This window comes from Pinus tabuliformis, chromosome 4_1, assembly GCF_031772625.1.
Source record: "Pinus tabuliformis cultivar Carrire ecotype Pingquan chromosome 4_1, CPIR1, whole genome shotgun sequence".
NCBI lineage: Eukaryota > Viridiplantae > Streptophyta > Pinopsida > Pinales > Pinaceae > Pinus > Pinus tabuliformis.
This window is the reverse complement of record NC_142303.1, coordinates 401,006,860-401,078,948: the sequence shown is the minus strand read 5'-3', so window position 1 is coordinate 401,078,948 and position 72,089 is coordinate 401,006,860. Positions and strand designations below refer to the sequence as shown.

At 41.3% G+C, this 72,089-nt stretch overlaps 2 protein-coding genes across 2 annotated transcripts; one reads left to right on the top strand and one right to left on the bottom strand.

Annotated features, from left to right (window-relative positions):
• Positions 1-50,527: 50,527 nt before the first annotated feature.
• LOC149176001 (uncharacterized) lies at positions 50,528-51,334 on the bottom strand. Its single transcript, XM_089421318.1, has one exon. It carries the CDS (start codon positions 51,332-51,334, stop codon positions 50,528-50,530), a length of 807 nt encoding a protein of 268 aa, XP_089277444.1.
• Positions 51,335-51,493: 159 nt separating this feature from the next.
• LOC149176000 (uncharacterized) lies at positions 51,494-52,834 on the top strand. Its single transcript, XM_089421316.1, has one exon. The coding sequence runs from the start codon at positions 51,494-51,496 to the stop codon at positions 52,832-52,834; it is 1,341 nt and encodes a 446-aa protein (XP_089277442.1).
• Positions 52,835-72,089: the final 19,255 nt, after the last annotated feature.

Here is a 72,089-nt window from a genome sequence, read left to right as displayed (position 1 = left end):
GGATCCCTCCGATCAAATCGCTCCATCAATCTCCTGGTAAACTCAGCATATGTCGTCACTATAGAGTGCCCAAGTGTAACCATCCCATGAAACCACCAATCCTGGGCCTCACCATCCAAATGCAATGTTGCCACCTTGATGGCCTCTGTCTCCGACATTTGGTTAAGCTGGAACTAAATGTCCAGCTTCTCCATCTAAGACTTCGCCGAACTGTTCGATGAACCATCAAACGTAGGCAAGTGGAATCTACTCGCTGCACCGGGGGTATCACCATCATGATAATGCCGGTACCCTCTGTGATGGTCGCGGGGTCTACTATCCCGCTGGAGCTGAACAAAATCTCTGAATGAGAGGGCTTCCCTGAACTCCTGCCCATAGGCCTGGTACTCTGCAAAATAATCACCCATATGTCCAGGCTCTACCTCCTGTTGGGCTGCGGCCCCCGTGTTTGCTCCTAAGAAAGTGGGCATGGTAGAGCGTGTAGGGGCATGTGAGGCCACCTGCTGCGTAGTATCACGCTGCTCTGGCAAATGGTGGGATGCACCTGATCCCTCACCAACCTGGAAAACCCGTGGGCTCTCACGCTGTCTGGCCTCTACTGCCGTGAATCTCTGCCCCATCACCTCAATCTGCCTCGACAGATCCTGCACCGATTTGAGGAGCATATCCGCAAATCTCTTCCCGTCATCATCTGCCATTGGAGCCTCCTGCTCTGCGTCCACCACAGGCTCCTCCTATTCTGCGTCCACCACTAGAACACAGTCTCCCTCTCCGTAGGTATTCTCCAACCTATGCCCAGTGTCTCTGTATCTCCGACCTCTGTAACAGATATAGGGTTTTTCCCCCGGTGTCATAGATTGCTAGCTCCACAGGCTGAGCCAGATCTATGCTCTGATACCACTGTAATATCCCTTATCAGGAATATACCTCAAACACAAGCAAACTCCAACCAGAGATGGACTGGGAGGGCATTTACCAGATATGTCGCCTCTAAAAAGAGGACGAGATCCGGAGGCTACCTGGCCCTTTCCAGACTCTGTCTAAGAGTATAATAGAAACACACAAGTGGTATAATAGCCGAGAATGCTCAAAGAGATACAAATAACAATGATACGATATATATCAAATAAACCATAAGCAGATACACAAGAAATGCAGAGAGAATGCTAAGCCATTTTATTATACTGAGTAATAAAATGAGTACAGGAGGTGATCAGGAAGATGGCACCTCTACTTGCACTAGGCAAGTGAAGAAATACACTCAGAATAGCGAAGGAATGGCCCTCTTTGATCTGCGTCCAAGCTGCTGGGAAACTGCTATGCTGCTGCTACTAGAAATCAAATGAGGATTTGGGGCTACTCCCCTCCTCAGAAAAGGTTGAAACTCTAGAATCAGACTCTACTCAAGAAACCTAGAAAAACCCAGAAAGCTCTCCTGGAATGGCCGACCCTCGAAAATCACCCCCTTGGGGTTCTGCGCAGTCTCTCAGTGCTCTGCACTGCCACTGAATGCAACCCTCTAGAAATATGCCTGAAACCCCTGCCAAAAACTCTCCAGATGCAAGGGCTGATCCCCTGCTCTACCTCCCAGCACCAAACCAGAACTGTGTCCCTCTCTTAGTGCTACGCAGTGCTCCAGAACTGCGTCCCTCTCTCAGTGCTGCGCAGTCCTCCAAAATGCTGATAAATTTCTGCTGAAATGCTGAAGTATCTATTGTTGAAATACCAATGGAAAATTGGAAATACCTTGCCCGAGCAGGCACTCGAAGTCCCCCAGGGCTAAGGGTGAGATCTCCGAACGGAGACACTCAATGCACTAAACAGTGTTGCAGACTAGCTAAACAGCCAGCATGCTCTAAGTCGAAATGACTATCACAAATGCTCATAACTGAATGATCAAAATGAGGGGGCTCCTCTCTCATTTATAGCCTTTGCCTCTCTCAATCCCAAGGCTCACCTCCTCCTGCGTGATTCCCCTCTTGCCACGTGTGTCTTCCCTCCTGCGCAGTCCCTCCATGTGTCTGCATGGGCTCCATTTCTGCGTCCCCCTTTGCCCCCCTTGGCTCCCCTTTAAGTCACAACGTTGTGCTACTAGGAAGTGACTTTTTATTCTAAAAGTGAGTTATGTCCCCCTTCCTCACTTTTTTTATTTACAAATAACTATAGAAGGAAAAATCTGGACAAAATCGAATATTCCAATTAGCCATGGCTAATTAGGAATATTACACACAGTCAAGCAAGTTCAATCTCCTCAAGGTAGAAGTTGGAAAAAGGGCGAAAAAAAAGAAGAAGAGCAAGATCGAAGTTTTGGGCCTCTCTCTCTCTCTCTTGTGTTAGGGTTTCTACAATTTTTGGGCAAGTCGAAGTGCTGCTTGGCAAGTCGAAGTACTGCTGGGCAAGTCAAAGTGTTGGGAAGAAACTATTGGGCTGAAGTTCCAAAAGAAACAGCTGGGTCAAAGTTGCAGAAGAATTCGCTGGGAGGTCGAAGTTGCAGATGAATTTGTTGGGGATCGAAATTGCAGAAGTTACTGGAAGGAACACTCATCAAAGAAAGGTTTGACTTTGTCTTTGAGGGGTCTTGGTCCAGGGTCATAGGTCTTGGAATTCACCAATTGAAGGTCTATAAGAAGAGAAGAATCCTTGTGGGTTTTCCTCTCAGTTGAAGAGGTTTTGGCTCTGGCTAATTGCTTATATCTTGTGTCCTCTTGTCTTACTGTGCTTTATGGTTTGGTAGCTATTTGATGAAAATAACATTAAATATAATTAAGAAAAGAAAGAATTTAATCAAGTTAAGTAAAAATACATCACAAGCAGTTATCAAAGTAAGAGAAATTACCTAATGTTCTTGCCCATAGATTTCTCAACACATGTTACTGTACAAAATATGGATCTTATACCAAGGAGACCTATACTATCTCCACAGGTCAGCGAATGATTGCGACTGATATTAGATGAATACACTTTTTCTGAAGGCCTGGATTCCCTTTTCATATCCTTTTGACTTTCAAATTCCTAGGACTGATGAAGAAGCTTGTAGCCAATTCTACAAGATGTCTCGGCTCCTTGTCTCAAGAGTAACTATAACTTTTTAGATTAGATCTACTTTGAGACTATACCAATTGTGAAATTCCACAACCGGAATTCCTACTTCAACAAACTGATGTTACTTCTCCTACTTGTTAATCCATACAAGTTATTTATTGTGTGCTACGACAAATATCGAAGTAAATACTATTGCAACCTTCACTTAATTTAAAGTATATGCGTAAACAAGAGACTAAGCAAGAAAGAAAATACAACACAATGGACACTGTTATTTTTGGACAAATGTCCCCGGAAAAACCCAATGCGGGAAAACCAGTGTAGTAGTTCTGAGGGTTTATTATTATTAAGTAGTAGCAAAGTCTGAATACATTTTTGAATACCTCTCGGGTTATTCAGTTACAGAGAGAGATACTGGCAGAAATATTTGTGAGATTACCTCACACTATCACTGGAAATCCTGGTTGATCCAACCCCAAAATGATTGCCCCCGGCTTTTCTGGTTGCCTCTGCGCAATATCTGCATCAGCCCAATGTCAAGCTCTCTGGGGACAACGTCAATCCTCTAGCTGGTCGATTTGCTGCCTAGGAGATTCGATTTCTGCCTCCCGGTCTCACACCTCGGCTCCTGGCTTCTGAAACTCGAATTCCCTCTGCAAATTTCAGACTCCCTCTTGGCTTCTGCGTTGCCTCTGCGTGGCTCTGCGTTAGCCCTTCTGGCTCAGCGCTGTTACTATTGGATTACTCTATGCCTCTCTCTGCTGATGATTCTCTGGCTGAGAAAATCACTCTCTCTTCAGATGTTATCCTTGCCCCTCAACTGCAAGAAATCTCCTCAATCGAATTTCCTCCTAAGAACTTCTCACTTTAGAAATTCGATCTGTTGATCTCTCTCGGTGTATTTTCCAATGACCCTCAAGCCCCTTCTTATATCTTTATGTTGGACAACCAACGACCTAGATTAATTCCTAATCGAAGGCTCAGATTGTTTTGGCTTGATCTCTGTCTTCTTCTAGAAGTTACACCCACAATTAGATTAATACCCATTAATATTTTAATTTTTCTAAGTTTAGACTAAGGAACTCCATTAAAAATATTAATTATTTTAATAAAATTGTCTCTCGGTGGAATTTCCCAAAACGCTTTCTGTGTTCTTTGGAATACATGTGCCTAAGCCTCCATCCAAAATTTGAGGCATAGAGCACATCCGACGCTACCCAAAATCAACACTCTTCTTAGCGAGGAATGTGCTCTAGCAATATACTGACGCTGCATACTGCTCTGACTCTAAAGCATCATTCTCGCTGCTGATGTCTGACATGCTGTCCACCAACTACTGTGCTGCTGCTATATCTATACTGCTGCCTATGACACTGCTACTGCCAATGCTACATCTGTACTACAACTCCCTCTCAAATGTTGCATCTGCTATGCTGCAAGCAATGCATCCATACTGCAACTCAGTTGCTGAGAGAAACAATTGAAAAACATCTAAAATTACTGAACTAATTGTGTTCAGTATGATACCACATGAATGCTGGAATTGACTGCTGCTAGTCTCTGCTCTGTGCCATCTGCACTACTGCCAACTCTGCTCTACATTGCTAAGATTTTGGCGCTCCTAGCCACTGCAACTGTCTCCCCGACGCTCCTCGACACCATCGACAATAGTCCATCCTACTACTGCAAAATTGGGCTCCCGTAGCAAGGTATTGATCCAAGAGGTGGACTCCTCAACGTTCCTGCCCATCTATAGCTCTTTCGAACTACAACTCCAAATGAGCCCACCTCCCTCTTGGAGGTATCTCGGTTGTCATGGCGAACTCCTCTTCGATCTTCATGGGCGCAACCTTTGGATCGTGTTTCTCATCCTTGTCCTTCTTCCTGAGAGGACACTGTGTAGCATAGTGACCCATCTCACCACACCTGAAACACTTGATCTTCGAGACGTCCTTCTTACGTCTCCACTGCTCCTGCTATCCCTTCGATGCAAGGGCTGCATTATCCTCCTCCTCCTTGGGCTTCGACCCATTGCTGCTGCTGCTTCCGTCAAGTTTGACCTTGACTAAGTCTCTCCTCAGCTCCTCTTGTTTTAGAGCTGCCCACATCTCATCCCAATTCGGCAATGTTGCTCTGCCCAGGATACTCTGGACAAAGACTTGCCACTCATTTGAGACAAAATTGGGGGCCATTCTAACCAACTCTGAATCTCGAGGTGTATGCCCCGCAGTAGACAACTCATCTCCGGGTTTCCTTCAGCTTCGTCAGGAATGGATCCACGTGCTCTCCCTTCTGCATCTAAGCAGATCTCAGCTTTTGCTCCAAGTACATCTTCCACTGCTCAGAAGATCCCTGATATAACGTGGCCAAGGCATCCCACATATCCTTAGCAGTCCCTCTAGTAACGTGACACACCACATGATCCTTGATTCCATCTAGGATCATCCTCTTGGCCTTCACCATCTCAGCTCTGTACTTCTTCAACAGATCTGCATTTGTAGGTTCAACCACCATGCTGTCGACGTACGTCTTGAGGGCATGCTCATCTAGAAGGAAAGACATTCTAGCCTTCCAGATGACGTAGTTGGATGCTCTGTCCAATCTGTTCTCGTCCCTCAAGCCACTGGTTGCCATATCTCCCAAAAATGTCGAAAATCCACTCTCTGCTTCTCACTGTTGTTGCTCAGCCAATGAGAAAATAGACTTCTTGGCGGGAAGTATGCTGAGGAAAAGTTCCCTCAAGGTGCTTCTCTTCTCTCTTCTAACGTTTTTTAGCCTAGCAATCTGCCTGCTGAAAAATCTGTGTCTTGCTAGCTCTCTCACGCCGAGGCTTCAGCGCTGCTCTCTCTATCCCGGCAAAAAATTTGCACTGGAAGTCCTCTCCGTTGACTGACTTGGAGAGAGACTGTCTCAAAAATTTGCCCTCCCAGCTTGGAACTGTGTCAACCCTCTAGGGGTTTCGCACTGCTGCATCCTGCAGCTTTTTCGAACTCTCTGCTCTTCTTTCTTCACCTGCAACTTTGAGACCATGTGAAAATTCCACAACCGGAATTCCTACTGTAGTAAACTGATGTTACTTCTCCTACTTGTTAATCTATACAAGTTATTTACTGTGTGCTATGACAAATATCAAAGTAAATACTACTGCAACCTTCACTTAATTTAAATTATATGCGTAAACAAGAGACTGAGCAAGAAAGAAAATACAACACAATGGACACCGTTATTTTTGGACAAATGTCCCCGGAAAAACCCAATGTGGGAAAAACGGTGCAGCAGTTCTGAGGGTTTATTATTATTAAGCAGTAGAAAATTCTGAATACATCTCTAAATACCTCTCAGGTTATTCAGTTACAAAGAGAGAAATACTGGTAGAAAGATTTGTGATATTACCTCACATAATCACCAGAAATCCTGGCTGATCCAGCGCCAGAATGATTGCCAACGACTTTTCTCGCTGCCTCTGTGCAGTATCTGCGTCAGCCTAGCTGATGAGCCTCATCATTGGGTAACTATATGGACCTTAATACACCTGCAAGCTTATTAAAATCAACTCTTCTCATAATTCCTTACATATTTTAATCATATTTTGCTTAATGAGATGAGTAAAAGTAAGATGTTATGTCTAGTGGTCTAATGTGCATTGATTGCAGGTTTTTGAGAACAAATCATGGCAATTTTGGCTAATTAAGGGCAGAAACTTGAATGAGACAAGGAGGAGAGATTGTAGGAGATAGATCCTCCTCATTTAATCCTCACTCATTCGAATATTCCTCCATCAAATCACACTAGCTCGGAGTTGCAAGCAGCCGAGTCATGAATATCAAAAGGCAATCGAGCCAATGACAGTTAAGAGCCAGTTCATATTGAGTTTGGGAGCCAAGCCTCCCTAGATTTAAGAAAGTCGTTGGAGACTTTAGTTTTATAAATAAGGAGGCCTAGAGCCTCATTAGGATTCAGATTTTTTATGTAAGAGCACTAAGCATTTTCGAGTTCAAGACTTGTGGAAGACATTTCCTTGATCCAGCACTGAGTTGACTCAGAGGGCTGAAGCTCTTGGGTTAGGGCCCAACCCTAGCAGCAAAGGCTCCTCTTCTTGTACTTGTATGCTTAGTTGATTTCATAGATTAATGGTTGAATTGGTTTTAGCATTATTTCATTGCAAGTAGTTGTGAATTTAATTAGTTTGCTTCCATTTGTGCATTGCTTTAGTAGTAGCATAGAAAGATAAAGGAATACCAAAAAGCTGATAGTAGGTAGGTTTGGCCTCACTCCTCCCTTCAGGGACCATGGTTTGAGGAAAGAACTCCTATGCAGCCCCAAAAAGATAGAATTCAGATTTCTTATGGAATTTCGGGTTTTCTGCTACTTAGGCCAGCATCTTGTCAGTTTCAAGAATAGGATTCAATTGTCATTTCTGATATCTTCAGCCTTGTATTAGATCTCATAGTGTTTCACATTACTTTGCAAGTATTTCCATGCATGAACTAGGCAACTAGATAATGAAATTTTGTTTTCTTAAGTTGATTGAAAATCTTTCTTATTTGACATGATTCATGGATAAATGCCAGTGATTGATGCAGTGCAGGAGTTTCAATAGTGCAGGGAGATCTCATGACCAGCAACCCTAGCCTAACCTCATCCATTCACGAACACCAAAAGCCACTAAGTTCCTCAACCAATTCATCATTCCATAAGAACAACTTTCTAGGGTTGTTGAGCAAATCCATCCATCTTACAAACCCTGTTTTGAAGCTTTGAAGAAGTCCTAGCCACTCCATTGCCTTACTTCTCTCACCATTCACCTTCCTTAAACCCTACACCACCTTCCAAATCACTCCTCTTGCTCTCAGCCGGATCCTGTAGGAATACAGGGGATCTCATAGGAAGCATTAGGAAGATAGGAGAAGACCCCTACTTGCCTCCCAAGCCATCTGACCTTTCACCACCATCTCTAACCCACCTGCCACATCACCAAGAGGATTTAGCATTCATATTTTTCACACAAAAAAGGACAAAAAGGAAAAAAGAGTTATTGTGTTCATTTACATGCACAACAATAGAGTGTTTGGTTATTTCAAATTGCATGCCTAGGACAGTAGGATTACACACATGTTAACTTAGCATTCTTTTGAAGCAAAGCCTCTTAGCAATTAGTTAGATGAGTGGTGTGTTTAAGAATTTGATTTCAGTCTTTCCTTACTACAGTAGACAAGATTTCAGTTAGTGCAAATTTCCCCTTTCCTCATTGGTAATCAAGCTTCTTCTGAATCAATAGAAGGCTGGTTTGAGAAACCATAGTGGTCTATCGCCAGCTTAGCAGTGACAAAGAGTGGACCCATTGCATCTGCTTGTGTATACAACACTGTCACCTCCAAGTTTGTACGAACCTAGGTTGATAAAGTAAAGTTGGTAGCCCTAGGAGTTGCAGCATTCTTGCTGCAATACTGGTGCTCATCATCAGCGCCAAGCTCTCTAGGGACAACGTCAATCCTTTGGCTAGTCAATTTGATGCCCAGGAGATTCGATTTTTGCCTCCTAGTGTCACACCCCGACTCCTGGCTTCTGAGACTCGAATTCCTCTACAAATTACGGACGCCCTCTTGGCTTCTGTTCTGCCTTTGCTCAGACTTGCTCGCATGCCTCAAAGAAGAAGCCTCCAACATGATGAGGCTGATTTGTAACTTGGAGGGAAAACACAAATTTTAATTTGCTTTAAATATATTTAACAAATGTCATGTTGTTGCTTGCCCAAATAAATTTTTTCCGCATTAAATAATAGAGATGAGTGCTAAATAATAATTTTCTTTTATCCAACTTAAATTCTCTTTCGGGACAAGATGGATTTCTTTTGAGGTAGATGGGTTTTTCATGGGGAAATTCGCCCTGAATTTGAACATAACTTGTTTCAACAACTCCAATTTGGAGTATTCTCAATATATTTCTTGGGATTGGTGGTGGTTGGTGATGATTTTTATAATCTCCCTAGGCTGCCCTGTGACCTCTTTAATCCATTCTATTTTTGTATCAATCTCTTCTAAAATCAGATTCAAATTATGGACAATGTAAGGAGTCAAAAATATATGATTGTATTGAGTCTCAACAATTAAGCCTGCAACTTTCCTAACAGGTCCAGTATCTGTGATAACTTGCAACACATTTTTTGGCCCTACTTGTTCAATAGCGGCAATTAAAATTTTAGCAATGAACTTACTATCCTTTACCTCACCCGAACAATCTTCTGTTTTGATTAACATGGCTTCTTTTGGTGATGATGCAATGACATTAATCAAAGGCCTACGTCTTGTATTAGTCCAACCATCCGAGATAAATTATAATGGAAAGCCATATACTACCCCATGAATTACGAATTGGTTTCAGAATATCATCAAGAAATCGCCTCTCTTTCTTCAACAAAATTGTTCTGGCTTTTTCATTAGCCCCTTGTAACCTTGAGGGGATTTGTTAATCGCTCTCACCAAATCCTGCCAATATGGAGATTGGACCACATTAAAATGGATGCCACAAGGAAAGATGGCCCTTGCCACTCTTGAGTCAGCTTCCTCTGTCCCTTTAACTAGATTTGATGGTTTGGATAAGTCTTCTTCTACTGCTAGTTCCCTCCTCTTTCTTGCTTCATGAACAATCCTTGGCTCAATGCTATCACTCATGTGAGGATTGGTAGTGCCCATGCTGATTTTGCTTCTTTGATCCTTCAACCTTTGAGCATCATCACTCTATCTCTTGAATTTAGCCCTCACCTTTGGATTTCTGGCATGTGCACACACATATCAATACCCTTTATCTCATCATGCAAAATGTGAGCCTTCAATCTTGTGTGAAAGCCCTTGAAGATCTTATCACTTTTGCATAAATTGCACTTCCATTCCCACGTAGCATCGGAATCCATTTGCTTCACTTTGGTAACATACTTCCATAGAGGATAATATTCTTGCTACCTGGTTGATTGAGTAGATTTAGGGGTACTAGAAACATAACTTTGAGAAGCCATGAATGTTGTAATATTAGAAAATGAAACACTCACCCAAACAATTGCTACTCATGTCCTTCCTCTTGCTTCCCATGCCTTTCCTCTTGTTGCCCACACCCTTCTTCTTGCTGCCCATGCTCCAAAACACAAATACAATTTTTCGTTGTTGCTATAGGAAGCTCCTCTTACAGAAGAATGTGTGAGAAATGAGTGAATGAAGTGCGTTGTAACTTGTTACCATTGAATCTAGCAGGCCTCGAAGAGGGAAACCCTACAAGACAAAGCTAAACAAAGTGCTAAATAGTGGTGTAGAAGCCCAATGTCACCTTTGCCAAAACCCCCATGCTCTTTACGGACTTTCACAAATGGAGGGAGTCCTGGTAGGAGGGAGATCACTTAAAATAGATATGCTAGGTATAAGGCACAAAGTGATCAAGCTAAAGCTCATCTGAGAGAGAAGCTCAATAATGGTACAAGGCTTCAAAGAAGCAAAACACTCTCAAAGAAAAGCTCAAGAAAAGAAGGCTCATGACCTAGGGTTACATGATTTTTCTATGGTGATAGGTATTCACAAGGTCAAGGCCCAAGAGAAAAGGCTTCCTGAGATATACTTCAACAAGTACTAAGCTCATACAACCTTCAAGAAAGTCCTCAAGATGTGGGCAAAAGAAACTAGGGTTTCCCTCTTAGAGCAACACCTAGGGCAAGAGATTTTATGGATGAAATTTGAGTGGATGCCCACGAATTTGATAGATTAGGTAGCCTAGACCTATCTCTTGATGTTTAGGCTGTCATATCATGAAAAAGCCGCCTCCCTAAAATTTCACCGTAATCCCTAGATTTTTGCCTTGGCCTTAGAAGGACCAAATTTGAGAGGAGAAAACTATGGATAAAGTTTTGGGATGATCACCAAATTCTTGAACTAGTGCCCTTTCGTTTAGGCATATGGAGTCGAGGATGTGATAGATGAGTCAACTTTGTTGCTAAGGAGGCCGAAATTTGATGTCCTAGGTATCAAGATTCCAACATTTACCCACTCAATGATAAATGGAGTTTGACGGAGAGTTATAAAAATTCCTCCACTAGGAACATTTGTTACATGTTATACAATGAGTAGCATATGCAATTCTCAACTAGATAGCCTTGAAATTTATTTTCAACAAATTAGGGCACAATCAAGCATAATCTAGAAGCAACAATTCCATACATTAGACAAATTCAAAATGATAATCTTCAACAATAGGCACTTACAAGATAACATGTAGTATATCCATCCATTCCCCAAATAAATAACTCCAAAGACAATCCAAAATAACTTCCAAATATCAAAATTCATTATAAGAATCTCCAATAGCCAAGAAGGAACAGGCGCGAGTTTCTCCCAAGAGGTCGAATTATCCAAATGATGATGATTAGAGGATCAAATGATCACTCTCTTATTTATACATGTCTAATGAGTTCTAATTTAGCCTAAAAGCTCCTCTTAGTTGTAAAATGATGGGAAAAACTAATTGTGGTTACAAGCCAACCACATAGCCAATTTAAAATCATAAGAAACCACCCACAAGAGGGCCAAAATGCTGATGTCATGCATGCATGGGCCACTTTGAGGCATGTGTTGAGCTCCTCTAATTCCAAGTTGAGTCAAGAGGGCTTCAAAAATCATCCTCTAGGGGTTGGCCCCTAGATCCCCATGCAAATCATCGTGTGGACCATTGTTTTGTGTTTGGGCACAAAATGGGTCTCATGGGTATTTTGGCGACAAAATAAGTTGGTTCTGCTCCAATGTTGAGGGCTCAGGGGATGCTGCTAGCCCTCCCATGTCTCAAGGGGTGAGACAAACCTCATCTGGTCCTTGGATCAACTACCAACCATGTGTACACTGCTAAGCCGACCGGGGGCATATTGGTCCAAGTGCATCATCTCATATATAATGTGGGGCAAAGCGTACTCTGCTGGGGTGTTGTAGGTGCCCATGGTATGGAGTGATGCTTTGCGAGTGATAGGAGTTCCATGGCTCTCAACGTTTCACCTGTAGGGTGTCATATACTCCTCTAGTGGACTTGGGCCCCAATTAAGTTGCCCAAACCATGATGAAAACCACTTGCCAATTGCACATGTTGTCCAGCGCTGCATATTCACCATTAGGTACAATTAATCATTAGTACATTTAGGTGAACCACATGGGGTTTCTCTTCCAAATTTGGGGCTTTGATCATGTTATACTTTTACCTCCCTTGGAAGGAGTGGCTAATAGACGACCCTATTAGGTGTTCCCAATCCCTAAGTGAAAATACATGTCTTTGGTACATCCTTCAATCAATAGGTGGCATGTGAATAATGATGAGACATAATGGGGATAAAGGGATCCCAGGGCATGCCATGGGTACAAGGATAACAATGGTGAGGAAGTCCACGTATTAGGTTTACGGATGTGAGGAGGGAGTAATCGTGGATGCATAAGTTACCCCAATCTTTGATTTTACACTGCTCTTTGTTTTTTTTTGTTTTTTCTTAATTTTTCTTTGTATTACTACTCGAAGCTCTAGGAAATGAGAGCATGTTGTGAATGATGTATAGCAGTTATTACCCCCTTAAAGGTGGGTTAGTTTATCACCCACTAGGGGTTGAGACGTGCATGGGTTCCTTTTATGATGTGATGGGGAAATCGATGGCCCTAGGAACTAGGGTGATGGCCATAATGATAAGGGGTAGAGATCATGTTGGCTTTTGCACACGTGCTATTATTAATGTCCCTACCATCTTTTGCATTTCATGATTCCTTTTCTTTTTTTTCTTGCTTGTGGCTATGATATGGTTTTAACTTTCTTTTAGGTGTATCAACCTCTGGGGAAACATTTCCAAGCCTAACCCAAATATGTGGACAAGGGGAGGGGGTGTGCCAACACCTGTGGACCCAGAGCAGGAAAATAGTGAATAGGGCTCGTGATTTGTGGAGGGAAGTGAAAAATATGGAATGGGAAAACGAGACCACACTACCAAAATTGGGGTTTCCCAAGTAGTGCCCTTCCTAAATCCATAGGCCAATAGGGGAGATCCAACATGACTAGGATTGAAGATTAACTCCCCATTTAAGGTGAAGGAACAAAACCATGGTCAAAACCCTTCCTTTTTCCAAGACACTAAATGATCCATGCCCAAAGTGCCCAAATGAAAAACAAGCATAAGCACTTGATCGCACAATGAAAAACATACCTTTTGGGTCAGATTGCCCACCTTCTAACATATGTTCTTAACAAATGGGCGAGGAAACATACGACTGATGCAGGTGGCGGAGATAAAGTGGCACATCATATCGACTACGAGGTGGCTGTCAAGGGCTGATGGCTACCGGCTGGAAGAAGATGAGAAGGAAAAAAGCGCCCCTAAGGGTACCCACTTTTGGTGGGTAACATGCCTTCTTATAGAAAAGAAAACGCTGATAGGGTTTTTAGACAATTCTAATTTTTTAATTTTATAGAGAAGTCTATTTCTAATTTCTTTATTAAATTTTGTTAACTACAACATAAAAAAGTGTTAGCTTAGTGTGTTTGGGTGATCGATGGGGCCCACGCCCTTCTTGGCCCTTTGAGGCGCGTAGAAAACAAAAAAAGGTTGTTTTTCCACTCGAAACAACCCTGAAGCGATGTCGGCTATCTCGAATAACTTTTCAAAATCGTAAAATGTTGTCTAGGATGACCGACAATGTTTTGGGGCCGTTTCATAGCCGCTTTAGCGTTTTGGCCCGTTTTTGGTACTGGGACAACCCCTCCCATGGCATTTCCCGCAACATAGACTAGAACATTTATATACTTTTGGAGTTTTGATGTCAGGTACTAAGTTTATTTAAAAAAGTCACCTCTTGTCATTCGATTCCTGTATTAGATAATCTCTTTTCCATTTTCTCTTAGGCTTTATGAGCATATGTTTCCCAAAGTCTTAAATTTTAGGTTGCTTTAGCCATTCTATTTTCCCTTTGCCCTTGGGCCTCCCAAGCATATGATTCTTTTAGTATTCAATGAGTTACTGTGCTTCTTTTTTTAAGGAAGATACCTTCTAAGACCAATCACTTACAAGTGAGAATGTCTTTTCATCCCTTTGTTGTTTGTCCTCCTAAGCAAATGTTTCCCAAGGTCATAAAATTTAGGCAAATTTAGTTTTTTGAAATTGAACCACATCAAATACTTGAACAGTTACATGCTTTTGGCTTTATGATGTCAAGTACTAAGGGAGTTCCCCAAAGCTATTACGTCTTACAAACACATTTTTCTAGAGTTGTGACTTTTAGGCTCTTTAATGCTAATTTTTTAACCCTAGCAATCTCACAATTTATTGCCTAGCAGATTTCCTTGCAGTAAAATAATTATTACGCGGATCTATTGAATAAAAGAACAACTAGGATTTTAACAATTATAATAGCCAAAGCAAAAAATTAAACACCAATATCACAATCACACGCACACAAGATTTCTTCCCTTCAAATCAATCCTTCATTCAAATAATTGTAGAACTTACAAGGGTTCCCTTCCTGGGATAACGGCCCGCTGAGGAAAATACAGACAAAAACTTGGAACTGATCTAGTTGCCCAAACCCTTGATCTGTTCTTTGATCTTGCTTGGTTGATTAGAATCTCCCTTGTTTCCCCTTGCACTATTGATTTTACAAGAGTCTTCTCTACTGATAATTACTTTTGATGTTTTAGACCTTTTCACATTCTTATTTATTCCATCATTCAATAAATATTTAGAAGACATCAGCCATATAGAAAATAAGACACTAGGATCTGTTGACGTTGTTGGACCTGCCAACATTAAGGGGATCTCCCCGATATGAAGTCCCAACTAGACCTCACACCGTTTGGAGTAGGAGTCCCAGTAGTGGGTGGTAATGTATGCCTTGACTGCGAAAACGCGTAGAGTGGAGTATTGTAACTTTGGGTGAGAGCAAGTGTGTGACCTTGCGGAAAGTCAAGTGCGATGCATGTAGGTTCCAACACACGAAGGGAAAAGGAAGTACGCCCCTTGGAAGCCTGTAATAATATGCAGCTTGAAAGGAATACAAGAGTGTAATAACATCACACGCTAAGATGCGAAATATTCCACAAGTTAAATTGATGAATTAATACAACTATAAACATTCAACAGGATTCATACAAATGCAAGCGAAATAGTTCATAAGCATAAGCGTAAGTTAAATAATATACATTGCAAATACAACAAGAATAGTCCTACTATATTCACAACATATGCATGAAAGTGTACTAACTCTGATTTTATTATAAGTGAAAGTTCCATTCATACATACACCATTGACAGACCACTAGCCCCAATAGTGGAACATTAAAGTCAAGAACACCTGCTCCTCCAAAGAAGTATACTTGCTCTACGCTACGGAGAAGCCAAGGCTCTTCACAATACTCCCAAGCTCCTTCTAAGCCTAAGCCTAGCCAAAAGCTTGGCTCCCAAAAGTCTGTTGCATGAGTTATGAGGTTTTATTTATAACAAGAGGGGGTGACTCTTCAACTCCCCTTTGTGACCTTTGGACTACCCTCATGACTCTTCAACTTCTTTACAAAATGACTCATTACATTACATCATGACTCTTCATATTCCAATATTGACACTTGGAATTTCACTTACAATATAATTACAAATAATATTACATTTTACATTTGTATCCATATAAGACAAAATAGGGTAGAGACAACTTGACAGCCTAACAAGACACAACACTATGATGCTTGAGTTTAGGAGAACTCTAGCTTAGCAACCTCCACTTGCTGCTTCTTGGTCACATATTGGTGCCAAGCTCGGTACTGTGTGATGATGTCCCAAACTGTGTGATGGTGTGTGGCTGGAAGCAGACTCTAGCCTCCATGGCATCCGGGTACAATGTCTTGGAACCAGTTTCAAGTTCATTTTGAAGCATGAGCAACATTGTTCTGATTTGGATAGGACCACCGATGTAGTTCTTCATGTTTTGTCTGTTCAACTCCAAATCTTCCTTGGTGGCAATTTGTCTCAGCTGCTCCAAGTACTCTTCGATCTCTTGTCGGACTTGGTTCCTGGGTTTGGCTTTGGTGAGTGAACCGACAGATGGGATCTTGTGTTTTTTCACCAAGACATCCAAACTACTGAACAACCATACATATGAGGCTTGAATGCTACCAATAAATGAGGTGAGTTGCTTGTTGTTCTGAATCAACATCTGAACTCTCTCTTTCTCCAGCTTTGCCCGTGGCTTCATTTTCTTCACTAAGTCAAGCGGTGCCCCTTTGTATCACATTGTCCACTCTTGCACATAAGTAATGGCGCTTGTATGTTCTTGAGAGTTTTAACAAACTCTTTGCTCTGCTTTTGTAGACCATGCAAACGAGAAACTGCTTTATGTACGGTCACAAACCCCTCATAGAGCTTCCACATGGTTTCTCCTAGTGTTGATACTTCAGCAAGTATCGCTGCTCTCATCTCCTCTAAGTAAACATGTGTGGAAACTGCACTCTGTGCTGTTGCGCGGAGTTGTTCTGCCTTTCGCCTGGCAGCTTGTAAGTTCTGTGCCAATTGCTCATTCTCGATCGTCAAATACTAAATGTTTGATCTTGTTGCTCCTGCAAAGGCTAAGTTGGCTTCGGCAATGGCATTTGGATGCTTCCTGGTGTCCGCCACTATCACCCTTTCTCTAATGAATGCAGGTGATGCGTGATCATTTGGAAAATGCTTTCTCTGTGCTTGTACAATCCTCTTTTGGAACTCATCAAATGACAGATTGTACACATCCATTATCGGATCATCATCAAGGGGAACAACATCCCTTTCCTCGCTCGAGACTGGCTCTGCTGCTGGAGGTGGTGGAGACCGAGTGGTGACCTGTGGTGTGCTTGGCATCAGATCAATATCTTCATTTCGCGGCTCGTGTTCCATCTCCATGTTTGTTACTTCAATCAAGTGCTCAACTTGCTGTGCAAGGTCCCGATGCTGCATCTGTTCACCTTCCTCCTTAGTTGCTTGTTGGCTCTGTTCCTGCTCTTCAACATGTATCAGCGTTGTTTCTTTTGTTATTGCGCCTTTCCTTTCTTCTTCCTCCTGCTTCCACTTCTCTTCTTGTTCCCTCCTCCTCAACTCCTGTTCTTCCTTCAGTTTCTGCTTTGCCTCCTACAACTTCAGTTCTGCTTCCTGCAACCTTTGCTTTTATCTCTTCCTCTGCTTTTCTCTCAGTATGTTTTGCTTCCTCTTTACTTCTATTGCTAAACTTGCTTTCATGATAATAGGATCTGCTTTCATGATAATAGGATCTTCTTTCATCTTGCTGTGCATAACTATTCCAAGTTTCTTTTGGATTGCAGTCATCAAGGGGTGATGGAACAACTAATTGACCACTTCATCATCCAGGTTTACAAGCTTATCTTTGAAGAAGATCCACCTTGCATGTCACGAGGAGCAATGTAGGCGATAAAAGACATCGCGGATTGGTATGCCTCACTAGATGCCACCTTCCTTGGAGTGTTCGGCAGAGAGAAGCCTCCACATGTTTTACTGAGGTATGCCACAAACAAGCTTGTCATGCAAGAAGTATCATATCATCTCGCCACAAGGTTGTCAGCAGATTTGCACAGGAAGAAGAAAGCACCATGGCCACTCTTCCTTTGCAAATTGGATTATACGAGATAAAGAACTTGAAGGTCATGGATACCGAGGGAAGGAGATAGTCAAGTTTGCATTCGGTACTCAGGACTTTAATCCGTATGATCCCCGTAAAATTTGCAAATACCACTGTGCGAGAATTTACTTTCAGCAGCTCAACGGGACATTTCATTGGGTGGAAGAGGATCCATGGAGGAATTGCTACAATGCCTCCAAAATCCGTGAGCCAGTCAGTTTAGCATGGACTTCACAGGCTGCTCCACAGACGATAGCAATTCCGAAAGAAATAGCAGCAAAAGGTAGCAATCCTATGCAGGACAAGGGAAAGAGGAAGATTGCTGACATTCCAGAGGGAGAAAAAAGATGCAAGATGAAAGCAGATCCTATTATCATGAAAGAAACTTTAGCAGCAGAAGCAAAGAGGAAGCAGAGGATACAGAGAGCAGAGTAGAGGAAGAGAGAAAAGTAGAGGTTGCAGGAAGAAAAACTGAAGCTGCAGGAGGCAGAGCAAAAACTGAAGGAAGAACAGGAGTTGAGGAGGAGGGAACAAGAAGAGAAGCGGAAGCAGGAGGAAGAAGAAAGGCAAGGCACAATGACAGAAGAAACAACGCCGATACAGGTTGAAGAGCAGGAACAAAACCAACCAACAACTGAGGAGGAAGGTGAACAAATGCAGGATCAAGAGCTTGCTCAGCAGATTGAGCACTTGATTGAAGTAACAAACATGGAGATGGAACAGGAGTCATGGAATGAATATGTTGATCTGATGCCAAGCGCACCACAGGTCTCCACAACCTCCACCAATAAAGCCAGCGCTGAGCGAGGAAGGGGATGTTGTTCCCCTTGATGATGATCTGGTAATGGATGTGTACAATCTGTCATTTGATGAGTTCCAAAAGAGGATTGTACAAGCACGGAGAAAGCATTTTCCGAATGATCACACATCACCTGCATTTGTTAGAGAAAGGGTGATAGTGGTAGACACTAGGAAGCATCCAAATGCCATTGCCGAAGCCAACTTGGCCTTTGCAGGAGCAACAAGATCAAACATTCAGTATTTGATGACTGAGAATGAGCAATTGGCACAGAACTTGCAGGCTGCCAGGCAAGAGGCAGAACAACTCCGCGTAGTAGCATAGAGTGCAGTTTCTGCATAGGTTTACTTAGAGGAGATGAGAGTAGCGATACTTGCTGAAGTATCAACACTTGGAGAAACCATGCGGAAGCTCTATGAGGGGTTTGTGACCGTACATAAAGCAGTTGTTCGTTTGCATGGTCTACAACAGCAGAGCAAAGAGTTTGTTAAAACTCTCAAGAACATACAAGTTGCCATTACTTATGTGCAAGAGTGGACAATGTGATACAAAGGGGCACCACTTGACTTAGTGAAGAAAATGAAGCCACAGGCAGAGCTGGAGAAAGTGAGAGTTCGGATGTTGATTCAGAACAACAAGCAACTCGCCTCATTTATTGGTAGCATTCAGGCCTCATATGTACGGTTGTTCAGTAGTTTGGATGTCTTGGTGAAAACACACAAGATCCCATCAGTCAGTTCACTCACCAAAGCCAAACCCAGGAACCAAGTCTGGCAGGAGATCGAAGAGTACTTGGAGCAATTGAGACAGATTTCCACCAAGGAAGATTTGGAGTTGAACAGACAAAACATGTAGAATTACATCGGTGGTCTTGTCCAAATCAGAACAATGTTGCTCATGCTTCAGAATGAACTTGAAACTGGTTCCAAGACATTGTACCCAGATGCCATGGAGGCTAGAGTTCGCTTCTAGCCAGACACCATCACGCAGTTTGGGGACATCATCACACAATACCGATATTGGCACCAATATTTGACCGAGAAGCAACAAGTGGAGGTTGTTGAACTAGAGTTCTCCCAAACTCAAGCATCATAGTGTTGTGTCTTGTTAGGATGTCAAGTTGTCTCTACCCTATTTTGTCTTATATGGGTACAAGCGTTAAATGTAATGTTATTTTTAATTATGTTGTAAGTGAAATTCCAAGTGTCAATATTGGAATATGAAGAGTCATGATGTAATGTAATGAATCATTTTGTAATAAAGTTGAAGAGTCATGAGGGTAGTCCAAAGGTCACAAAGGGGGAGTTGAAGAGTCGCCCCCTCTTGTTATAAATAAAACCTCTTAGCTCATGCAACAAACTTTTTGGGGCCAAGCTTTTGGCTAGTATTAGGCTTGGAATGAGCTTGGGAGTATTGTGAAGAGCCTTGGTTTCTCTGTAGTGTAGAGAAAGTATACTTCTTTGGAGGAGTAGGTGTTCTTCACTTTAATGTTCCACTATTGGGGTTAGTGGTCTGTCAATGGTGTATGTATGAATGGAAATTTCACTTATAATAAAATCAGAGTCGACACACTTTCATGCGTATGTTGTGAATATAGTAGGATTATTCTTGTTGTATTTGCAATGTATGTTATTTAACTTACACTTATGCTTATGAACTATTTCGTTTGCATTTGTATGAATCTTGTTGAATGCGCGTTGTTGTATTAATTCATCACTTTAACTTGTGGACTATTCCGCATATTAGCTTGTGATGTCATTACATTCGTGTGTTCCTTTCAAGTTGCGTACTATTACAGGCTTCCAAGGGGCACACTTCCTTTTCCCTTCGTGTGTTGGAACCTTCATGCATCGCACTTGACTTTCCGCAGGGTCACACACTTGCTCTCACCCAAAGTTACCGTACTTCACTCTGCGCGTTTTTGCAATCAAGGCATAACATTACCACCCACTGCTGGGACTCCTACTCCAAACGGTGTGAGGTCTAGTTGGGACTTCATATTGGGGAGATCCCCTGAATGTTGGCGGGTCCAACATCGTCAACATTTCTGGCGCTAGAAGGAGGGTTAGATGACAAGTTGAGCCCTTGAAGTCTGTTTTGAATTTCTGCACTCATTTAATGACTTCTCCCCAAATCATAACCCCGACATGTTTTTCTAGACACACAAATATGAAAGTGTCGACGAGAATTATTGATGACTTGTCCAATTTAAAATTCAATGGCGAGGGTGAAATATTCTTATTTGATCACACCACACATTTTCTTGATTTATGCACAAAGCAAAACATCCACTATGAGGATGTTGGTTGTAGGTTGTTCATTCTCACATTCGAAGGGCGCGTACGAGAATGGTGTAACACATTGCCTAGTGACTCCATTCACTCTTTTGAACAACTTTTTATAGAGTTGTGTTGTGCTTTTGATTTCTATGGTCGTAAAACTCTATGCAAGAAAATTTTAAATTTGTCAAAAGCACCTGATGAATCTGTTCAGGATTTTCATGATCGTTTTATTCATTTTTGCTTTGAATTTCCAGAAGATGATGTTGATTGGTCTTTCTTGGTAGACAAATTTCTATATGTTGTTCACATATCAGAAAATTGCATGAGCTCAAATCTTTCAAACGTCTTCCAACATACCTCGGTATTAGAGCTTCTAAATTTGCGACGGATGAGGTCGTTGTTCCAAGTGACTCTCCGTCCCCTTCTCATCAAACATCTCTAGTTTCGTAGTTTGAGGTGGGAGAAGTTGAGAATTCATTCGTCGATTTGCCACCATCTTTTCCCACCTCACATACTCAGAATTTTAGCACAGGTTTGGACTGTGAGTCTGATGGTTGTGATGAAGTGTTATCTCCTCGTCCTCCATCCTTTGGTCCCTCTGATCCTATGGATTGTGATGTGTTGTGTTCACATGTTTCGAATCTCTCTTTTAATGTTCATGAGGATCAAGTTTTGGATGGAGTTGGTGTTGAACATCCAACCTACGATATAATTTTTGATGGGTATGTTTGGGACTTCAAATCTGAACAAGAATTTGCGATGGAGGATGATCTCCTTCCTTCTGCACCTCTTCCGCATTATCCTGACATTTTCCACGATTCTGTCATTCCTGTTGAATCTTGTGAAAATTCAGTTTTTGTTGATGTTACTACTTTCAATCATTCTCAGAACACGTGGAATGTCAGTTTCTCATCTGAATGCGAAGAGGACAAATATTTTCTGCCTGATCCTCCCAATCTCTCATCTTATCTTTCTAGAAATATAGAGGGTGAAATTTCTCATTCTCCATCATCCCCTCTTTATGATTCATCAAATCATGAGGATGCCTCTGTTTGTAATCTTGAACTTTCTGATCGTGGTTGTCGTGATATTTTCATTGATTCATTTGATCACGATTCTAATTTTTCCACTGTCGATCTTTCTAAGCCACCAATCTTTGATGATCCATCTTTTGGTGAATTGGAACTTCCCCAAGCTATCGAGGCACTTCAGTTGATGGTTATGTCAGGTTCTCGTAGTATTGAGGTCAGTTCCACTTCTGATTAGAAATGTGTTGAATCTTTCCAGGCTCCTCATCGCTCTGCTGTGCACACTAAAAATCAATCTGTTTTACAATTTTCGCTTCCTCCACCCGTATCACACAATCCTATCACTTAGGCATTGGAGGATTCACACGTGGCGAGCACGGTTGCAAAGCGAAAATTTTCTTCTTTCTTTTTGTTTGACCTTTTTCGCAGTTCAAAACTTTGTGCTTGCATGTCCTCAGGTCGCAGTGTGTCTGCACGCCATCATGCACCCGTAGAATGTTTCCCATGCACGTTGCTTTCTTTCTTTTCTACGCGTTCTTTCAAACTTTGAACGTTTTGGTTTGCACTGTCTTACCTTTTTTGTTTGTTATTATGTTTGTACATGTTCTTGACATGTATTCCCTTGTGTATGTAGGCCAACCAATGCGTTGGTGGATACATTGGAAGTATCATTTCATGTGAGTCTTGCCTATTCACTGTTAAGTTAGGAGTAGGAGTAGTTGTTTACTTTTCTTGTTTGTTTCTTTGAATTTCTTTTTTTCACTTTCTGCTCCGCTTCCTTCCTTTTGTTTGTTTTCTTTTCAGTCATATGATAGTTTCCGCATGAGACTATGTTTGGCTTCTCAGACAAGCAAGGTGAAGGCAAGAGGAAGTGGTACTACTATTAACTCTTGGTTATTTGTTTAATCCCTCTCTTTATGTGAATCTTGCATTTTTTTAAGTTGATGATACTCTGATGGAAAATACATTCCTTTTGGAGAAAGTCACAAGTGAAATCACGATGCTTGCACTTTTAACTAGTACTGCCTACTCTAATCGGTTTTTTATTTCAGTTAATCCTTGTCAACTAAGTCGAGTAGAGAAAGGAGGGGAGGAAAACCTTAATAAGTATGTCAAAGGTGTATATAAATATCCTTCTCTGAAGGGAAAACCTCTTCTGCTCTCAATAAGTCGGGATCCCTCTTCTGCCCCCATGAAATAAATAAGTTCCTATGCACAGTTCTTTGAACAAATAAAAATGAAAAAAATGAAAAATGAAATAAAGGGCGAAAGAAGAGAAAGTCTTCCTGCACAGAGAGGTGAAGCAAGCAACTTCGCCAGGGTACTATCTAGGCTCACTAGCAGCGGAGCAATGTTTGTGTTCCGAAGTGACTCCGCTCAGGTACTGTCCAGGCCTGCTGGCAGCGGAGCAACACCAGAGATGAAAGGTAAGACTCTGAAATTTTCTTTTACTTGTGCACTTATCATCCCAAATCGAAACAAGTCAGTCCGAATTTGCTTGGTATGTGTGCTACCGATGAAGAGAATGGTAGGGACTATATCTTTAACTCAAGCTAAGTGAAGAAGCTGTGATAATCAATGAACTAAACAATACTTCCGGAAGAGTTAGACCTGTTTTTCATGAGACAAGATCCATACAGAGTGTTGGAGTTCTACTAGTGTGTCGCCAGTTTTGTAGCATCTAAAACAAGATCATAAAGAGACAACCACACAAGGAGCACTAAGTTTTACCCTGGGAAAACCCACATTGGGAAAAACCTAGCCAACCTTTTCCTCAGAGAATTAATGCAACAAGATATACAACAAATTCAACTAACCAACAAGATGACCAACCACTAAGGACCAAGTCAACCCTCCACAACTCTATCCACAAGGATCTTTGCAACAAGGTCTTCAAACGTCCAACAACTCTACCTCAGAATTCGCACTATGCCATAGAGATATATATGGCGTAGACATGTACTGAACCATAGAAGATATGTGCCTCAGATCCGCACTGCACCATAGAAGATATGTGCCTTAGATTCACACTAAACCACAAAGGATATATGCCTCAGCTTCGTGTTGAACGACATAACATATATGCCTCAGATCGGCATGGTTCCACAGAGATATAATGCCTCAGACTTCAGACTTTTTCCTATGTCAGAGTGTGAGTTCTCTTCCTCAGAAGAGCGAGCTTCCATGCCTCATATCAATGAGTTATTTGTCTCCTTCTTGCCTTAGATCAACAAGCCGTCTTGCCTCAAATAGGAGATCTGAATTGTTTCTTTGGAGCAGAGCGAATAGGGTTTATTTATAGTGATTCGTCCATGCAAAAGGGATGTGTTTCTTGGGCAGGCCGACTTGGTCTCTCATGTCAATTTCAAAAATTCAAAATTTCATTTTTCCCACTCTTGATGAATTGGATATGGATGATCCATCTATCTTTATAGATATCAAGTTGAGAACGTATATTATAGTAGCTCGTAGGGTAAGGATCGCTATACTGGAAACTCCGGGCTGAGCTGATACGAAGCGGATGGAGACAAGTTATGAGAGAATTTGCTGAAATATGTTCGTATTCGCTTTCCCATTGATTTCCCCCATCATGAAATAGTGAAAACACCAAAAAAAGTGAACCCGCCCTCTCCCTCTCCCTTATGGTCGAGCACCTAAAGGTCCTCTCCTTAACAGTCGAGCCTGCTTACGCATCCTTATGGTCGAGCGATAAATCCCTGCTGATTCAACTTGCTGCTTGACGAAGGTAGGTCTCTTGTTTTCTCGATCTTTACATCCCTGCAGATGAAGAGGAACTTGACACGGGTTTGCTTGCTTTGCCTTTACCTCTTATGCTTTACCTGCTGCTTTTATTCCTGTTACCTTTCCCGTTGCTCCTGCCCTTGTCTCTGTCTATGTTTTTGCTCCTGTAGTCTCTGCCTCTCCTGATGGTGATCATCGAACTAAAGGATCTTATGCTGTGTAAACAAGGTAAACTCCTGCTTCTGGGTCATCAAATGAATCAATGGATCATGGGTCATCAACTGAATCTCGAATAGGAAGGGGTGCCGGGCGAAGTGATCAGATCTAGTATTGTATCGATGGAAGGCTTTACTTACTAGTATTGATACATGCAAGCATATTATTGAATCCCACTAGTGCAAAGAATGCGATGGTAGGAAGCATTGGTGCAAAGGATGAGCTTTCAAGTATTCTCAAATAATGATCGAAAGGCCGATTCTGTCTTGTGCCTTGTCTCTTGAACCTCAATTGCCGGTTGGCTCACCGCCCGAGTCCCGAGTATTTACTATTGAATAACACATGCATCAGACTAATTGCTATGACTTGCATCCGACTAATCACTATGACTAATTGCATAGAGCAAGTTCCTATCCCCCGGAATAGATCTCCCTATCCATTACATGTGGATCTGGTTATACATAAGGATATATATATATATAGATATCTATATATAGATATCCGTGTATAGGTAGATAGATGCCCATCTCCATATCTAACTAAGTATATGGCATGATATGGTATGATCGATATCCTAGCCGTAGCCGCTAGCCTCAATATGAGTTGCGTTGAATCAAATTTTTGGCGCCAACGCGCATAGCGAGAAAGACTATCAGCCTTCATCCGCTTCGCGAAAGCCGCACAGCACATAGCCGGAAGTCAGAGGGCCCGTACTACCTACCTGCCTAACCCTTTCCGACCGTACGAACGGAAAGCGCCTTCTGAACAATAGGGGAAGGGGCCTATGTATTTGCATTACCTTTGCATGCAGATTTTGACCTACACCACCCAGCCAATCTCCTAGCGGATGTTCCTGCTGTACCCCATGCTGCTATTGGGCCTGGAACTGCTACTACTCGTTAAAGATCCAACACCAGCAGCCAGAACCCCTAGTGAGTATTTTGACCCAACCAACCACCTTCACCTTTTTTCGCTCCTTTAAGTAAGGAACCCGCTACTCCACAAATATGATGAGAGGAAAGGCTGCCACCTGCTACACCACCACTGAGGCTGGCTGATTCTACTGATAGGAATTTGAGCAGGCTGACAACTAGAGCTGATCCCGGCTTCTCTAGGGGCATGATAGAGAACTTCCTGCTTGCCCAAGCAAGGGAAGTAAGTCCCTTGCTTTATTGTTTTCGTTATAGATTTTCTTCAGAGGTCAATTACAAATAAATCTTTTCAATCACAAATAGCCCATTTAGTCAGAAGAGTGGTGAACCCCAGTACGTCAGGAACGCTCATTCATTTCATATGGTTGTACCGATTTATGTTTTATTTATCAATTCTTACTTTTTTATGCCATCATGACATATGCCCATACAACTAAGTCTGCTAAACCGTAATGACATATATAATAGATATCATTCATGACTGGAAGAAATCCATTTTTTTATGAAAGAATCTGGCCATTTTCAGAATAAGAAAGAGGGCTCTTTGAGGGGAAGAAATATAGTAAGATCCCAGTGATTCAAAATTGGGGCAACTACGATCTATAGTGCTCAATTCTGGAAGCACTTTCCCGGCCTGGAAATCGGGAAAGAGAAGCATTAGAGAGGCCCCTCTGGCATAAGCTAAGCATTCTCCTCTATTTGCTAAGGTAAAGGTTGCTTGGTTGAATCGCGGTCCCACCACTGCCTAGGTCGGATGCGTGCTCTCGCTACCAAGTGGTGTGATTTATTCAAGCTGATGCGGCTGCTTCAGTGGGGCGGGTGACAAAGACCATAATCTAATCTCAAATACCATCCATTCAGTTGGGGTGGAGCTGAGACAAGCTGCTCGTGACGGTATGTAGCGGGTGCCGGATCGAATGATGTATCACTTTTCTCTCAATTCATCTATTCTGTTTATTACCCTCGTTCTCAGTGTCCTCGTTCCCACTGATCCTACTATTGGTATCAATTCTTCGCTACTGAGCCACATCTATTTTCCTACCAGAACCTTCTAGTATTGTATCGGTGGAACCTTCCCACCCGCTAGGAATAGACCTAGAGCCCTAGACCATGTCACTTAAGAAGGAAGGCTATGAACCTACCTTAGAATAAGACCAGATTGGACTGACTGGATGGGATCGCTTCGTTTAGCCCTTAGGAATAGACCCAACACCTTGAATCAAGACCATATGCCTTCGATTAGAATCCTTACACCTTCTCCCCCATACTTATCAGTGTTCACTATACCCTTCAGAGCTAGCACCTTTAGAACTTTAGCCATGAAGCAGAGGGAGACAAACCTTTCCTTGGATGCTGCTGGTACCCACGAAAGACTTCAGTCCCAATCAGCCAGAATCACTACCTACCTCCTAGTCTTGCTTTCACCTTCCCACCTGCTAGAACTAGACCGATTAGCTCTGGACTTGATGGAAGAGCTTCATACATGGGCACAGCTAGGAACAACCCTTATCGGATCAGCAGAACCGGATCACTTCGTACCTCACCTCGATCTCCCTTACTTTAGTGTTTATTGACTTATTACCTATCCTTCTTTAGAGCTAGACATGTTAGCCCTATCGAGTCGAGCTTGATGAATGAAGACCTTAGGAGGTATCACTATCAGCACTTAGAAGCAGAACAGGATCTGACTTACCTATGACTTACCTTCTCTTACCCACACGAACATCCTCTATTCACAACAATCCCTCTTAGCATCCTCTATTAGCTCCTACAGGATCGTTATTAGCTATACGTTCTTCTCTATTAGCTTCATTTACTTAGTTTACTTACAGCCCGGGCTAGCGCCCGGATCAGTACGGTTCAAGTGAACCTACACCGGGATGGGAGGGACATCTTACCTTTATGAATTACCCATCTTGCCCTCAGAAGCGCAAGCCCTCCGGACCTTGACTGGCCCCACCAGACCTTGAAAAACCTCCCTTTCACTCCACAATTTACCATCCCGCATACGCCACCTTGAATTAGTTATTGAATTTCCCCAATTTGAGAAGCGTGTTGAACTCAAAGAATTACCATCTTTCTTCCTCTACCTCCCCCCTAAGTATGGTATACTACATGATTGGTAAATGCTATTGAAATTGGCTCAGATGCTTGCTTTGATGCTTTCTTCGCTGCTAGTGAGACCCGATCAACATAATCTACTGTGGGGTAAACCGCTCCTTCCTCTGTGAGAGGGGGTTCGGGGGGAATATCAGCTAGCCGAGCTGAAGCTCAGATATGAATTGGTGAAGTTCGCCACGAAGAAGAGCCATCTTTGCTTTCTAACAAAACTCTAAAAGTAGCGAAATGGAGGATCGAAGACCTCAACTGAGAAAGAGCATTCGGCTAATGATGTGACAAAAGGGGTCGGGCTTTCAAGCAACCAACTGGCTTTAACGAAGAAAGACACAACCATTATTACTTACGATAGAGTGCCCCAGAGATTCATTAGAAGAGGAGGTGTGACTGAGATTCAATAGAATCAGAGGTTGTGCTAATGAGATGGGACGAGAGTGGCAATGCGTCGCGTGATGCTTCGGCTATAAGCCTTGTCGGAGCCCTAAGATAAGAGTGGAAATTCTGGCTTTATTGTTGTACGATGATCTCAAAATCATCCCTTGAAAGCCGTAATAGGGGGGCTTGCCCCTTCTATAATCTTTTCCTGGATAGCTGGATAGAGAGTACGTCTGCGACTCTGCGTGTCTATTGGTCTTGCTAGATGAGGCATACTTGGCCCCTCAACCATTGCCACTTTCTTTATTTGTTGTGTTGTGGAATGGACGTATTCAAAGAAAGATCCTGCAGATATCTTGCAGGAATGCTTAACTCTTACCCTTCTCCTTTGACAGCAGAAGGAGGATCGCCACCAACATCGTCGTTCGTGCCTGTTGGCTTCGTGATCACAGAGTCGAATTTTGATGTCGGAATCTTTGGCTAGCTATCATATCCCGGGCTGAATCTGTCTATAGGCCAAAGGAGAATAAAGTCAGAACATGAACGCCGCTAAACAACTAAGTTTAGAAGGCTGGGCTGATTCAAAGGAGCTCATTGGCCCAATAATCACACAGAAAAGTGTGATCCGAAGATGGATTTGACCTAAAGTTTCGCATCGACATACCGTTTTCACTCATTTTCATGGGTTTGCTGTTCGAGTCGGGTATAGCCGATGCGTCCAGGTGATTGTTACAGTCTGGGCCTTCGGGGAGACCTTGTCTGATTACAGACAAGCGATTGACATACCTTGCCCTTCACCGGGTTCAACCTACCTGCATGTTTGCTGATCGTCCCATTCACTGATCAAGCTAGTTGTTGTTTACCCAGACCCAGTCGCATAAGCAAAGACAGTAGCATAAGCAGCACCAGCATCAGAGTAAGATCCATACCCAGCAGTAGCACCAGAAGCAGGAGAACAAAGGTAGAAGGAGCAGAGGCAGCAACACCTATTTCTCTATATAAAGATCGGGACGCCAGCAACAAAGGAAGCATCATAGATAGAGACAAAGGCAGCTTTCCTCTTCCTTCTCAGCAACTACCTTTGGCTTTACCCGTGCCTCTACTGGATCATTGACTGGAACTGGTTAAACCACCAAGAGCTTTTCAACTGGGTGAAACTGATGCCTCCACGGGCCTTGGAAGAGATCTGAAGGTCTACAAAGAAAATGAATCTTTATATAGAACAGATTCTGGGATGGATCCATCTTATTATGGCTATGGATTTGGATCTGCTGGGACAAAAACTACTACGGGGTCTGCTAACCTATGGCTATGCCCGTCGAGCAACTAAAGTTTCAATTTACTTATTGGGTGGGGGGGCTTAAGGTCGAGCCTCGTTGCCGGTCCTCTCCTCTCGATGGCGGCGATGGCGGCCCTTATGGTCGAGCACCTAAAGGTTCAATTTACTTATTGGGTGGGGGGGCGTTGGTTGAGCGTGCTCTGCATCCTCTCCTTAACAGTCGAGCCTGCTTACGCATCCTTATGGTCGAGCGATAAATCCCTCCTGGGCATTACATGAACTGGTCTATAATTCTGTTGGTTGATAATAGACTCTGATCAATAATACATGTGACATTCTTAATCAAATTATAAATATCCTGATCCTTATTTATGATCCATCCGGAAAAAAGGTATGGTCTCGACCCATCAATCCTCTCTGATCGAATCCAAACTGAATCTGAAGAATTGGTAGAAATTCTTTAATCGGTCAGAATGTTCGTCCATAGTTCCTTCGGACAGACAAGTTAAACTTTGAATTGTTTTAATTCTCGAATCTTCGATCACCGATATTGTTAAACGTCCCGGAGCAATATAATCATAATTTCATTCATGACGGTCAAAGAAGAAGGTTTGTGGAAAGGATGCGACCGATTAAGTTAGATTTGGATTGTGGAAGTGTGGCGAGACTTTATAGGCTTGGCTCAAATAATATCCGGCCGGTAGGTAACTTGAAGTGAAAGAAAGCGTTGAAATGACTTGTTGCTACCCCAAGGATGGGTAGGATCTTAGCTTGCTGGATGAAATAAGGGTTTCCCTTCTGTTCGATGACCCGACCGTAGTTATGGGCATGTGTGTAAATGTTTGAGTAGCTGGGCCCACGTTTATCCCATTGAATATGGATGTAATTCAGTATCTATTGACCAACATCCGCCACCTTTCAGTGTTGCATTTACCACTTGGACAAGCGTTTGAACTATCATAATGACCATCTTCATACACAACCTTCCTTCCCACTGTCACGATTACCAGTTCAAGGTTATCCCAGCACTGTCCTAAGCTTCTGTCCTAATATATCTTGCCGCTTACCCCCAATGCCAGGACTAACTGATTCATTATCCCAATAGCCAATGTACAGTTTGCCAGGCTTGATTACCACTCTGATCGGAATACCAACAACCTTGATTGCTACACCTAATACTGCTACCAATATCTAGGTTGTTCTCATCTTACTTGATCGATTCCAAAATCCTGGGCCTGGGGATACACTTTTTGACTTTCCTTATTCGCCGAGGTTTTCAACCCGATAAGTTCATTTTATAAAGAGCATAAGAATTTTTGCCTTTCACTCTAATGAGCTGAGCTTCGGCGATGAGGCAAATGCTGCCTGAAAGCAAGAGAGATAAAGACGCATGCTGTGCTGCCCGATTCTAAACAAGCAATCTAGCGCAGGAATGCTGCAGCAGCGAGGGAATTTCAATTTACTTATTGGGTGGGGGGGCTTATGGTCGAGCCTGCTTACGCATCCTCTTGCTCCCAATCCCATGTTCGGAAAAAGAAACCACTACTGCTCCCTCCTCTCCCAAAGGCCTGCCTGGTTGAAACCGGAACCCCATGCCCAAAATGAATGCGGATGGAATTAACGTAAGTAAGTAAATAATGGATGGGTGATAGTGAATTCCAGAGCTTACTGTCTTCTAGTTGCTTCTCCCTTTCATAAAGTAGTCTTCCTGGCTTTAATGAGCTGGAAGTGTGAATGACACGATCTGGCTTTCAATACGTTACGCCTAGCCTGCTAATACGTTAGTTATGCCTAGCTTTCAATATGCTATGCCTTAAGGTTATCCCGCTTGCTTTAGGGAAAGGAATAACCAGGGAATTTGTTACGGCAACTACGTACGATCTATAGTGCCTACCTACATTATGAAACAAACTAATACAACTAATGGTGCATTAGAACGTCTATAATAAGAAATGACAAAAATGAATGAATGAATGAGCTAACGGGATTCTATAAAGACGATGCTTCCTCAGCTACTGGTGCTCCGGGTGGACCTAGCCAATTGAATCATCGAGCTTAGCTACTAGTTATTGAACTGAGCAGAGGTAAGCTGGTACTAGCTAAGATGCTGCGGGTAAACCAGATCAAAAAGAACTGGGGTGGTCAGCGACTGCTAGCTCTACAACTCAGTTTTTGATTTATACACTTAGCCTTTTTATGCCCTTTCACCCAATGCCACGCTCCTATTCACCCATTGAACAAAAAGCCTATATAGCTGCTTCTTACTTTACTAATGGATCATACATTTTACCCCACCCCATCCAAGTGGGCAAATATTTTCCTTTTCTTGCAATCATGAAGAACATGCCTCAATTTTTTTTTTCTTTTACAAATATAATTCAAGTACAAATGATAATATTATGAAGACCGACCATACCTACGAAAATTCAATGCTCTGTCTTAGCTAGGGAGGTATTCATAATTCCTATCTAAATTTTTTCTGTATACATGATCTCTCTAAGGAAAGGTTCGACTCATCGATAACATCATCATCTAGGTCAACACCCTTGACCTATATCAGTATCATGAATAGGTACCATGACCCTGGTTAGCTCAGCTAACTAATGGTACTTACTGAACTAGTCACCATGACCCGGTGGGCGCCTCACCTCATGGTACTTCGACTAGTTCGGGTTTGCCATAACTCATGGTCAAACCCTAGGGAAACCCATGTCCCAAATCCAAAGCCTCATCTTAGGCCATGACGTTGAAGGGTCACCCACTCCATTGAGTGTCTGGGCCTCAGGGACCATTCTATCTAGAATGTTCGTCCCTTGTGCTATCTTACCAACAACGTGGGCCATGCTCCTGTCGTCACTAACAGTTCAAACCATGCCCATGTTATCGTCACATCAATGCTCTCTCTTACTCATAGAGTGGTTCTCCATATCACCATCAACTTTCCATCAACATCATCATGATTAGCATCATCATCTACCATCAACATCCGGTAGTGGCCATATCCGGGGTGGTATCTAATCCATGGCTTATCATCAGCACATCAGGACTCACTCTTCTAGAGTGATCAGTCCTCAAATCTAGTGTTCACTCTTCCAAACGGTCCTTAAATCCCAAGGCCTCTCTCTAGGCGAAAATGTTGAAATACACAACTAGCAAGCACTCACTCACCCTTCCTGGTGAGCACTCTAGACCAAGACCTCTTTCAACCCTTCTTGGTTGGTGATCGAGTCTAGATGTTGAAGGACCTCACTACACCCTTCCCTATTTTGTGATCGGGTCGAGATGTTGAAGGACGACACTACACCCTTCCCCAGTGTGTGATCGGGTCGAGATGCTGACAAACCTCACTGCACCCTTCTGGGTGTGTGATTGGGTATAGACCTTACTCAACCATTCATGGTGAGTAATCGGGTCTTCTTACTGAGAGGCACTGTTAATTTTTGATAACAATGGTATGTTCTATGCTTAAGCACAATTTACTTCAATGTTTCTTTAGTGGCCTAATGACAATTTCCAATTATATCCAGTAGCAATCACATTAACTTATAAACATTGACAGTAAATGCAAATAGAACATAAAATCATATGCAAAAAACAAGCCAAGATAAGAGGACACACGATGTGGCAGATGCCAGGGACGAACCCCAATGTGGGGAAACCATTTGATCAAATCTTTTTATTATTCTTCAATAGTTTAGCAGAGAGAGAGAGAGAGAGTACAAATATCATAAATGCAAGCCCAAAATAGATTTGCCAAATCAACAGTCAAACTAGCAGTCAATGCAATCCTAACCAAAAATTCAACGATGGTCAAAGTTGCCCCAAGAATTCCTCCAAGTAGCTCGGTCAACAACAATCCAATTCGGCCTTCCAGGAGAGTCAAAGTCAGCCCAAAACAATTCGGTCAAACCCTGTCAAAGGAGAGAGAAACACTACTGTAATTTTTTGCAATCAAATCTGAAGTCAACGTTGGTCAAACTATCCCAAACTCCTCGATTTCTGTGCCAATAAATGCGACCTAGAAAAATCATAATTATGGCTCAAAAACCGAGGTCAATGCTAAACAAATGCCCCTTGGTCAACATCGGTCAACACTTTGAAACTTTGGCCTATTTTGACTCAGAAAAACTCGGCCTCCTGCCACACGTGCAAAGAAGAGAAGCTGCCTCCAAGAAGTACGAACCAAATAAGAGAAGAGAGAGATGATGTGATGTGTGATGAGTGAATGTCCAAATGAGAGAAGGGTCACTCCTATTTATACAAGACGTTGAGGGTGAGGAGACCCATCCATTGGGCTTCATGAGCCTACATTTGACTGAGGCCGACCTTGACAAGTTTTCCATAAGAAGATTAAATTCATAATTCCATTTCTATTTGTCAGAATGAGATGATCTTTATATCAAAATTGTACCTCTCCGAAAGAGGAATCCAATGCAGTAATCATCTCCATTATATGAGATGTTCAAAGGTGGAAGTTGGCCCTAGTTTCCAATTTTAACACTCCCTCTCAACTAGGGAGAATTCCACCTGCCAACCTATCATCATGCCAACCTGTCATCCTGAACCATCCCGACCATCACTTCCCTGCTTTGCTCTGTTGAACCATGAAGTAATAATGAAGAACAAGTGATCGACAATGTATCATACCACTCTCCACTGACTAAAGTTAGTCCTTGATCCCAAATCAAGTTGTTGAACACCATGCATCTTAGTCATAGGGAGTACGACAGTACATGATGTGTCCATCGGTAGTGCTATGGTCCCTAACCAACTTTTCCCAACTCATTGGCCAGATGAGAGGTACTTCCCATGAGTCCTGAACACTATGGGTAGGATGTGTGTCGGGGCATCAATAGGAGAAGGTGAACCACTCATCCTGCTCATATGCCATAGGAGAAGGTGAACTACTCATCCTATGCATATGTCAATCATGGGGAAGGTAGACCACTCACCCTACATACATGTGTCCAGGTAGGGCAAGGTGAACCACTCAGCCTATACACATGTCAACCATAATGGGGTACCATAGGGGAAGGTGAACCACTCACCCTGTATCCAATGTGCCACTAGGGGATGGTGAACCACTCACCCTCTGGTCACTTATAGTTAGCTCCAAGAAGTACTCCATGCCGCCAAGAGCTCCCAGAGCTCTGTGTCCAACTCATACGGGACTCACATAAGAGGGTCGTTCCGCGACTCCAAGTCTCTCTTGGAAGGTTAATAATTTGACCTTCCCGAGAGGCTTCGTGAGAATGTAAGCAATCTGCTCATCTGTCTTGATGTGTTGGAGCTTAACTGCTCCCTGTTGTACCATATCCCGGATAAAGTGGTACCTGATATCAATGTGCTTGGAGCAGTCGTGGAACATGAGATTCTCTGATAGATGAATCCCACTTTGTTTGTCGTAGAAGATCACGGTGGTATCTAGCAAGTGCTCAAATAGCTCACTAAAGAGCTTTCTCAACCAAATTGCTTCACAACAAGCAATACTCGCAACAATGTATTCGGACTCAGCGGTGCTTAGTGCAACTGAATTTTGTTTCCTGCTCATCCAAGATATAGAAGTAGACCCAAAAGAGAAGCAACACCCAGATGTGCTCTTACGATCCACCACACTGTCAGCCCAATCAGTGTCTGTATATCCATGTAGTCTCAAATCCCCGACAATGTATCTCAGTCCATAGTGGATTGTGCCCTTGAGATATCTCAAGGGATTCTTGGCAGCAACCTAATGAATGTGATGAGGCTCAACCATATATTGACTCAACGTGTTCACAACGAAGCATATATCAGGATGAGATTGACCAAGAACCTCAGTGCCCACACACAAATTGATGAGACTCGGAAGGGTTTACCAATCCAGGCTCAACAACACTTCCGCATAGCTTCTTGAAGTTGAGTTCCATCGGAGTAGTCACAGACTTGTAGTCCACAATCCCACATCTCTCAAGTAGCTTCACAATATATTTTCCTTGAGAAAGGAAAATCTCACCTAGCTTTTGCCAGACCTCCAGGCGTAAGTAGTGCATTAGTCCTAGGTCCTTCATCTCAAACTAGGAAGCCAACTCCCTCTTGCATTGATGAATGAGAGGGTCATCACCTGTCAGAAAGAGATCATCCACATAAAGGACTAGAATGAGAGGTTTGTCATTTTCAACCTTGAAGTATAGGTTAAGGGCAGCATTGATTCTTGTAAATCCTAGCTTCATAATATAGCTATCGATCCTCTCATACCAAGCCCTAGGGGCTTTATTCAACCCATATAGGGATTTCTTCAACCTTTATACATGTTTCTCCCGATATTGAACCTCGAACCCATTGGGTTGGTCTACATATACTTCCTCCTTAAGAGAACCATGCAAGAAGGCAGTTTTGACATACATTTGATGAAGGTTCCATCCTTGCGAGGCAACAAGGGCTATGATCGAACATATGGTGGTATATTGGGCAACTGGTGCAAATATCTCATCGTAGTCTACTCCTTCCTTTTGAGAGAAGCCTCGAGCTACAAATCTGGCCTTGAATTTCTCAGCACTCCCATCAGCTCCATGTTTGATCTTGTAGAGCCATTTTGAAGTGACCACAGACTTATCCTTGGGTCTAGGAACCACATCCCATACATCATTCTTCATGATCGACTCATACTCTTCGTTCATTGCATCCTTCCAAACCTGTTGCTTCATGGCTTCTTCGAATGTACAAGGCTCAGATTGTATAATGGTACTCATGGAAACTAAGTACCGTTGGTACCTATTCGGCTTCTTGCTTTCACAAAATGTCCCCCTTGGTGCAATGTGTTTCTCGACATCTTCAAGAATATATTTGAGCCACAAAGGCCTCTTCCTTGTAGTAGAGGGCTCACTAGGAGGTGGATCAATGGGATCCATCGAACCTTTAACAGGGGGCATTGGTTCATCGGACGGAGGTTCATCCCGCTTTTCTACATCAACATCATCATTGCCCTTCCTTGGAATAGGAAGATCTCGAATCCTTCTAAGAGCAGAATCTTCATCGAAAGTGACATCATGACTTAATTCCACTTCCCTTTGACCAGGCACATATATTCTATATGCCTTCGAAGTTTCATTGTAGCCCACAAATGTTCCTTTCTTCCCAGATGCATCTAATTTGTTTCTTTTCTCTTTCGGTACATGAAAGTATACAGGACAACCAAAAATTCTAAAATGAGAAACATCGGGTTTCTTACCAGTAAATACTTATTTGGGTGTCTTGAAGTCCAAAGCTTGATGTGGGCATTGATTTTGGACATAAACAACGATGTTGGCAGCTTCTCCCCATAAGAACTTTGGAAGACCTTGATCATGAAGCATAGCTCGGGTGGCTTCAATGATAGTATGATTCTTCCTTTCGGCAACACCATTTTGTTCAAGAGTATATGCAGTGGTAGTCTCTCTCTTAATGCCAATTTCTCTACGATAGTCTTTGAATTCGTTAGATTCATATTCAGTCCCATTATCGGTCCTCAGAATTTTGATCTTCTTCCTTGTTTGATTCTCGACCAAGGATTTGAAGGAGAGGAACCATTTGAATACTTCATTCTTCTTCTTTAAGAAATAGATCCATGTCTTGTGAGAGAAGTCATCCACAAAAATAGCATAATACAAAAATCCACCCAAAGATGTCACGGGCAACATACCTGATAGATTAGAATGGATCAATTGAAGAATATCAGATGTTTGAGTATAACTTGAGGGGAATGGTCCCCTTGTATGTTTTCCAGCTTCACATCCCTGACAAACATCTTCATGATTTAAGTTGAATTCTGGCATCCCTGTGACCATCTTCCTCACATCAGGTAAGGTTTTAAAATGAAGGTGAGAAAATCTCCGGTGCCATAATTCGTATTGAAGAGAAGTATCACAAGTCATTGCTTCGAATGGACTTCCTCCAACCTGATAAAGACCTTGTTAATTTATGGTATGTTCTATGCTTAGAGCAGTTTACTTATCTTTCTTATTATTATCCACAAATTAGCAATCACATGTACATAAAGTAAAGTGCAGATAGAATATTAAACGATCGATGGAAAACACGCCAAGACAAGAGACACAAGATGTGGCGGCTAGCCAGGGACAAACCCCAATGTGGGGAAACCCTTTGATTAAATATTCCTTTATCTTCAATAATTCAACAGAGAGAAATAGTACATAAATTTGATTTACATCAGTAGCAGCAAACCCTAGATCAGCCAAACTAGGGCAAACAATATCTTGCAAACTGACCGTCAGATCGACTTGATTCCTTCACCAAAAAATGCGGCCTTCAGAGGAGATCCAGATTCACCTATAGCGCAGTTCTGAGAGGCAGACTGATGGTCAATGCTGGTCAAACTTTGGTTCTACAGTTGCAGCCCTAAATCTGCGTCCTTCCTTCCACATGTGTGAGAGAAGAGTCTCTTTCTGTGCAGTAGGAGAAGAGCCTCTTTTCTGCGCAGGAGAGAGAGAGATGTGATGAGATGAGTGAGTACAAATGAGGAAAAGACCTCCTGTATTTATACACAACTGTTGATGATTGAATAGATGCGACTATTGGGCTTCTGAGCCTACATGAGTTGTTGGTCGGTTTGATAATTATTACATAATCAAAATAAATTCATATCTCCATAAATACTTATCGGAATCGGATGATCTTTAGATCAATCCTACACCTCTCGACGAGAGGAATCTAATAAAAATATTATGAGCGATGAATAAGATGACCCACATGGAGTTTGGCCCTAGTTGCCAATTTTAACACTCCCTCTCAACTAGGAAGAACTCCATCTGCAATTAGTCTGTCGGTCGCTACTATTCATCCATCAAATGCACTGCCTTGTACAGCTTCACCTCTGCTCTGCTCTGCTCTATTCTGCCTGCTCTGCTCTATTCTGGTCTGCCCTGTTCTGATCTGCTCTGCTCTGCTTTGTCCGAATTATGAAGAGGAAGAAATGATCAAGGATGTATCATACCATCATCCACTGACTCAAAGTCAGTCTCAGAGTGTGTACCACTGGTCCCAGGCCAGTCCTCAATTGACCCGAAGTCAGTGTCATAGTGGGTACAACTCTTACCACTGGTCCCGTACCAGTATCATCTTTCACTGACTCAAAGTCAGTGTCAGAGTGTGTACCACTGGTCCCAGACCAGTCCTCAACCGACCCGAAGTCAGTGTCATAGTGGGTACAACTCCTACCACTGGTCCCAGACCAGTATCATCTTTCACTGACTCAAAGTTAGTCTCAGAGTGTGTACCACTGGTCCCAGACCAGTGCTCAACCGACCTGAAGTCAGTGTCATAGTGGGTACAACTCCTACAATTGGTCCTAGACCAATATCATTGATCCCAGATCAATGAAGGTCATCCTAGCATAGGGAGTACGGTAGATACAGTGATGCGTCCATCGGTACTACTATGGTCCCTATCCTCATTTCCCTGCTCATTGATCAGATGAGAGGTACTTCCCATGAGTCCCAGACTGCATGGGTAGGATGCCTCAATAGGAGAACTAATCAATCCTGTCCTCACAGGAGAACTAATCATCCTGCTACACAATTGTCATGGAGAACACATCATCCAGACCTCACAGGAGAACTAATCATCCTGCTACATAATCGTCATGGAGAACACATCATCCAGACCTCACAGGAGAACTAATCATCCTGCTACATAATCGTCATGGAGAACACATCATCCAGACCTCATAGGAGAACTAATTATCCTGCTACATAATCGTCATGGAGAACACATCATACAGACCTCACAGGAGAACAAATCATCCTGCTACATAGTCGCCACGGGGTGTCACAGGGAAAGTTTTGATTCTTTTACCCTGTTTGTCATATGTCGCTCCAAGAAGTACCCCGCACCCCCCCGGAGCTCCCAGAGCTCAATACATCATACAGGACCCTCATCAGAGGGTTTTTGAACGACACCAAGTCGTTCTCAGAAAGTCAAACATTTGACCTTTCCTAGGGGCTTTTGTTAGAATGTTGGCGACCTGTTCATCTATACGGATATGTTGGAGCCTTATAGCTCCTAGCTACACCATATCTCAAATATAGTGGTACCTGATATTGATATGCTTGGAGTGATCATGAAATACGAGATTCTCTGACAAACAAATCCCACTCTGGTTGTCACACATGATCACAGTGGTATCCAATGTAAATCCAAACAGCTCACTAAAGAGCTTTCGCAACCAGATTGCCTCACAGGAGGCTATGCTAGCAACAATATACTCTGCTTCGGCAGTGCTCAAAGCCACCGACTTCTGCTTCCTGCTCATCCAGGATATCGAAGCAGATCCCAAGGAGAAGCAACACCCGGAAGTGCTCTTATGGTCCTCCACATTACCTGCCCAATCAGCATCAGTGTATCCAAGTAGTTTCACATCTCTGGCAGTGTATCTAAACCCATAAGTAATTGTGCCACAAAGATATCTCAACAGATTCTTGGCACCAATCCAATGTATGTGGTGAGGTTCAACCATATGTTGACTCAACGTGTTGACTGCGAAGCATATATCTGGACGGGAGTTCACTAAGAACATTAATGCTCCGACGAGTTGTCGATACTCGGTGGCATTTCGTAAAACAGGTCCAGTAACACTACCACTTAACTTCTTAAAGTCAAGTTCCATCGGGGTAGTAATAGGCTTGCAGTCAACCATACCGAATCTTTCCAATATCTTCACCACATATTTTCCTAGAGGTAGGAAAATTTCCCCTGGCTTTTGCCACACTTCAAGTCCTAGGAAATAGTGCATCAGTCCTAGGTCGTTCATTTCAAATTCAGAAGCCAACTCCCTCTTACATTTGTGAATGAGAGGGTCTACACCTGTTAGAAAGAGGTCATCCACATACAACACCAGTATGAGAGGTTTGTCATCTTCAACCTTAAAGTAGAGGTTAGGGTCGACTTCACTCCTAGTGAATCCTAGCTTCATCAAGTAGCTGTCGATCCTCTCATACCATGCTCAGGGTGCTTGCTTCAGCCCATAGAGAGCCTTCTTCAACCTGCATACATGAGATTTTCGATCATAAATCTCAAATCCTTCGGGTTGCTCCACGTAGACCTCTTCTTTGATCGAACCATGCAAGAATGCGGTCTTGACATCCATCTGATGTAGGTTCCATCCTTGTGAAGCCGCAAGGGCTATGATCGAGCGGATGGTGGTATATCTGGCAACAGGTGCAAATATCTCGTCATAGTCTATACCTTCCTTCTGGGAGAAGCCACGAGCGACAAAACGAGCCTTATATTTTTCCGTACTTCCATCTGCTGCATGCTTTATCTTGTAAAGCCATTTAGAAGTGACAACTGTCTTGCCTTGGGGGTCTGGGACAGTGGGAACTACTTCCCAGACATCATTCTTCACAATAGACTCATATTCTTCAGTCATAGCATCCTTCCATACTTGATGCGTGACATCATCTTAGAATGATGAAGGCTTATTTTGTATGATCGTGCCCATGATGGTCAGGAATTCCTGATACCTGTTGGGTTTCTTGCTTTCACAGAAGGTTCCTTGGGGTGCAGTGTGTCCTTCAACATCATCGAGTAGCCCCCTAAGCCAAGAGGGCCTTTTCCTAGAAGAGGAAGGCTCAGGTGGATCAATAAGATCCATGGGTTCTTCCACATCAGGCATTGTTTCATCATCCTTTTCTTTCGGTTCCCTAGTGTCGGCTTCTTGAGAGCTCCTCAAAGTCGGAAGATTGTCCACCTTGCTGAGGGCCATATCTTCGTCAAAGGTGACATCATGACTAATCACGACTTCCCTTTGATCAACTACATAGATTCTATAGCCCTTAGTATTTTCACCATAGCCCACGAAGATTCCTTTCTTTCTAGATGCACCCAATTTATTCCTTTTCTCTTTCGGCACATGAAAATATACAGGGCTTCCAAAAATTCTAAAATGAGATACATCAGGTTTCTTACCGGTGAACATTTCTTCAGGAGTCTTGGAACCCAATGCTTGATGAGGGCATCGATTTTGTACATATACGGCGGTGTTTGCAGCTTCGGCCCGCAGAAACTTCAAAAGTCTTTAATCATGGAGCATTGCACAAACAGCTTCCACAATCGTACGGTTCTTCCTTTCCGCCACAGCATTCTGTTCAGGGGTATATGGTGTAGTAGTCTCCCTCTTGATGCCAGCCTCTTTACAAAAGTCATGAAACTCGTTAGATTCATATTCAGTCCCATTATCGATCCTTAATATCTTGATCTTCTTTTCGGTTTGATTCTTGATCAAGGCTTGAGATGTGTCACAAGACATGACACCTAGCGGAGTTCCTCCGACCTGATATAATGAATCAACTCAAAACCCAAGAGTGAAGGCATCTTTAACATTATTTTTCCATATACGTACCTTGCCATCGCTGAAGGTCACCTTGTAGCCTTTGTCTTCCATTGCCGAGATGGACACCAGGTTCTTTTTGAGGTCAGGTACATCCTGTAAGTGGATCATATTACCTTGATTCAATTTAGGAGAGACATTTCCTACTCCTTTCATGAGATATTTCATATTATCTCCAAGGAAAATTTCTAGGTTAGTTTCTTTCTCTATCAGATTATGGAGAACTTCTTTGTAACCAGTGAAGTGCCTTGAGGCAACACTATCAATGAGCCAAATTCCCATTGAGTTCGAAGGAGCAGAGGTAGATAGAGCAGCTGGTAGATAATATTCATCCTGCTTATTGTCAACAGTGTTAGATTCATATTTGGAATTTCTAGCCTTCTTGAATGGTTGTCCTCTTCCTTGATTTCCAACACTCTTTTTACCTCTGTTATTAGATTTTCCATTCCTTTTATTTCCATGAGAGGGATTTTGATCATCGTCCCAGTGTGAGTCCCTTCTATCAGGGCACTCCCTTGCATAGTGACCTGCTTTATCGCAAATGTAACATCGTCCTTTTCTTCCACCCTTAGGTCCAACCTTTCTTTTTGATTTAGTCCCAGAATTATTTGATTCAAGTCTCTGAATTGTTATGCTCTGATCATTTACAATATCCTGCAATTTCTCCCTTACCCTGGTTACTGTCTCCAATTGTTCGTTTAATTTGGTAACTTCCTCAGTTTCTGCATTCTTCTTTTCATATGCTATGAGACTTCTAATGTCTTCACTACCATTGAATGAGTCATTACTTTTAACATGGGTATAATAGCTTCTATTACCTTCTTTAGACATCTTTCCTTTGTTATGAGGGCATCTAGCAGCATAGTGACCAACTCTACCACATGAAAAACATTTGAAAGGTAGCTTACCTTTGAACCGTCCAGTTCCCCGTTCAAGATTCTTGACAAAATTTACCTCATCTTCTTCCTCTGACATGTATCCTGACGCTTCGAATGCGGCTTCTGATGGTCCCTCTTTTCGCATTTCAAAAGCAGTTAAGATTCCGTGAAGTTGTGACATGGTGATTTTCTGCAGATTCTCCTTTTCTTCTATGGCAGACACTTTGGAATCAAATTTAGCAGACAGAGATCTCAAAACCTTTTCAAATAAGACAACTTCCTTAAATTCTTCACCCAGATCCCTCATACAATTTACAATCTCATCCATACGCTAGAAATAATTAGCTATGCTTTCATTACTATGCATCTTAAGATTTTCATACCGGATTCTGAGAGTTTGAAGCTTTGCTCTTTTTACCTGATCATCTCCTTCGTAGCTCAGAATGATTTTGTCCCATATTTCCTTAGCTGATTTGAAATGCATGACCTTCATAAATTCTGATTGTGTCAAACTTCCCAATAAGACAGTAACAGCTTTGGCATTGAGCTCGTATTGCTTTCTCTCTGCTGCATCTGTAGGAGTTGCTGATGGGAATTTGTATCCTCCTTCTGCGATTCCCCAAACTTCTACTCCAAGTGATTGTAGATATGCAGTGGTTCTTATCTTCCAGTGGGTAAAATTGTTCCCGTCAAAGATTGGTGGCCTGATGTGTGCCTCTCTTTCTGGATTAGTCATTCTGATGGATCTTTTCCTTCAAGCGATCAAGCTACCTCTGAAGGACCTGCTCTGAAACCAATTGTTGGAAATAATACTTGGGGGGGGGGGGTGAATCAGTATTATCAAATCAGATACTTTTCAATTTCATACTCAGATTCATATACGCGGCTTCAGTTCAGTATATCAGTGTATATACGCGACTGTGTTAAATGCAACTAGCGTATATGCAGTAATCTTATAATTCAGTTAGCTTATCTTCAGTAAATTCATCAGAACATTACTAACCATAATAACAGTAATCAGGTGCAGTAAAACAGAACAGATCATCACACATAAAAAGCACACATGAACACCAAGATATAAGGTGGAAACCCAATGTGGGTGAAAACCACTTGCTGCAATTCGTCTCTTTCTTCCTTTAATAAGAAACTTCTTTTACAATGTACTGGTGCAGTCCTTTACCAGCACACAGACCTCAACCTGTAGAGGGCTACAACCCTCTCTCGTTTTCCAGCTACTTCTGGAAGGGAGCTACAACCCCCTCAGTTCTTGTACTAGCTAATATACTAGTACGTAGGTGCTGACCTACAGAAGGCTACAACCTTCTTTTCTTCAGGGACCACGTTTCATAAATTTTCAGACTGGATCCATGAGTACAAAACAATCACTGCTGCAATACAAGCATCAACTTATACTTGCATCATAAATCTCTAAATCACCCAATACTGAATCACTGAAACCCTGTCATCAAAAACACAGAACACAAACCAGAGCTCAGAACTCTGCAACAACCACTAGAATCAACAGCAACCTGAAACACCAAATCTCATAATGCATACGCTACTTGACTATATCAAAACCACGTGTGTACGCGCTTTCACCAGAGACAACCCGCGTACAGATCTAAAGATAATTACTTATACCTTCGCTGTCATATCCAACCTTAGCCAAGCTTCACAAACAGATAACTAGCAATACTAGATCTTCCCCCTTTGTTAGACATCCATTCCTTGCTTCTCTCCCTTGCCTAATGATCTTCTCCTTATATAGGTTAGGCTTCTTTCAATACCACGGTCCAAAACCATAATAACTCAATACCATGGGCCCAATACTTGGGATCAGTACTTCTGACGAGACACCATGGTCCAAAACCATAGGTTCAAATACCGAGGACTAACTACCACGGACCAAGACATAAGTTTTCCCACATGTACGCGCTTTTCCTTGCGTGAAAGTGCGTGTATACGCATACGCGTCTTCGACACGTCCAACCCGCGTGTATACGCTGATTTGTCACAATGAACTTGCGTATATCTCTTTCTTGACCTGCTGTACTAAGATCTGTCCTCTAATTAAGTTGCCATCACCTGTGTCAACCTCTGAGTGAGTTGCCATCAAGGACAACACTTGTATCATAATGCCAACAATCTCCCCCTTTGGACTTGATGGCAACCACCACACCAAGTCACTCTCCCCCTTTGACATCAAGGGCAAAGGGCGGACCAAGATATTCTCTTCCTTGTTATACCTTTTGCTGTCCATACTCCCCCTGAGTACATGCTGAAGTTTCTGATTGAGCTCCCCTTTGTATATGCCAAGTTGTATCAATCCATCCATGCTCCCCCTAAGCAGATGCAAGTTCTAAGACCAGCAATTCATTCAAGACCATGATTATCATTCATCATATATGATCTGTACCATAAGCATTAGCCTGCAATGCCATTCCTTTGATCAAACAGCAAGATGTATCATTTAGCTTCATAGACTTTATCAACAACTTCTCACCATAATGCCAACAATGCATTATTTGAAGTATATGCTCCCCCTGAGCCTGAGCCAACCATGACCGAACCATTTCCTGGGTCTGTTCTGCTGCCTTTCTCCATATACGCGACTCTGTAGCCTGTAACTCGCGTATATACGCGACTTATCTTCATTATATCAGCGTATGCAAGATGGAATACTGAATTTCTTCACTTTCAGATTCCCATGTGTCTGTTATGTCAGCTAACTGAGTTATGTCACACCTTTCTGTCTCTAATTCTGTCTTCTTCAATTCCTGGAACTGTGATGATGTATGGTCCTCTTGTTTTGAATTTTCAAATTTGCTCCTGCATTCCCTTGCTTTATGTCCACTTTTGTTGCATGTATAACATCTTACATATTTCATGTTCCTTCTATTGCAATCAATTGCTTTGTGTCCATATGCATTGCAGGCAAAGCAATATCCTCTGAAATACCTGGGATGCGATGATCTTTTGTGATGGTCTTGAACCATTCTACTTCTACATCTGGCTGCAACATGTCCAAGATTATGACATACATAACATTCAATATTATTCAGTGGAGGAAATAATCGTCTATCACTTCCATAGTTAGGAGTAAAGGATTTTCCTTGAGGAATTTCTTTCCTTGGTTGTTCCTTGTTGAGCATTTCAGATTTCTCATTAGAGTTTCTTGCCTCACATTGTGAGCTAGATTCACCTTCAACGGATTCATAAAAACCAAGACCAGTTTTGATAATAGGGGATCTTTGACTACCAAGAATGTCATCCAAAATCTTAGTACTATCTTGAAATCGCAACAATTTATCCTTTTCTTCTAATTTACCTTTTAAGATATTTACCTCAACCTGATGTTGTTCTTCCTTTTCCAGATACTGATTCCTTAGGTCTTCTTCAGCTTCTCTTCCTTCTTCCACTTGTTGCTTTAATTTGATCACTTCATGTTCTTGATCTTCAAGAGCTTCTCTGTTCTGCTCTCTTGATTTTTCAAGATCTTCTTTTAGAGAGAGGATCTTTGATTCAAGTCTCTGAATTGTTATGCTCTGATCATTTACTATATCCTGCAATTTCTCCCTTACCCTGGTTACTGTCTCCAATTGTTCGTTTAATTTGGTAACTTCATCAGTTTCTGCGTTCTTCTTTTCATATGCCATGAGACTTCTAATGTCTTCACTACCATTGAATGAGTCATTACTTTTAACATGGGTATAATAGCTTCTATTACCTTCTTCAGAGATCTTTCCTTTGTTATGAGGGCATCTAGCAGCATAGTGACCAACTCTACCACATGAAAAACATTTGAAAGGTAGCTTACCTTTGAACCGTCCAGTTCCCCGTTCAAGATTCTTGACAAAATTTACCTCATCTTCTTCCTCTGACATGTATCCCGACGCTTCGAATGCGGCTGCTGATGGTCCCTCTTTTCGCATTTCAAAAGCAGTTAAGATTCCGTGAAGCTGTGACATGGTGATTTTCTGCAGATTCTCCTTTTCTTCTATGGCAGACACTTTGGAATCAAATTTAGCAGACAGAGATCTCAAAACCTTTTCAACTAAGACAACTTCCTTAAATTCTTCACCCAGATCCCTCATACAATTTACAATCTCAACCATACGCAGGAAATAATTAGCTATGCTTTCATTACTATGCATCTTAAGATTTTCATACCGGATTCTGAGAGTTTGAAGCTTTGCTCTTTTTACCTGATCATCTCCTTCGTAGCTCAGAATGATTTTGTCCCATATTTCCTTAGTTGATTTGAAATGCATGACCTTCATAAATTCTGATTGCGTCAAACTTCCCAATACGACAGTAACAATTTTGGCATTGAGCTCATATTGCTTTCTCTCTGCTGCATCTGTAGGAGTTGCTGATGGGAATTTGTATCCTCCTTCTACGATTCCCCAAACTTCTGCTCCAAGTGATTGTAGATATGCAGTGGTTCTTATCTTCCAGTGGGTAAAATTGTTCCCGTCAAAGATTGGTGGCCTGATGTGTGCCTCTCTTTCTGGATTAGTCATTCTGATGGATCTTTTCCTTCAAGCGATCAAGCTACCTCTGAAGGACCTGCTCTGAAACCAATTGTTGGAAATAATACTGAGGGGGGGGGGTGAATCAGTGTTATCAAATCAAATACTTTTCAATTTCATACTCAGATTCATATACGCGGCTTCAGTTCAGTATATCAGCGTATATACGCGACTGTGTTAAATGCAACTAGCGTATATGCAGTAATCTTATAATTCAGTTAGCTTATCTTCAGTAAATTTATCAGAACATTACTAACCATAATAACAGTAATCAGGTGCAGTAAAACAGAACAGATCATCACACATAGGAAGCACACATGAACACCAAGATATAAGGTGGAAACCCAATGTGGGTGAAAACCACCTGCTGCAATTCGTCTCTTTCTTCCTTTAATAAGAAACTTCTTTTACAATGTACTGGTGCAGCCCTTTACCAGCACGCAGGCTTCAACCTGCAGAGGGCTAGCCCTGTAGAGAGGGCTACAACCCTCTCTCGTTTTCCAGCTACTTCTGGAAGGGAGTTACAACCCCCTCAGCTCTTGTACTAGCTAATATACTAGTACGTAGGTGCTGACCTACAGAAGGCTACGACCTTCTTTTCTTCAGGGACCACGTTTCATAAATTTTTAGATTGGATCCATGAGTACAAAACAATCACTGCTGCAATACAATCATCAACTTATACTTGCATCATAAATCTCTAAATCACCCAATACTGAATCACTGAAACCCTGTCATCAAAAACACAGAACACAAACCAGAGCTCAGAACTCTGCAACAACCACTAGAATCAACAGCAACCTGAAACACCAAATCTCATAATGCATACGCTACTTGACTATATCAAAACCGCGTGTGTACGCGCTTTCACCAGAGACAACCCGCGTACAGATCTAAAGATAATTACTTATACCTTCGCTGTCATATCCAACCTTAGCCAAGCTTCACAAACAGATAACTAGCAATACTAGATCTTCCCCCTTTGTCAGACATCCATTCCTTGCTTCTCTCCCTTGCCTAATGATCTTCTCCTTATATAGGTTAGGCTTCTTTCAATACCACGGTCCAAAACCATAATAACTCAATACCATGGGCCCAATACTTGGGATCAATACTTCTGAAGAGACACCATGGTCCAAAACCATAGGTTCAAATACCGAGGACTAACTACCACGGACCAAGACATAAGTTTTCCCACATGTATGCGCTTTTCCTTGCGTGAAAGTGCGTGTATACGCATAAGCGTCTTCGACACGTCCAACCGCGTGTATACGCTGATTTGTCACAATGAACCTGCGTATATCTCTTTCTTGACCTGCTATACTAAGATCTGTCCTCTGATTAAGTTGCCATCACCTGTATCAACCTCTGAGTGAGTTGCCATCAAGGACAACACTTGTATCATAATGCCAACAGTTTGGCCCTAGTTGCCAATTTTAACAAACCTTCAACCCTGAATCCTAGAGTGAATGCATCCCTTGGATTCCTTTTCCAAAGATGAACCTTCCCATCAATGAATGACACCTTAAAACCTTTGTCTTCCATCGCAGAAATAGAAACCAAGTTCTTTTTCAAGTCAGGTACATATAGCACTTCTTGTAGGTGAGGGACTTGACCTTGATTTAAGTGAAGAGTAACAGTCCCAATTCCTTTCAGGGGATAAGTAGCATTATCCCCAAGTATAATCTCCATATTTGTCTTCTTTTCAACCAAGTTAGAGAGGGCTTCCTTTTACCCAGTGAAGTGCCTTGAGGCACCACTATCAATCAACCAATGGTCCAATGTATCCGGAGGAGAGGCGGTGGAGAGGGCAAAAATAAGATAGAATTCTTTTTGCTTTACAACATTAACTTCATCATACTTGGAGTTTCTCAACTTCTTGGGAGGACGACCATCTCCATTTCGAGCAGTAGGAGCATTCCTCTCTCCTTTGTTATTGAACTTGTTGTTCCTTTGATTTCCATTGCCCTTGAAGTTGTTGTTGTTATTGTCATCATCTCTTGGAGTATCCTTCTTGTGAGGACACTCTCTAGCGAAGTGGCCAAACCTGTTACAATTGAAGCACCTTCCTTTTCTTCCTTCTTTAAATCTCGACCTGAACCCTTGTCCTTGATTCCTTGGACCAACATTGTTCCTTCTCTTAGAATGAGCGGAGAAGGAAGTAGGATTGTTTCCATTGGAGGGCTTGTCTCTTTCCATCATCCTTATTTCTTCTTGAGCGCATCTGGCCAATAGTTCATCAAATCTCGGAATCCTGTCATTGTTGAGAATGGTAGTGTTGAACACATCCCAATCTTGGTTTGGAGATTTTTGTGGTGTGGTTTTGAGATTGTGAGCTCGGATATTCTACAGTCTGCATTTTTATGTCGTCTACGTTTCAAGTCTAGAATAAGACTCATCCTCAGGACTAAATCTACAAAGAAGAGAAATGGGAGTTATAAATATGATCTGCTATGCTGCCAAGGTGGGGAGTCAACCAGCTCAAGGTGAATAATCACTTTTTTATTTAAACATAATTTTTATTTTAATTCATTTTTTTATTATTTTGACACTTAATTAATAAATTATTTTTTATTTTAATTCATTTTTTTATTATTTTGACACTTAATTAATAAATTATTTTTTATTTTAATTATAAATCTTTTTATGATATTCTATTTTATTTTAATAATGATTTTTATAAATTGATGCTTTAATTTATTGCTAATATATTTTAATATAAGTGATATTATACTCAATTAATATAAATCGTGATATTATTAAACTCATTACTAAATTTATGTTTTAATAAGAATTTATCCTTTCAAATTTTTGTAATAAAGTATTTTCACACTTCTTTAATAAATTTCATTTTAATTAAATTATAAATTCTCTTTGATTTTTTATTTATTTATTGAAGAGTAGTATTAATTTATCACTTTACTAATATTTTTTATTTTTATTTTTATAATCCTATGTTATTAGTTTATTGATAATATATTTTAATATAAGTCTTAACTATACTTAATTTCAAATCATGTTATTAGATTATATAAGCAATATTACTTAATAATACCTAATATTATTATTAGGGGTAAGAGGGGTAGAGTTGGGTTAACAAAGGATTGGGTCATAGAAGGGAGGGGGTCAAAAGGGGGCAGGGCTAATAGAATTCATAGGGGTGGAGCATGAGAGGGTGATAGGGGAATTTTAGGAGAAGAGGGAGAATGTGATATAAGAGAGAATTGGGAGGAGCAGGGGGCGGAGGTGTGGGAATGATGAAGAATGGTAAGGACCATGTGAAAGGGAGAGAATTTTATTCATTGCGGGGGAGAAGAGAAATCCAATTTCTGCTAACTTCCAAGCCTCCATCCCTATTGAGGTTGTGCGGGTGCTTGATGATTTCAAGTGCCTCCCACACTTTACGTTTAAAATGATGTTTTTCATTGGCAATGACCTTTGTGTCTTCAAGGCAGATATGATGGTTTGTCTTGTCTGCATGCTCTGCTAAAGCTGAAGAACGAGTTATTTCATTTGGGATATCTGCACCATGCTCTTTAAGCCTGATCTTGACAGACCTACCTGTTTCCCAAATACAGTATTCCCCACAAGAACAATTAATCATATAAACACCTTTCTGCTGGAGGTGCTCCAGGTTGTCCTTGACAAATTTCATTCTTTGTTTAATTGTCGTCATGGGTTTGAATGAAGTTTTGATATCTTTCCTCATGAGAACTTTAGCCAGCTTGTTAGTGACTCCACGAATATATGGAAGGTAAGCATTAGCAGTTGGGGGATTTTTAGATTTATCTTTCCTGCTTCCGGATCTGGCTTTCTGGATGGCTTTGATGATGTCTTTATTATTATATCCTAAGCTTGTAAATACTTTTCTTAAGTAAGTAATCTCCTCTTCGGTGTGAATCTCATCCGATATTCTACAGGCTCTAGTAAAGAGGGTTTGAAGAACACCCATCTTTTGAGCTGGGTGGTGGTGTGAATCTGCATGAAGGTAATTATTTGTATGTGCCTTCTTTCTGAACACTTTGTGCCCTAGAGATCCATCTTTGTTTCTTATGATGAAGATATCAAGGAATGGGATGCAATTATTCTCCTCGACCTCCATTTAAACTTGATGTCATGGGATATGCTATTGAGATGGTTTAAAAAGTTTTTAAGTTCATCATCCCCATGAGGCCAATCGACATTGGTGTCGTCCATGAACCTGATCCAAAACTTAGGTTTTAATGGGTAGGTGTCAAGAGCTTTCTTTTCAAAATTTTCCATGAAGAGATTGGCTACAATAGGTGATAGAGGTGACCCCATAGCAACTCTCGATGTTTTCTCAAAGATTTCCCCTTGGAAGGTGAAGAAAGTAGAATGGAGACAGATTTCAGATGGAATCAAAGCTCTTAATGATGAAGATAAGGAGCTTTTTAGACAAGAATGCGTCGTCATCCTAAGGAGAGCCAGACCTCCTAAAAGCAATTTAAACCAAGAGCAACTTAAAGCCCTAAAAAGCCTAAGGAATTATAATGACATTGTCATTCTAAAGGCCAACAAAGGAGGTGCCACAGTGGTGATGAATCATGAGGAATACATAAACAAAATGAAAGAACACCTATATAATAGTGGCAACAACAAGAAGCTTGAGAAAAACCCCATCTCTAAAATTGCAAGGCTATTCAAAAAAGCCATTAAAGAGACTAATTTGGATGATAAACTGAAAAAGCGCCTTACCTCCGACAGTGAAATTACTCCTCGTATTTATGGGGCCCCTAAAATTCATAAAACTGATATCCCCCTCATACCTATAGTCAATACTATCGGAGCACCCACATACGAATTAGCAAAGTATGTCACTAGCACCCTAACTGCTCTAGTTGGTAAAACCAACTCTTTCATTAAAGACTCTAGCCAGTATGTTGAATTCATTAAACAAGCTAAGCTGGATCTAGGTGATAAAATTGTTAGTTTTGATGTGGTCCATCTCTTCAACAAGATTCCCTTAGATGAAGCAGTCCAAGTAGTAAAAGAAGTAGCAGACCCCCAAACGGCAACGTTGGCTGAAATCTGTCTCCGTTCTACTTTCTTCACCTTCCAAGGGGAAATATTTGAGCAAACATCGAGAGTTGCTATGGGATCACCTATATCACCTATTGTAGCCAATCTCTTCATGGAAAAATTTGAAAAGAAAGCTCTTGACACCTACCCATTAAAACCTAAGTTTTGGATCAAGTTCGTGGACGACACCAGTGTCGATTGGCCTCATGGGGATGATGAACTTAAAAACTTTTTAAACCATCTCAATAGCATATCCGATGACATCAAGTTTACAATGGAGGTCGAGGAGAATAATTGCATCCCATTCCTTGATATCCTCCTCATAAGAAACAAAGATGGATCTGTAGGGCACAAAGTGTTCAGAAAGAAGGCACATACAGATAATTACCTTCATGCAGATTCACATCACCACCCAGCTCAAAAGATGGGTGTTCTTCAAACCCTCTTTAATAGAGCCTGTAGAATATTGAATGAGATTCACATCGAAGAGGAGATTACTTACTTAAGAAAAGTATTTACAAGCTTAGGATATAATAATAAAGACATCATCAAAGCCATCTAGAAAGCCAGATCCGGAAGCAGGAAAGATAAATCTGAAAATCCCCCAACTGCTAATGCTTACCTTCCATATATTCGTGGAGTCACTGACAAGCTGGCTAAAGTTTTCATGAGGAAAGATATCAAAACTTCATTCAAACCCATGACGACTATTAAGCAAAGAATGAAATCTGTCAAGGACAACCCGGAGCACCTCCAACAGAAAGGTGTTTATATGATCAATTGTTCTTGTGGGGAATACTATATTGGGGAAACAGGTAGGTCTATCAAGATCAGGCTTAAAGAGCATGGTGCAGATATCCGAAATGAAAGAACTCGTTCTTCAGCTTTAGCAGAGCATGCAGGCAAGACAAACCACCATATCTGCCTTGAAGATACAAAGGTCATTGCCAATGAAAAACATCATTTTAAACGTAAAGTGCGGGAGGCACTTGAAATCATCAAGCACCCGCACAACCTCAATAGGGATGGAGGCTTGGAAGTTAGCAGAAATTGGATTTCCCTTCTCCCCTGCAATGAATAAAATGCTCTCCCTTTCACATCATCCTTACCATTCTTCATCATTCCCACACCTCTGCCCCCTGCTCCTCCCAATTCTCTCCTATATCACATTCTCCCTCTTCTCCTAAAATTCCCCTATCACCCTCTCATGCTCCACCCCTGTGAATTCTATTAGCCCTACCCCCTTTTGACCCCCTCCCTTCATTGACCCAATCCTTTGTTAACCCAACTCTACCCCTCTTACCCCTAATAATAATATTAAGTATTATTAAGTAATATTTCTTATATAATCTAATAACATGATTTGAAATTAGGTATAGTTAAGATTTATATTAAAATATATTATCAATAAACTAATAACATAGGCTTATAAAAATAAAAAATCAAAATATTAGTAAAGTGATAAATTAATGCTACTCTTCAATAAATAAATAAAAAATCAAAAAGAATTTATAATTTAATTAAAATGAAATTTATTAAAAGTACGAAAAATTTTATTACAAAAATTTGAAAGGATAAATTCTTATTAAAACATAAATTTAGTAACGAGTTTAATAATATCAAGATTTATATTAATTGAGTATAATATAACTTACATTAAAATATATAGGCAATAAATTAAAGCATTAATTTATAAAAATCATTATTAAAATAAAATAGAATATCATAAAAAGATTTATAATTAAAATAAAAAATAATTTATTAATTAAGTGTCAAAACAATAAAAAAATGAATTGAAATAAAAATTCTGTTTAAATAAAAAAGTGATTATTCACCTTGAGTTGGTCGGCTCCCCACCTTGGCAGCATAACAGATCATATTTATAACTCCCATTTCTCTTCTTTGTAGATTCAGTCCTGAGGATGAGTCTTGTTCTAGACTCGAAACGTAGATGACATAAAAATGCAGACTGTGGAATATCTGAGCTCACAATCTCAACATCCCAATCTCTTGTAAGGCCCCCAAGTGCAATAAGAGAGAGTTCCCGATCACCAGTAATTTCACCAATAGATAGGAGATCATTCTTGATCTCGGTAATCCTCTTGAAGTAGGATTGGATGGATTCTCCTCTATCCATCTTGATATCTTTCAGCTTGTTCTTGAGAAAGAGAATTTGATTTGCATTGTTCACTTTGAACATCCCAACCAACTTTTCATACATCTCCTTAGATGTTTCCAAATCAGAAATATAGGCAACCAAAGGCTTATGATATGAATGGAATCAACAATAATCTTCTTATCTTTTACCTCACCTTTCTTGTACTTTGTTTGTGTAGTAGCGAATGCATTTGAAGGAGGCTCGACTATTCTTCCTTTGACATAGTCCATGGTTTCATTCTCTTCCAAAGTCAAATCCAAAGTCATCTTCCGTGCATGATAGTCGGACTTGTCCTTAAGCTTGTCCTCGAATTTGAAGAAAGATGTAGTCGTCATTGGGACTAGTTCCAAGTCCTTGTCCAACAACTTCTCTTAGTGATTGCTTTACTTTACTCTTGCTTGGGCTTTGTCTTCACTTGAGCTCTGATTCCATGTTAATTTTTGATAAGACAGGTATGTTCTATGCTTAAGCACAATTTACTTCAATGTTCCTTTAACAACCCAATGACAATTTCCAATTATATCCAGTAGCAATCACATTAACTTATAAATATTGACAATAAATGCAGATAGAACATAAAATCATATATAGAAAACAAGCCAAGATAAGAGGACACAAGATGTGGCGGATGCCAGGGACAAACACTAATGTGGGGAAACCCTTTGATCAAATCTTCTTATTATTCTCAATAGTTTAGCAGAGAGAGAGTACAAATGTCTATTGGTTGAATAGACAATTCTAATCTCCAAAGTGAGTGACAGAAAGCAAGGCTCCTGTCAGTACTATCATTGGTATCATAAATGGGGCCAACTTTTTCCAACAAACCTTCTTCATGCAAGGGAAAACAATGATCCTACCTTTCAATGGCGTGAATATGTATATTATTGTGAGCAATGTCCCGAAGAAAGGGAAAACCAACCTCAACCTCACTTTCCATGTCAGTATCGTAAATAGGGTCATTGGCAAAATGATGGTTAATATCCCATTTTCCTTCATTTATGTGGAAGAAATAAAAAATGCCAACCTCACAGGGCGCAACAATATCCACATCCTCTAACACCCTTTTGTTGAACGAGAAGACCCATTTCATGATGTTCATCCTTGTGGGCTTGAATGGGGCTTTCATTCATACAATGCTTGTTCCCAATTTCCAAATTTGTAGTCCGAAGATACTCCACGAGCTCTTCACTTGTTTGGTCGTCATGATATTCCTTAGAATCATTCCAATCATCCAATTCATTGGATTTTTTGAGATAACTTTGTTGTGGATTGTAATATCTTTTGTTGACTAGATCAATTAGGATATGAAAAGTACAAGTATAGCAAGCAAGATGAAGGAGACAGTTAGGATCTCTCTCATAGTCACATCGTACTCGGTAGAGTTCTTTGCTCTTCCTAATACAATACTCGAATATGAAATCCCTATCCTTGTGCTCTATCAATTACTCATAATACTCAGCAAATTGATCCACACTTTCCTGCAACGTTTGAACGTCTTCATGGTCAAGTTCATTGCAAGGAAAGCCAAGGACAATCTCTCTTTGACAATAAGCCATTTTTCATGATTTTGCATATAATACCAAAATGGAGTCACCAGGTTGAATCTAAATGCCTTGATAGATGCTTGCTTCACCCTACAAGCATTAACTTTTAGTTCGCTGAAGAACTAGGGCTTCGTTCTTCCAATGGCGTTGCCAAAATATATGTTAATAACGTCGTATGGGAACTAGACACACGTCTCGTGTCCCCGACAACGACGCAATTTTTTTGCCACACAATCTAGCAGGGGTCCTAGGAGGGGTACATAAGGGACAACTACTAGACCCAATGACAACAATGGGACAAAGACCCACTGTCACCTCAGTCAGTGCCCCCTGCTCTTTACTGGCTTTCACCGATAGGAGGAGTCTTGGTTTGAAGGAAATCACTAGAGTTATAAGGTCAATGACTAGGTATGGTGTGATTTCCAAATCCCATTCAAAGGAGAGGCTCAAATAATGGCTTGCTTGCTTTAAAAGCAAGATAAGTGCTCTCCAAGAAAAGCTTATGGTAGGAGACCTAGACTAGGGAGGAAGGTATATTCAATGGAAATGATATGCCTAGGTCATGGCTTCCAAAGGAAATAAAAGACCTCTCTTAGGGTTTGTGAGATAGTGATCGTACAAAGACTTAGGACCATAAGAGAGACCTAGGGGATCTTAGCAAGGCCTAGGGTTTGCAAAATCAAAGAGGAATAGGATACCTAGGTCTAGCAAGGATAGGATAGGTCAAAGAATGGTTAACTTCCAACAAGTTTTTAAGAGTATTTGACCTATGGAAAGCTGCTAACCAAAGAAGCCTAGGAGCATAAATGATTTTGGAGCTAGGGCTTGAGATTTCTCCAAATCTAGCCACGGGATTTGCCTCAAAATTAGAAGATTCCTAGAGAAAACCCCAATGCAGAAGCATGCCAAATCACACTTGAAAGTGACCACCCTAATGCGTTTCGAACTAGGCCCTAGGAGACCTTCTAGTGTTAGGGCTGAAAATGTGAGAAAGATAGAAAAGAAGAAATTTTGGTGTGATCGACTAGGTTAAGGACCAGTGCCTAGCCAATTGGGAGAAATGGAAGCAAGATCGTCTTTGATGAAGGAACTTTGCTCTTTCAAGGAGTCCTATGCAGCTTTCGCTAGCCCTAATGAAGCAAATACCCAACAACAAAGGAATTTATATTTCGTTTAGCAAGAGATGATGGAGCTTCAAGGTTTCAAAATTAGACCAACGCTTAGGAACATTCATTCACATTCTCAAATGAATAACACATGCAATAATACCATAACCTAGTGCTTTAAAAAGAACTTTACATTAAATTAGGGTACAATAATAAGATTATCACAATGTATTCTATACATTAGAAATACAACAACAATGAAATAACATCAAAATTGCACTTACAAGAGAAAGAAAGTATATCCACCAATCACAATTGCAGTGAAGAAGCTCCAAGGCAAGAATAGCGAAAATCCAAACATCAAAATGCATAAAAAATCTCCAATTTCGCTCATCAATTGCATGTTTGAATTCTTTTACAAGAGATAATCCAAATCCAAATGATCATGAGATACAAATGAGCCATAAGGAGTTCGATTTATTCTAATTAGCCTAATGAGCCCTAAAAATGACTTTTATGTGCAAAGTAAGAACCCTATTGGTGACAAGCCCACCAAACAGCTCAAAAGTGCTCAACGAGCCTTCCTAAAGAGGCAGAAATGATAGACTAATGGTGCAAGAGGGTCGTTGGAAGGCCTAGATAAGTCCTCCATGTGCCAAGATGAAGCAAAGGGCTCTCAAAATGATGACCAAGGGGTCTGCCTCTTGGTTTCCAAGCAAAACATTTGTGGTGCTCCCAAGTGGCTGTGGGGCCAAATGAATGATCTCACGGGTCTCCAACTGGACCAAACAAGTCGATGCTCCATCAATAAGGGATAGAATGATGATACAAGCCTCCCATGTCTCCTTGGGTGAGACAAAACCCCATCTGTGGCTTATTACCGCTAATCTAGCAAGGGTCCTAGGAGGGGTTCCTGTTGAAGGAAATGTAACTAGGTTCGGTCTTCATAAAGGTACTTTTGATATTTGTACTTATTCAAGAAAAGAAATATTATTTTTATAATATATGTCAATGAGTTTCTTGCTCATTGAAATAGGTCTAGCACATGTTAAGTGCTATAGGTGACTCAAATAATAAAAAAGAAATATTGAAGTTCTTAAGGGCATGTTACACCATGTATTAAGGGTCAAGGGAATACCTCCAAGCAAATTCAAGTCCCCTCCTATGCAAAGCCACCATCAAAGAGGCTCTTTCAAGCATGTGACACCACCAAAGAAGCCATCCAAAGTAAGTCAGCTAGTCAGCCTCCAAACAGTCCTCAAGTCGGCCTTCTAGTCGGCCTAAAGGGAGGGACAATCCTCTATATATAGAGGTTGTCCACTCCACTACAACACACTCACTTACCTCTGAAATCAGCGAAGAAAATGAGCAAGTAAAAGGTGAAAAAGAGACGAGAAAGGGAGCCTCTAGTGCACCAACGAAGGAAGGAAGAACACCAAATCTTAAAGGACTGTTTCTAAGGAAACCTACAGTCACACGTGCGAGGAAAATGAAGGTTGTTTGCGGTCATAACAACAGAAACCCACAATTGGCATATCTCTCTAATTGGGCTAGTAACCTAGGCCTATAAGACCTCCCAATCAAGCAAAGGAAGAAAAGAGCTTACCATATCAAGTAAATCACCACACGTGCGGGAATCTAGGGCTGCAGGACAGTCATATCAAGTCTGCACCTACACCTGGAAGAAGGAGCTCATTTGGTTAAGTAGAAGGAAGGGATCATCACAAGAAAAGGGACTTATCAAAAGGTGCCTCTTCTAGAGCAAGTGCAACAAGGTCTATCAACAATTGAAAGAAGAATGAAATGCCAGAAGAAGGAGGTCGAAGTATGGAAGGAGAAAGTGCCAAGAAAACAAAGTGTCGGAAGGACTTGACTTGTGCTTGGAGGATATTCAAGTCAGGGGTCTAGGGTTTGGCATTGATCAATAAGAAGCTTCAATAAGAGAAACTTACTAAAGGGCTTTCCTCTCAAGAGAAGAAAGGTTTTGGTCCTGGCAGAGAGCCAACATCTTGTGTTCTTGTTCTTATGTTGTGGTAGCAGTTTGATGAAGTACACACACATGCATTAATAATAAGAAGAAGATTAAGCTAACAAGAAAAGTGAAAAGACTCCACAAATTGTTATCAAGTCAAGAAGAATCACACTAGTGACTACACCTAATTTGCCCTAGATTCTTCAACATGGTATCAGAGCTAGGGTGACACATCAAGGAAAGGGCAACTCAAGAACACTCATCAAGGAAAGGCATCTACAAGGTTGAAGCATCAAGCCAAATCTTCTCAAGGAAAATAAAGCCTACCATAGCAAGAAGAAGAACCTTACCCAAAGGCACCTACAAAGAAGAGCAGATCAAAGAGGGACCTACATCATCTACAAGTCACCAAGCAAATCTCTTCATCAAGCAAGTCCACTTGGAGAAGGCAACTTGAAGAACATCAAGATCCTAGGAAGGCAAGCCATCAAGTCTTCAAGAAGAAAGCAAATCCACTACATCTCAAAATCTATTAAGTAAGTATATGTCCCCTTCTGAATATACATCAATGTCTTTTTGCAAGGAAAGCAACAAATTGGCAGGTACCAATAACTTTCTTGCATTGAAGAAGAGGACTGATTTACTTCTCAAGGAGAATGAACTCCTAGAACATGTCAAAGGGAATATTACTATCCCTGCTAAGAAACAAACTCAAGCCTTAGCTATGTACAATAAGGATGAGACAAGAGCTCAAAGGATTCTAATAGAATCAATCAAAGACTCTCTCATTCCTTATGTCTCCAAATTTGAAACATCAAATTTTTTTTATGATAAGCTAGTAGAGCTATTCTCAGTATCCACAGCCGGAGAAGTAATATCTCTAAGGATTGAATTGTACAAGATGAAGATAACAAAGGAAGGAATAGCTCCCTACTTCATGAAAATCTCTGAAATGAGGGATCAACTTCAAGAGCTTGGGGAAGTCATGTCTGACAGAGAAATGAAAAATGTAGTACTCAATGCTCTACCTGAGGATTGGGGCAACTTCACATCAAGCATATATGCCAAGAAGGAAGCAACCACACTCAGTGAAATGTGGTCTCTCTGCAAGATAGAGGAAACCAGACTTAAAGCAAAGGAAGATGTGGGATCAAAGGAGCAAGCATTTGCTACCATGGCCAAGAGAAAGGGTAAATTTGACAAATTTGGTCCACGAAGAACAAACAACAAAGACATGTCCAAAATCCAATGCTATGGATGTCAAGAATATGGACACTTCAAAAGGAGTTGTCCTAAGCTTAAGAAGGACAACAACAACAAAAGAAAGAGGGAAGAAGCTCACATGACTCAAGAGGTGAGAGAAGAAGAAAAGAAGCAAAAGAAGGAAGATCCTCCAAATCTCTACTATGACTAAGTCAAACTCTTTACTTCAAAGGTTTTGAGTAGGATAGGAGCATGTAGGAATAAAATAAAATTGCATGGCTAGAAACATTTTCTAGAATCTAGAAGCATGAAGTACATAGAGTTCTAGACACTCATGAAGAAGTAGCATTTATAATGAGAACAAAATGCATGGTTAGAAATATCTTCTAAAATATAAGAGCATGGTAGATATAGCTCAAGATATTCATGTAGAAGGAGCATACCTAGTATAGGAACTCATCCACGATGAAAGAAAATTGATCATGATTAAGAATCTTAGAAGACCTCCATCATCAAAGGAAAAGAAACATTTGCAAGGCAAGGGTCTTTAAGACCCTATGATGGAATCTTCAAAAGAAGGTTCATGAACCAAAGTAGATGTCTCATTGGGAATCCCATTCATGGGATTCAAGAAAAGGATGATATGCAGGTAAGCTAAGATGAAGCAAGAAGGGCGACACCAAGGACAACCAAATGAAGCTAAGATGACCAAAGGAGAATCAAGATGAGGTATGTATGCATTAAAGTTTAGTCATGTTATCATTTGTATATTATTGAGTCATGGGGATAGTTCTATAACATGATCAAATATGAAAGAATCTCTTTCACCAATGACATGCTCAAAGGCATGTACTACATTGCAACGAAGGTCAACAAAAGGATATGCTCACATAAGGAGTATAAGATTGCTGACTAAGAAGCAAGAAGAAATGTTGACTAGTCTAGGAAGTAAGCAATGAAAAAGTGCTCTCACAAGGAGCATAAGGTGGTTGACTAATCTATCTAAGAAGAAGCAAATGAAGAAAGAGATCAAGCATGTGAAGAACACCATGATCACCAAGAATCACTATCTGACAAGATACTTTGAAGATATCTCCCAAAAGAAGGCCGGACAACTCTGACAAAGGAAGGAAGGACCCTTGACATCTATGAAGGCCTTGGAGATATAAAAGATGCAGATAACTGATTCTACTCTACAAAGATGTCGTGATGAAGAAGCCATCCAGCAAAAGAAAAAGCAATGTTGAAGCAATATCAAGATGAAGTCATGATGGGATACTAGGTCGAACCATGTAAACAAGCAAGTACAACAATGTGTCCATGAGAAGAGTATTCTGAAGCATGGAGAGATGACAAAGGAGTAGCTAGATGACAAGAAATCCTGATGTATGACAAGAAAGCCACTTTCCAAGAAGGAAGAAATGACATGACAAACCAAGAAGGAAAGTGATCGATGGATGGTGCCCTACCTAGAAGAAGTTTGAACAAAGACTTCATGACATCAAAGAAAGGAAGGAGATCAAGCAATTAAAGGACCCACAAAGAAGAAGTTGCTGATGAATGAAAGAGTCCTTAGTTAAGAGGGAGCTTTGACAAGTCCCTGATCAAGAGGGAGTTTTGGATCACCCCTGATTACAAAGGAGTGACAATTGTGTTTTTCCATTTCATGTGTTATGCACTAGACCAGAACTAACAACCGTAAGTCTAGATGAAGGCTATGAATGGAAATGTAGACACAAGATAGACACAACATTCTTGTCTTCACTTGGGAAGAAAGAATGGGAGGATTAGGTAATCATCTGGCATCTGATACTCTTTGAGGATGTGTAGGGCATCCAAAACAAGAGTAGGCAAGAGGACCGATATTCTTTGAGGGCTGGGAACCCAAGATAAGAATAGTCCTAGAAGGTCATACTCAAAGAACACCCAGGTGGGTATGTACCTTGAGAGACAATGATGAAGATGTCTATAAATCATTGGTCTTGCCAGCATTGTAGCTCATGATTTCATGAAGAGATGGAGTTGTTAGTCAAGGCCTTGCACTATGACAATGCTGATTGGTATGATGCTATAACAGATGGATTGCAAATCTGGTTTCTCTTATGTGAATTTTTCAGAAACTGATAACAACCAAACACCTTGTAATGTTGTATGAATACCTCCCTAGTTAAGAGGGAGTGTTGAAGGAAATGCAACAAGGTTTGGTCTTCATAAATGTAATTTTGATATTTGTACTTATTCAAGAAAAGAAATATTATTTTTCTAATATATGTCAATGAGTTTCTTGCTCATTGAAATAGGTCTAGCACATGTTAAGTGCTATAGGTGAGTCAAATAGTCAAAAAGAAATATTGAAGGCCTTAAGGGCATGTTACACCATGTATTAAGGGTCAAGGGAATACCTCCAAGCAAAGTCAAGTCCCCTCCTATGAAAAGCCACCATCAAAGAGGCTCCTTCAAGCATGTGACACCACCAAAGAAGCCATCCAAAGTAAGTCAGCTAGTCGGCCTCCAAACAGTGCTCAAGTCAGCCTTCTAGTCGGCCTAAAGGGAGGGGCAATCCTCTATATATAGAGGTTGTCAACTCCACTACAACGCACTCACTTACCTCAGAAATCAGCGAAGAAAATGAGCAAGTAAACGGTGAAAAAGAGATGAGAAAGGGAGCCTCTAGTGCACCAACAAAGGAAGGAAGAACATTGAACCTTGAAGGACTGTTTCTAGGGCAACCTACAGTCACACGTGCGAGGAAAGGGAAGGCTGTCTGCGGTCATAACAGCAGAAACCCACAGTTGGCATATCTCTCTAATTGGGCTAGTAACCTAGGCCTATAAGGCCTCCCAATCAAGCGAAGGAGAAGGACACTCAAGTGAAGGAAGAAAAGAGCTTACCATATCAAGTAAATCACCACATGTGCAGGAATCTAGGGCTGCAAGATAGTCATATCAAGTTTGCACCTACACCTAGAAGAAGGAGCTCATTTGGTCAAATAGAAGGAAGGGATCATCACAAGAAAAGGGACTTATCAAAAGGTGCCTCTTGTAGAGCAAGTGCAACAAGGTCTATCAACAATTGAAAGAAGAACGAAGTGCCAGAAGAAGGAGGTTGATGTACCGGAAGGAGAAAGTGCCGGAAGGACATGACTTGTGCTTGGAGGATATTCAAGTCAGGGGTCTAGGGTTTGGCATTGATCAATAAGAAGTTTCAATAAGAGAAACTTACTAAAGGGTTTTCCTCTCAAGAGAAGAGAGGTTTTGGCCCTGGCAGAGAGCCAACATCTTGTGTTCTTGTTCTTATGTTGTGGTAGCCGTTTGATGAAGTACACACACATGCATTAATAAGAAGAAGAGGATTAAGCTAAGAAGAAAAGTGAAAAGACTCCACAAATTGTTATAAAGTCAAGAAGAATCACACTACACCTAATTTTCCCTAGATTCTTCAATAGTTCCAAAGGGGAAACTACTAGACCAAGTGGCAACAATGGGACAAGGACCCACTGTCACCTCAGTCAATGTCCCCTGCTCTTTACGGACTTTCTCTGATGGGAGGAGTCTCGATATAGAGGAAATCACAAGGAAGGGTAAGTCAATTATAGGAAGCATGGTTTAGGGGCTCTCTAAGAAAGGCTCAAGGGTGGCTTAGGCCTAGGGATTAGAGGTATTCCTTAATGAAGGATGTCTTAGACCTAAGGCACATTTGTGAATAGAAGGACCTCTCTTAAGGTCTTGTGAGGTAACAAGCATATGAAAGGTTGGGACCATAAGAGAGACTTAGAAGACTGAAGCAAGGCCTAGGGTTTATGATGATCATCAACAATAGGACTAGGTCAAGCAAGGATGAGAGGAAAGGGTCAAGAGAGATTAACTTCCTTGGAGTTTTCAAGCGCAATAGACCCTTTTGAATGCCGGTAACCTAGAATGACCTAAACCCAAGTGATTTTGGAGCTAGGGCTTGTTGTTTCTCACAAATCGACCGTGGGATTGGCTTCACAATCGAAGGGCTAATGGAAGACACCCCAACGCAGTTCCTTGCCTACTTTCTCTAAAAATTGATGGCTCAAATGGAATTCGTTGGGTGACCTAGCTAGGCCGTCTAGGGATAGGGCAGAAAAATTCTGAAAAAGGGAAAAATTTAGGGTGATCATCAAGGATTGAGACCAATGCCTAGCCGATTGTGGAGAATGGAGTCAAAGGGAAATTTATTTAGGATTTTCGCTCCTTCAAGGGGTCCTCCTGCAACTTTGCATGCCCTGGAGATGCACCAACTAGGTTACAAGAGACATTTATACTTCTTTTGACAAATTAAAGGAGTTCCACGGTGAAAGGTATTAACCCACCTCTAGGAATAGTTCGATCTTCTTGCCAAGATGAGTAATATATGAAACGAGCCAAGATTATACGTGTTTATAAATTTCACATCAATAATGAGGGCACAAACATAATCCAAGCATAGCATTCCATACATTAGACATAAAACATGAATTTTTTTGCATAAGAAAGCACTTACATGACAAAATGATTATATCCATCCATTTGATTTGGAATATTGAAGCACCAAGACAAGATAACAATCTTCCAAGCATCAAAATGCATCAATTAACATCCAATTCATCCAACAATAACAGGTCCGAGTTCTTTTCTCCAAATGGATACCAATCTAAGTGATGATGAGAGATCAAATGATCCTCTCTTATATTTAGAAGATCCTGCAAGGGATTCGAATGGCCTAATTATGCCTAATAATGCCCCTACAATAAAAATAATGTGCAAAATAACATCCTTTTGGTGACAAGCCCACCAAATAGCTCCATAATATGAAAAATAAGCCTCTCAAGAGGGCTGAAATGATAATACAATAGCTAGGAGGGTCGTTGTAAGGCCTAGTGAAGTCCCTGATGTGCCATAATGAATAGGAGGTCTCCAATAACAGTGATGAAGGGGGTGGCCCCTTGATCTCCAAGGAAATGACCTGTGGTGCTCCCAAATGGTTATGGGGACACAAAAACATCCTCATGGGTCTCCAAATGAATCAAACAAGCATGTATCCTGCCTGCAAGGGCTGTAACAATGATGCAAATCCTCTTTTGTCTCCCATGGGGGCACAAAACCCCATATGGGCCCTGCATCAACTGTCGAGTTTGTGGTGCAAGTGTGTCGCTGGCTGGGAAGGGTGGTCTAGGTGCATCATCGTCTTCAAATAAGTCGAACATGAGCGAGCAATGAATGGTGTTGAAGGATCCCATGGCATGGCTATCTGCTCTTTGATATAGTGGAGGCCCATGGCTCTTAACACACACCCTACAAATGCCAATATGACCCTCTGGAGGGCTTGGACCTCGTATAGGGAGTCCAAACCCCCAGATGAAGGGCCACCTGCAATCTTGTATAAGATCCAATGCGTCTTCTGACCTTCCAATACAACAATTCATTAGTGCAATTGAGCAAATGAGCTTACAAATCATGGAACTACGTGGGCACTTCATAGTGGCATGCCCTTCCATAACGAGATTTAGAATGTACAAGTGTCTCAAGGCTCAAGAAGGAGGTTAATCAAGGACCCTATTAGATGGTTTCAACCTCTAAGGGAGTTACAGGTCCATGGTACATCCATCATATGGCTGGTGTCATGTGATATAATGATGGAACAGAGTGGGGCATCAAGGGAAGGCTCCAAGCCACATGCCATGGTACTAGGGTAGCTATGAGGGAGGCCGACACTTGGGTGTAGAGATGTAGGAGGGAGAAATCGTGGTACATGAGTTACCCAAGCCTTTGTTTTTCCACCCTTCTTCATACACCTTTTGCCTTTTATTGATTTTTCTTTTATAACTGCTTGGGGCTCTAGGGGATGAGATCATGATGCAAATGATATAGCAGTGAATACCCCTTTTAAAGTTGGGCAGTTGATCGCCTACCAGGGGTTCGGACATTCAGGGGTTCCTTAGCGATGAAGGGGCCAATATAGGGGCCCTAGGAACCAGGATGATGGCCATGATGATAGGGGTAGAGCTCATGTTGGTTTTTTGCCCATGCGCTAAATTTGTATGTCTCGACCATCTTTTGCTTTTTATGGTACATTTCTTGTTGAGAGTGGCCATATTATGCCTTTTAGTTTCTTTTAGCTGTATCAATCTCTGGGGTATCATTCCAGGCCCAACCCAGAGTGTGAACAAAGGGAAGGGGAGGCTAACTCCTTGTGGACCTAATGAACAAATGTGGACCCGAATGGGAAATATGTGGAAGGGGTGTATAATGAGTGGAGGGGAGTGATGTATGTGGTGTTGGGAAGCGGGACCACGCAACCAAAATCAAGATTTCCCATGTAGTGCCACTCCTAAAGCTAGCAACCAATAAAGGAGATCCCACGAGACTAGGATACAAGGTTAACCACCAAGTTGGACAAGGGGACAAGAGTACAAACCAAGCCCATTCTTTCCGCTGAATCCTCCCGCTAATCCATGCCTAGAAGTGTCCATGATAAGTGATGGGCTCGGTATTGCAACAAGGATGTTGAAACTCTCGGGATTCTCAACTTAAATTAACAATCCAAGGTTCGTACAAACTTAGAGGTGACAGTGCTATATGCACAGTAGGTCAAGATCTACTCATGTCACCCTCAGTCATTGAATTAGATCAAGGTATGTGGAGACCACTCCTTCAACGAACTACAAAGAGAATTTGTAAAAATAGGCAGAAGACTAACCTAATTGCAAGAAAGTGAACATTATCCTAATTGCAGAAATGAAATTGCCATTCATTAGATGTAAAGACTAACTGTAACTACAGGAAGGAAAAAGACTACACTAGTTGCAGAAATGAACCATGCTACTCTACTTGCAGAATGTAAATCATTAATCTATTTAAAAATTTCTTTGAAAGAGGAAATTTAATCTACAACACATGACTAGGAAATCAAAGAGTGTAAGTTTTGAAAACTAGGTCTAATCTATTTTCATTGAAGAGTTTTCCTTCATATCACTGAATGTAAGATAGTTTTAGCTCTAGCAGTAGGATCCTTACTCATTGCAGGAAAGAATAATCATTGTGATTCAAATGTGAAAATCTGCCTCTTAGTTCTAATTACTGTATTGTACTTGTAGTGAAGGAAGGATGGAGTGGTCCTTGAGTTTCCCCAATTATGGATTCAAAGCCTGGAGGTCATTGTTCAATCCCAAAATGCAAAAATCAAGATCTTAGAGTAAATTTGGCCGCGTTTAGGCAATGCTACAAGACTGTTACAGGATGTTACAGGATACCCTGTTTTGCTACAGGATTGGGTCCAAGAGCTTTCTGAGGATAAGAAAGTTGTTTTGAAGGTGGAGGAAGATGGATGAGGGTGTATGGAGGATGTATGAGGCCTTTTTTCCAAGCTTAGCACCCCTCAGAGGCCCATCTTGCACAAAAATACATGCCCACGGTGTCATTCATTGTTTATGAAAAGATGATCTCAGTGGCAGAATTTGAGAGCAGTATGAGGTGTCCAAGAGGAGGATGCTAATGACAAAGTGGATGTAGGATTAATGTTCCAACCCCTGCAAGTCACTGGCAATCCCTGCAGACTAATCAATCAACCTCTTTTCCTCTTGGGAAGAACATACATCTAATGATCAAATTGCAGCAAAATAAATCAAAGTGGAAAGGGTGAGTTGAATTTTATTTCATCAAGAACTATTCTATCCTACAACATGCATCTAATTCATTTTCCAAGACATGATGTCAACTTCTAAGATGCAAAAACAAAGCATGCAAGAGAATTGCAATCCAAAGGCTTGCAAATTCCAAAGAAACACAAACTCATATTTTTGGCTTGTTGTTGTAGACTCTTCAACCACACTTCCCACAAGAGAGGTGGTGATCAGGGTTGCAACTACAATTTTTCCAATTTAATTTCTACCTAAACAAGGAAAAAATACACCAACTTAAGAAGGGACAAAAGGAAAATACGTGAGGGGGGCTAAAGCCTCTGGGTTGGGCCCAAACCCAAGGGTTTCAACCCTCCTATGATAACTCAGATGTAGACCAACATTGAACCTTTCATTAATAGAAAATGGAGTTCAAATACATCATCTCAAAATGGAAAATAACAGTCTCAAGTACTTGGCCTTTAATGGCTCTTGCTAGGTCCAAAAGTTCGAATCCTAATGAGCCCTTAGGCCTATTTATTTATAAGAAAAGTGATTGAGGGGCAGATCCCTCGAGAGGAGGACTGCTTCCCTCCAAAATATCGAAATTAGTGGATCTAGTTCCCTTAATCCTCTCATGCACTTGAGTTCCTCAGCTGCCAATGGATCTTGAGCTATAGATGAGTGCAGATGAGTGATTCTAAGGATCACTTCGAGTCAAAAGAGTAAATGTAGGGGACAAGCCTCCTACATTCACTCTAGTTGCCTCCAACGTGCCTCTGCATCATGAATGTACCCAAAAATGCTCTCTTGCCTGCACATAAACCACATTAGGCCACGAAGTATGACAAGAACCCTTTAGTCTTCCTACTAAGCACATTATAGCCAAAAATGTAAATTAATGTGGAGAAAAGAAAGAATTTATGGTTTGGAGGATAGCAATATGGGTCTCAAAATGTATCTATTGATGGGTCCCTTCAATAAGTAAAAAAATATATTCTACTACATAATGAAAAGCCATACATTTGGGGTTGGAAGCCCACCTTCAAACATATGATCATAACAGACGAGCGACCGTCCATAATGGTTGGCTAAGGTGGCGAAGATGGTGGCACATTGAGCTATTTGGTGGCTGTAGGGGGCTGTTGGCTGAAGACGATATAGGAGAAAAATTTCTCCTATGGGTTTCACCCACAAGTTGGTGGGTAACATCTGGCTCCAACTGGGACATGATCTCTCAATAGAGTGCACGAACGTACTCGAAGAAGGAGGTCATGAGAACACCAACAATCTCTTAGGACCGCAGACTTGCTACCTGCACATCAATGACTAAGCACATGGGGCAACATGTTTTTGCGGCGTCTTATAATTTCCCATGCTTTTGTTAGGCCATAAGAGTCAGCAAGAAATAAAATTTTATTCTAGATGCAGTTTTGATCTTAAATGCACCTAATCTAGCATGATAAAAGGATATGATGTTAGTTCTAATGTGAAAATAAATATGCAATGCATCCTACCCTAACATGCATATTATCTCATTTCAAGACTAAGTGTAATCATAGAGCCAGTGCAACTAACATATCATTTGATCAATATAAACTTGCCTGCCTATATGATTACTCATGCAATAGATCCAAAAGCCAAGACAGGAACAATCACATGGAGGATGATGCAGGTGGGAGGTAGGAAAATACAATGTCCATACATGGAGTATCACAGGGGAAGAGGGAACAAAGGGATGTAATCTACTCCACAAGATTCTTTCTTCCAACCAAAAGATAGAGATGTCAACAACCAAGCTCATAAACCTTCGATGGATGGCAACCTTAGGCATATCATCTCCATCATGGTCCTTATCATTCATATCGTGCTTTATGGCCATCATAGGGTCATGATTAGAAAGAAAGGGAAACTGATGACATGGGGGGACACCATAAGCAGGTTGCTCATGTTCAGGCGAGAGAAAGGATTATTTATTACAAGACGGGTTGAGGAAAGGGTCCACATGCAACTCAACTACAAGCCTAGGATTGTGAGGAGAGACAAGGGTCCTATTGATATCATCATTATCGGTGTCATGGATAGGGTCCTTGTCAAAACGATTCCCATGAACCTATCATTTCCCTTGTTCAATATGTAAGCAATCATTGATATCAATGTTTGAAGGGGTTACGAGATCACCTTTTCCAAGGTCTTCAAAGAGTGGATTGTCAGAAATAGTATCTTCAGAAAAGGTAGGGTTAACCTCAACTTCACTTTCCCTAGACTCATCCTCCCTATCACATGTGTTCTGAAAATTATCTTCATCACCTTTTTCGCCATGTGGACCCAGGGAGGACCCTCCTTCTTGCTCATCGTCTAGATTTCCAAGGTCACCATGATGCTTAATGGTGGCTTCCTCTTGAACGTTTAGTGCAGGGCATACTTGAAAATGTCTAAGAAAGCCATCAAAGAATTCCTCAATAGATCAGATGCTCCTAGGTTCATGATTATGCAACCATGAATTATGACCATGGAGGGATCTCATGAACAACAGTATAAGGATATCCTCGTGGACCGCTTTCGTCTTTGAGGTATGAGCAATAAATCTTTCTACATGATCAATCGCAGAGAGTGGATCAGCATTAAACATGGGCACCCCACGTACCTGTTGAGAAACCCAGGGCAAAGAATTAGGGCTTTATTTAAATTGATTTCTCTTATATCTTTGATATTTTCTTATGCATTAGATTAGGATATTAACTTCATTTTGCAGTTTTGTTTAACATCAAGACAAATGGCAACAAGAAGATCAAGAAAAACACATGAACACCAGAAATAGGTGCCAAGCCAGGGCAAAACCCCAAATGGGGAAAACCCACAAAAAAATCTCTCTTCTTCTAGAATTTGTCCAATGAAGACTTCGAAGACCAATATCCAAGCCAGACCAAGTGATGAGCCAACAGAAACCCAAAACAATTCTCTGCAAAGATTAGCCTGAGGAAACCCTAGGTCTTCCTCCAAGAACTCACACATGTAAGCAATGGCAAGACAAAAATCACATCTTCCTTCCTTCGTTGGCCTCCAAAATTTCGCTGGACAGATCTTCCTTCTTTTTGCTGGATCAGATAGATTCTTCCTTCTTGGATCTATCCTCTAATGAGGAGGATGAGTCTCCCTATATAGGCTTTCATGGAGGACGAGTTGGGCCTTTCTAGGCTGACTTGTAGCTGGTTGCCGACCCATCACTTGGAGGCTTCTAGACATTAAAATTTACAATAATAATTTTCCTTTTTTGATATATGAGCCCTCCAAGGGCTGGTACATCATGACCTTGACCCTTTGACTTGTCAACAAGACCCTTGGAGCACTGAATGGGTGCTTTGACCTAGGACTACAACAAGATGGGCAAGTAACCCACTTAAAATAATAATATTTTTCGTTTACAAATAATTTGTATTTCTTTTTCCTTTTGACAAGTACATCAATAATTACATTTTCTTTTGACAAGTCCATCATCAGGTCATGACCTAGTACACTAAATGAAGACCGAACCTAGTTACATTTACAACACTCCCTCTTAACTAGGGAGGTATTCATTACTGACAATAGGTACAAGGACAATACTTCCATTGGAACATTCTTATAAGGAGTCAGATTGGTAAGCCATCTTAAGCATTAACATTATGATCAATGTACCAACATTGTCAACATAGCAAGGCCTTGACTAACAAGCTCTATCTCTCAATAGATCAGAGCACAATGTAGGGAGACTTTAAGTGGGACATGCACTACCTCTCAGGGCACATACCCCAATTGGGTTTTCACCAGGTATGTCCCTCTAGGACTATTCTTCTCTTGGATTCCCAATCCTCAAAGAATATCAGTCCTCTTCGACCACTCTTCTCTTGGATACCCCGTTAGATCCTTAAAGAGTGTCGGTCACAAGACTACTACCTATCTTGGATTTACAACCCTCAAGGAGTATCGGTCTTAGATGCTTACTCAATCCTTCAGACGCCATTCTCTCCCCATGGCCTTCACTGAGACTTACGACTGTTAGTCCTGGTCTAGTGCATGACACATGAAGTAGAGAATCATGTTCGCCACTCCCTCTTAACTAGGGAGGGGTGTCCAATATTAATCATCAACTACTTGACGGTAGCTCTCAGGGCTCTATCATTATCAACATCATCATCATCATCATCATTATCATTACACGTGCAAGCTTCCT

What these genes read in the sequence shown, in the direction of transcription:
- LOC149176001 (XM_089421318.1), bottom strand. Translation starts at nt 51,334, where the DNA reads ATGGAGGTCGAGGAGAATAATTGCATCCCATTCCTTGATATCTTCATC.
- LOC149176000 (XM_089421316.1), top strand. Translation starts at nt 51,494, where the DNA reads ATGAAGAGATTGGCTACAATAGGTGATAGAGGTGACCCCATAGCAACT.